The following is a 70,167-nucleotide window of genomic DNA, read 5'->3' as shown; positions in this document are numbered from 1 at the left end:
CACCTCCCCCTCCCTCCCTCCCCCCTACCTCCCCCGCCTCCCTCCCCTCCCCCTCCCTCCCTCCCGCCCCCTCCCCCTCCCTCCCTCCCCCTCCCCCTCCCTCCCTCCCCCTCCCCCTCCCCCCTCCCCTCCCACCCCCCCACCACCCCCCACCCCCCCTCCCTCCCCCCACCTCCCCCCTCCCCTCCCCCCCCACCTCCCCCTCCCTCCCTCCCACCCACCCCCCCCTCCCCCTCCCTCCCCCCCACCTCCCCACCCTCCCCCTCCCCCTCCCTCCCACCCCCCTCCCCCCACCCTCCCCTCCCACCCCTCCCCCCCCTCCCCCCACCCTCCCCCTCCCCCTCCCCCCTCCTCCCCCACTCCCCCCACCCCCTCCCTCCCACCCCCCCCCACCCTCCCTCCCCCCCACCTCCCCCCCCCCCCCCCACCCCCCACCCCCACCCTCCCACCCTCCCCCCCACCCCACCCTCCCCCCTCCCCCCACCTCCCCCACCTCCCCCCCTCCCCCACCCTCCCCCCCTCCCCCCCCACCTCCCCTCCTCCCCCCCACCTCCCCCCCCCTCCCTCCCCCCCCCTCCCCCCCTCCCCCCCCTCCCCCCCTTCCCCCCCTCCCTCCCCCCGTCCCCCCCCTCCCCCCCCATCCTCCCCCCCATCCTCCCCCCCCATCCTCCCCCCATCCCCCCCCCTCCCACCCCCCCTCCCTCCCCCCCCCTTCCCCCCTCCCTCCCCCCCTCCCTCCCTCCCCCCCCCCTCCCCCTCCCCCCACCACCCTCCCCCTCCCTCCCACCCCCCCCCCACCTCCCCCTCCCTCCCCCCCCCACCTCCCCCTCCCTCCCTCCCCCCCCACCTCCCCCTCCCACCCTCCCCCCCCACCTCCCCCTCCCTCCCTCCCCCCCCACCCCCCCCCCCCCCACCCCCCCACCCCCCTCCCCCCCCACCTCCCCCCCCCTCCCTCCCCCCACCTCCCCCTCCCCCCCCACCCACCCTCCCCCCCACCTCCCCCTCCCACCCTCCCTCCCCCCCCACCTCCCCCTCCCTCCCTCCCCTCCCCTTCCCCCCCTCCCTCCCTCCCCCCCTCCCCCCCTCCCTCCCCCCTCCCTCCCCTCCCCCACCCCCCCCCCTCCCCCCCTCCCTCCCCCCACCTCCCCCTCCCTCCCTCCCACCCCCCACCTCCCTCCCTCCCCCCACCTCCCCCCCCCACCCCCCCACCTCCCCCTCCCTCCCTCCCTCCCCCCCACCTCCCCCTCCCTCCCCCCACCTCCCCCACCCTCCCCCCTCCCCCCCACCCCCCCACCTCCCCCCCCCCCCCCACCTCCCCCTCCCTCCCTCCCCCACCCCACCCTCCCTCCCTCCCACCCCCCACCTCCCCCCCCCTCCCCCCCCCACCTCCCCCCCCCCTCCCTCCCCTCCCCCTCCCTCCCCCCCTCCCCCACCCCCTCCCTCCCCTCCCCCCCTCCCCTCCCTCCCTCCCCCCCCACCTCCCCCTCCCCTCTCCCTCCCCCCACCTCCCCCTCCCCCTCCCTCCCTCCCCCCCACCTCCCCCCCCTCCCTCCCCCCCACCTCCCCCTCCCTCCCTCCCTCCCCCCACCTCCCCCCACCTCCCCCCCCCCCCCACCTCCCCCTCCCTCCCTCCCCCCACCCCCCCCTCCCTCCCACCCCCCCCTCCCCTCCCTCCCACCCCCCCTCCCCCTCCCTCCCTCCCCCTCCCTCCCTCCCCCCCTCCCCCTCCCTCCCTCCCTCCCCCCACCTCCCCCCACCTCCCCCCACCTCCCCCTCCTCCCCCCACCTCCCCTCCCTCCCTCCCCCCACCTCCCCCTCCCTCCCTCCCACCACCTCCCCCTCCCTCCCTCCCTCCCCCCCACCTCCCCCCCTCCCCCCACCTCCCCCCACCCTCCCCCCCCCTCCCCCTCCCTCCCCCTCCCTCCCCTCCCCCCCCTCCCCCTCCCTCCCCTCTCCCCCCTCCCCCTCCCTCCCTCTCCCCCCTCCCCCTCCCTCCCCCCCCTCCCCCCCCTCCCTCCCTCCACCCCCCCCCTCCCTCCCTCCCTCCCCCCACCACCCCCCACCTCCCCCCCACCCCCCACCTCCCCCCCTCCCTCCCCCCCCACCCCCCCCACCCCCCTTCCTCCCCCCCACCCTCCCCCCCCCTCCCTCCCCCCCCCACCCCCCCTCCCCCCCTCCCCCCCTCCCCCCCTCCCTCCCCCCTTCCCCCCCTCCCCCCCCATTCCTCCCCCCCATTCCTCCCCCCCATTCCCCCCCCCATCCTCCCCCCCAACCTCCCCCCCATTCCTCCCCCCCTTCCCTCCCCCCTTCCCACCCCCCCCTCCCCCCTCCTCCCCCCCTCCCTCCCCCCCCCCCCCTCCCCCCCCCCCACCACCTCCCCCCCCCCCTCCCCCCCCACCTCCCCCTCCCTCCCCCCCCACCTCCCCCTCCCTCCCTCCCCCCCCACCTCCCCCTCCCTCCCTCCCCCCCACCTCCCCCTCCCTCCCTCCCCCCCACCTCCCCCTCCCCCCCCACCTCCCCCTCCCTCCCTCCCCCCCACCTCCCCCTCCCTCCCTCCCCCCCACCTCCCCCCCCCCCACCTCACCCTTCCCCCCCACCTCCCCCTCCCTCCCTCCCTCCCCCCCCACCTCCCCCTCCCTCCCTCCCTCCCCTTCCCCCCCTCCCTCCCTCCCCCCCCTTCCCCCCCTCCCTCCCCCCTCCCTCCCCCCCCCTTCCTCCCCCCCTTCCTCCCCCCCTTCCTCCCCCCCTTCCTCCCCCCCTTCCTCCCCCCCTTCCTCCCCCCCTTCCTCCCCCCCTTCCTCCCCCCCCCTCCCCCCCCTTCCTCCCCCCCTCCCTCCCCCCCCACCTCCCCCCCCACCTCCCCCCCTCCCCCTCCCTCCCCCCACCTCCCCCCTCCCTCCCTCCCTCCCTCCCCCCCACCTCCCCCTCCCCCCCCACCTCCCCCTCCCTCCCTCCCCCCCCACCTCCCCCTCCCTCCCTCCCCCCCCACCTCCCCCTCCCTCCCTCCCCCCCCTTCCCCCCCTCCCTCCCCCCCTCCCTCCCCCCCTCCCTCCCCCCCTCCCTCCCCCCCCCTTCCTCCCCCCCGCTTCCTCCCCCCCCTCCCTCCCCCCCCTTCCTCCCTCCCTCCCCCCACCTCCCCCTCCCTCCCTCCCTCCCCCCACCTCCCCCTCCCTCCCTCCCTCCCCCCACCTCCCCCTCCCTCCCTCCCTCCCCCCACCTCCCCCACCCTCCCTCCCTCCCCCCACCTCCCCCCCTCCCCCCACCTCCCCCTCCCTCCCTCCCCTCCCCTCCCCCCCCTACCTCCCTCCCCCCCTCCCTCCCCCCCCTTCCCCCCCTTCCCCCCCCTCCCTCCCCCCCTTCCCCCCCCTCCCTCCCCCCCTTCCCCCCCCTCCCTCCCCCCCTTCCCCCCCTCCCTCCCCCCCTCCCCCACCTTCCTCCCCCCCTTCCCTCCCCCCCCTTCCCTCCCCCCCCTTCCCCCCCCTCCCTCCCCCCCCCCGCCTTCCCTCCCTCCCCCCTCCCTCCCTCCCCCCCACCTCCCCCCCCTCCCTCCCCCCCACCTCCCCCTCCCCCCCCACCTCCCCCTCCCTCCCTCCCCCCCCACCTCACCCTCCCCCCCCACCTCCCCCTCCCTCCCCCCCCACCTCCCCCTCCCTCCCTCCCCCCCACCTCCCCCTCCCCCCCCACCTCCCCCTCCCTCCCTCCCCCCCACCTCCCCCTCCCTCCCCCCCCACCTCCCCCTCCCCCCACCTCCCCCTCCCTCCCCCTCCCTCCCTCCCCCCCCACCTCCCCCTCCCTCCCCCTCCCTCCCCCTCCCTCCCTCCCCCCCCTTCCCCCCCCTCCCTCCCCCCCCTCCCTCCCCCCCCTTCCTCCCCCCCCTTCCTCCCCCCCTCCCTCCCCCTCCTTCCTCCCCCCCTCCCTCCCCCTCTTCCTTCCCCCTCCCTCCCCCCCCTTCCTCCCCCCCTCCCTCCCCCCCCACCTCCCCCTCCCTCCCTCCCCCCCCACCTCCCCCTCCCTCCCCCTCCCTCCCTCCCCCCCACCTCCCCCTCCCCCCCCACCTCCCCCTCCCTCCCTCCCCCCCCACCTCCCCCTCCCTCCCTCCCCCCCCACCTCCCCCTCCCTCCCTCCCCCCCCACCTCCCCCTCCCCCCCCCCACCTCCCCCTCCCTCCCTCCCCCCCCACCTCCCTCCTCCCTCCCCCCCCTTCCTCCCCCCCTCCCTCCCCCCCTTCCTCCCCGCCTCCCCCCCTCCCCCCCCTCCCTCCCTCCCTCCCCCCCCACCTCCCCCTCCCTCCCTCCCCCCCCACCTCCCTCCCCCCCCACCTCCCCCCACACCTCCCTCCCCCCCCACCTCCCCCCCCACCTCCCCCCCCCCCCCCATGTGGCAATTGAGCCCTCTGTTGGAGGGGATCACTCTGCATCACAAACCAACCGTTCAGCCAACTGAATTTGAATAGAGTTTAGGATTGGAGAGCAATCCATGCAATTGTATTTTTTTTAATGCATGTTTCTCACTGGCAAACTTTTAAAAACCAGCTCAGCCATACAGGCGAGATCAGTTCCTGATCTCAGCTGAATTTTTTGATCTCAGGTGGGTCAGCATTAGGAGTTCAGTGATTGGAATGAATTCTCATGAATTTAGCGAGAGAGATGTTACACGTGAATAGATCAATGTTTTGAAAAGCGGATGAGATATGAGCAAAAGTTTTTAATTGATGTGGAAGACCAGCCACAATCATCATCAACGGTGGAGCAGGCTTGAGCGGCCATGCAACATTGTGCTGCCGCTATTTGACTTGTTCTGTGAAGAGGAAGGAAAATGGTCAAAGTTTCAAAAATGCTGAAGACCACATCATTCTACAACCTCAAAATTTGATTGTGTTCAGCATATTATCACTACTGGTACCCTTAAATCCTGGTCTATCATCTCAGCAACTCTACTCTGCCCAAAAGCTGGTTACTTGTGAAATTTTTGAAGAATCTTCCCAAGTCTGAAAATCATTTTTTCTTTTTGTAGAATCAGAGTTGGCGTGTGGAAGGAGGTCTCCTGGCATTTCATAGCTCTTTGAAATAACTCCCCAATTCGTCCCCCTCTGCTGTGCACTGACTTCAACCACTTTCTAATCTCTTTAATGGATGGGAACTTTTGAAGGCATCCGGAATGAGTATTAATGATCCCAGAATACCATTGAGCCTTATTAAGTTGTTAGTTCTGATGATCAAGAGCTTGATCAAAGAGGATTCTTTTAAAAAGTGCCTTAAAAGAGGAAAGGTACAGAGGCTAAGAGGTGGAGGAAGTCTCTTCTTGGGTTTGAAGCCTACACAATTAAATGTTTGGCAACCAGTAGTGGGCCATTTAAAATCAAGAGTGGGCAAGAGGGCTTAATTAGATGAGTGCAGATATCCTGAAGTATGGTTGGACTGGTGGAGATTACCAAAATAGCGATAGGCAGAGCCAAGGAACAATTTGGAAACAAAAATGAGAATTTAATAAAATTACTGTTAATACTATCAGTTAGGTAGCAAGTACAGAGAATAGGATTTGGTTCAAGATGAGACTCGGGCAGTGGAGTTTTAGACGACCTCAAGTGTTCAATGGGCAAATGTGGAACTCTAGCAGGGAATGCATTGGACTTGTCACGTCCGGAAGTGAAGTAGTTCTAGTTGAAGGTTTCACTGCTAATGAGGCAAGACAAGAGACAGCTTTAGGGATTGCATGAATGTGTGGTCGGACGTTCATCATGGGATAAACAAGATGCCAAGGTTGTGCTGAGACAAGCGTAACATTACATTGTTGCCAAGGGGGAGTAATGCAGTCAGTAGGTAGTGAATAGAGATTGGTGTGGGGACCACAAGCAGTGGTCTTCCCAGTTTTAAATTGTTGTCTCTACATAGTTCCGCAACTTTATGTTCTGTTCAAAGAGCATGACTGACGAGAACGCAGAAGTTAGCCATTTGTTTACTTGTCAATATATCTTGATTTTTCCATCATGTTCTCCAATTATTTCCAAAACCTGTGCAGTGTACTAAGTGAACCATTCAAACCTTAAAAGGAAATGTTAAAATTGTGGAATAGAAAGTTAAATTTATTTTATTGAAAATTTAAATAAATTACATGAAGGTTTGACCAAGACTGAAAGGAATTAGATGGAACACCAGATGAATAAAACAAGCAGTAGTAAGGTGGTATTAGCTGGATGTTCCTGAAGAAAGAGAACACAGCCAACCTTTCTTCCATCAGGGAGATTAATTGTGTGGTGTCAGACACATTCGATTAAATCATTCCTTCTGTCTTTACTGTCTGACTGTACTATGGTTGTAATATTTCCTTTTTTAAAGGCTCAAGGTTCGACATACTTCTCATTTTATAAATTTTAAGAAGCTGGCTAATTATCAAGTCATGGTAGGATTGAAAACACATTCTATAACTGTTTGAAGTCAGAAGTCACATGACACCAGCTTGTCATCCAACAGGTTCATTTGAAATCTCACAAGCTTTTGGAGTGCGCCCCTCCATCAGGTGCAGTTAGTGAGATGACCACACAGACACACAGCTTATAAGCAGAGAGATCAAAAGATCATAGAATTGGCCTGAGTGGAGTGTCAGATAATAACTCTATGCAGGCGTCCAAGAGTGTTATAGGCAAGGAGAGTGTTTATACAGTCAATATCAGTGCTGTGCTGTCATGATAATCTGGCAGCGCAACAGGCATGTACAAAAGGTGACATCTCAGGTCAGACTCTGACTTGTAGTTGAGAGGCTTGTGTTCAGAATCTGTCTCAGAGTTTTAACCTTTATTTCAAAAGCAGGAATTTACAAGATGCCACACTGACTGACTGTAACTACAAGTTGTGTGCTTTTTCAACAAAATATCTGCAAATAAACAAACATCCTGGATGAAGACTTATTATCTGACACTCCACTCTCACCAGTTGTATGATCTTTTGATCTGTCTGCTTATAAATTGTGTGTCTGTGTGTTTTCCTCTCTGACCGCACGTGATGAAGGGACTGCATTCCAAAAGCTTGTGTGATTTCAAATAAACCTGTCAGATTATAACCTGATGCCATGTGACTTCTGACTTTGTCCATCCTAGTCCAACACCAGCACCTCCACATTATAAGTGTTTGGAACCAAGTCAGTGCAACAGGCATAGGTCGAACATTTGACTTTGGAAGGATGCCTCGTGTCGACAAATTCATTAATAACAAAGGATTTCTCCATTATGCCATCTTTCGTAACATGCTGCGTCTCACAGTCATAATGAAAGGATGCCCACTTCAATTTAGCAGCGCCAAGAACAGTTATGGACATTTTTAGCATGGGAGGAGGCCATTCAGCCTATTTTATCTGTACCAGCTCTCTCCCAGAGCAGCAAAATTAATCCTTTTCTCAAACTCATGCCACATATTTCACAGGATTGAAATATATAGGTACATAGTTAAGAGATTTTAACATCAAGTGAGCAGTTCTCGCACTTCACCTTGTCACTAAAAATTGAAAACGTGACTTACAAAGAGTGAGTCTTTATTTTGTTCTGTTGTGATGATGAAGAAGATGCAAGACAAAGTGTTGGAACTGGCCTCTGGAACTTAGAAACTTTTAAATGTGTTTATAAAATGAATTCTGTGCGCATTTACTAAAAGCAGTTTTATGGAAGGAAAAGGTACTAAAGAAGATTTGGTGTATTGCACTTGATGCTATTATACTCCAACCTGTGAAAACAGAACTCTACGACTGTGAGTGTTGAGTTCTGAGAGGGTGCTATCTTGTTTGAATTTACATTGCTAAGACTAGACCTATTTTCCCAACAGCAAAATTGATAATCCAGCAAGAAATGGATATTGGTTTCTCGCATTTGTTGGCTGTAAGTGTCTGTATAAAGTTTGAGTCCAGTTTCCTTATATACAGGTGCTTAACCTGCTTATACAGTTTGAACATTTGTTGTGCCCATGAAAGTTTTTTGAATGGTTTCACCTCCAGTTTTTTTCTTTATACATATTTGGTATTTTTTTCAGGGTAAGGACTGCCTGCAAAATCTGAGATTGGGTTTTGAAAGACATCAGCTTTTATTTTGGAGATAATGGTAACTGTAGATGCTGGAGAATGCGAGATAACAACGTGTGGAGCTGGATGAACACAGCAGGCCAAGCAGCATCTCACGAGCACAAAAGCTGACGTTTCGGACCTCGACCCTTCATCAGAAAAGGGGGAGGGAGAGAGGGTTCTGAAATAAGTAGGGAGAGAGGGGGAGGCGGATCGAAGATGGATGGAGGAGAAGATAGGTGGAGAGGAGAGCATGGGTGGGGAGGTAGGGAGGGGATAGGTCAGTCTGGGGAGGCCGGACAGGTCAAGGGGGCGGGATGAGGTTAGTAGGTAGGAAATGGGGGTGCAGCATGAGGTGGGAGAGGGGAATAGGTGAGAGGAAGAATAGGTTAGGGAGGCGGGGACGAGCTGGGCTGATTTTGGGATGCAATGGGAGGACCGGAGATTTTGAAGCTTGTGAAATCCACATAGATACCATTGGGCTGCAAGTTTCCCAAGTGGACTATGAGTTGCTGTTCCTGCAACCTTCGGGTGGCATCATTATGGCACTGCAGGAGGCCCAGGATGGGCATGTCCTCTAAGGATTGGGAGGAGGAGTTGAAATGGTTCAATACTGGGAGGTGCAGTTGTTTATTGCAAACTGAGCATAGGTGTTCTGTAAAGCGGTCCCCAAGCCTCCGCATCGTTTCCCCAATGTAGAGGAAGCCACAACGGGTACAGCGGATGTTTTGGATATTTCTGAAGCATTGATTTTCATTCAAAGTTGGTTGGATTTTGCTGAAGCAATAGACATAACTCACTATGACGTAGACCATGTCAGAGATAACGTTTCGAGTCCTTTGACCCTTCCTCAGAACTCACTCTTCACTGATGCTGCCAGACCGGCTGAGCTTTCCCAGCAACTTCTGTTTTTGTTCCTGATTTACAGTGCCCACAGTTCTTTTGTTTTTATGACACAGACAAAACTTGATCTCTGCAGGTAGCATGATGCTGCATTCTCCAACTTCCATGCCTTTTTGTAATATAATATTGTCCTTTTAGTACAGAAGTGGCTTTTTTTTTGTTTGTTTTAACTTCTGCACATACTTTCTTTGCAGGTTAAAAGTCTGTGCCTTTTCAGTTCACTGCAGTGCTGCATAATGAAGACTTTCAACATTCTTATTTTAAAAAAGTAGAAAATCAGTGTTGTTTGTTTTCCAAAATGTGATGTGCAAGTGCAACACTTAACAGTGTGTTCATCAAACTATTGTTTCCTTTGATCTTTGTATTGCAGAAATTTCTAGAATCATTTCATATATATTTTCCTTGATATATTTTAGCAGCTTTCCTGGAGCAAGTCTGTTTTCCTTAGGATGAGACTAGTTTCAGACATACTCCCTTTATTATGAGATTTGATTGGGGTAAAGCGAGGAGGATTTTTATTCACTGAGACACACATGACTATATATTTAAAGCATTGGAAAATGCATCCTGTTCGGACTGTCATGTTATCTGGTGTTTGTACCAGGCTTTCTGATGAAGTGCAAATGATTAAGGATGCTAATGGATGCTATATGTTATTACAAGAGGAAATAAACATACAAGTAAGGATTTTGTGCCACAGTTATACATAGCATTGAAGCCATACCTCAATTATGGCATATAATATAAGTTGCCTCATTTAAGGAGGCAGTTCAGATTTAGGTTTACTAGAACAATACTTGCAATTAATGGGTTGTCTTATGAAGTAAGATCAGAAGGACTGGGAAGGATGAGAAGGACCTCCTCTCTACCTATCGTCTCTTCTCTCCATCTTCGGTCGGCCTCCCCCTCTCTCCCTATTTATTCCAGTTCCCTCTCCCCATCCCCCTCTCTGATGAAGAGTCTAGGCCCGAAACATCAGCTTTTGTGCTCCTGAGATGCTGCTTGGCCTGCTGTGTTCATCCAGCTCCACACTTGGTGATCTTAGAAGGACTGGGCTTGTTTTTGCTGAAGTTGAGAAGAGGAAGGAGGTGATTTCCTTGAAGTATATTTGATTCTGAATGGTCTTCACAAGGAATATGTAGAAGGATTTTTCCTATACTTTGGCGAGCGCAGAACTAGGGACACTTATGCAAAATTTGACGTTGCCACTTAAGGACAGATGAGCAGAGCATTTTTTTCTCTGATAGTTGTATGACATTGGAACTAGCTGCCTCCTAAGATGATAGAGTTGGGGTCATTGAATATTTTAAGGTGGATTTAGATTCTGGTAAGGCAGGGAAAAGGCCTCTATTAGTTGGAGTCATACCAAGCACAAAAGAAAAGGTTTGTGGTTGTTAGACATAGTCGTCTCACCTCCAGGACAACTCTGTAGGAGTTCCTCAGGGCAGTGTCCAGTGCCCAAACATCTATGCTGCTTCAGCATCCTTCTATAAAGTCAGAAGTGGGGATGTTTGCTGATGACTGCACAATGTTCAGTACCATTTCCAACTCCCTCGATAATAAAGCAGTCCATGTTCAAATGCAGCAAGACCAATATATTATCCAGGCTTAGGCTGTTACAGTGCGAGGTAACATTTGCACCACACGAGTGCCAAGCAATGGTCATCTCCAACAAGGGAGATTTTAGCCATCATCTCTTGACATTTAATGCTGCTACCATCGCCGACTCCCCTACCATCAACATCACGGGTGTTGGTGTTGACCAGAAACTGAACAAGATCAGCCACATAAATACTATGGATTCAAGAACAGGCCACCCTGTTGTGTGCAGGTGATTTTCATCACTCCATTTTTAACAAGATTTAACTGGAAATTTGGGATTTGTCATATTTCTGAAGAGTCGAACGGCAGCATGCTTTTCTTTTCGTTAATTCTTTGTAATTTATTGCATTTAAAACTCCTATTGCCAGAAAACGAAATTATGTGGCTGAGCGACTTCTTTCGAATGTCTTGTGAGAAGTGCCATTCAAAGGTTACACATTGTTACCTTGTGATCAGTTTGGATCAGTCGGGCAGGAAATAAGATGAGGCTGGGGGTGGGAAGATTTTGAAGCAGGTACTTCAGGGAAAGTAGCCTCTCCCTCCAGTCAAACCCTCCAACCCTGGCAATGTTCTTGTAAATCTTTTCTGAACCCTTTCAAGTTTCATGACAACTTTCCTATAGCAAGGAAGCCTGAATCGAATGCAGTATTCCAAAAATGGCCTAACCAATGTCCTTTGTAGCTGCAACGTGACTTCCTAACTTCTATATTGAGTGCTGTGACCAACAAAAGCAAGCATATTAAACACCTACTTCACTACCTGCAACTCCACTTTGAAGGAACTCTGAAACTGCACCCCAAGTTTGTTTGGCAACACTGCTGAGGACCTTACCTTTAAGTGTATAAGTTCTGCCCTGATTTGCCCACCAAAACCTAAAACCCTTTTCACATTAAACCTAATTGTCTGCTATTTGCTTGGTGGTATGTATAAAAAGGGAAGAGTTTATGCTTGTTCAGGCAACCCACACCCGACATTCAGAGGTTGTTTTCCTAATGGCTTGAATTGGAACTGCTTAACAGAATGAGTTTTGGGATGCCTCAGGATGTCTTTATATATGCTGTGCATCAGGCAGGTGTCAAATTGTAATTTCACATACAGTTCTGCATACAGATAGCATAACGTAAGAAAGAAGAACAGGACTAAGTAGAATTATCCTTCAAAGCCTTGTTGAGTTGATTTGTCCTGTTTTGTTACTTCTACATTTATTAAATCCACTTTTTTTAAAGCATTCTTTCACAGGATGAGGGCACTGCTGGCAAGGCTAACATTTGTTTCCCGTCCAGGAATGGCTTGGTGGGCCATTTTGGAAGTCAGTAGAGAGTCAGCCATATTCCTGTGAATTTGAAGTCATATACCAGAATTGCTAAGGAAAGCAGATTCTCTTCCCTAAAGAATACATTAGTGAATTCAGTTTTCTGTTACAAGAATCTATGATAGTTTCATCGTCACTGTTACTTTTAACTCGAGATCTTTATTAATTAAATGTCATTTCCAGCAGATGCTTTTGTATTTTATATTTAATATTAGGATTTTAGTTTTAACTTAATTTCTTATTAACATTTCATCATTAATTTCAGGATGTTTCTCAGATTTTGTATACTTCCTCTCCATGAGGCTTTTAAAGAAGAAATTGCCCCAGTCAAACAAGAAGTCAAAATATTAAATGATCTGGCCAGTCAGTTATCTCCACTTATGTCTCTTTATCTCCAAAGATTTCTCACCAACTTGATGACCTAAATATGAGGTGGAAATTCATACAGGTAACAATGAAAACATTTTCAAAGCCAGCCAATCTGTTGTAGAATGTACAAATGAAAGCGTGTACAAATAATTTGGCTTCAAACATATGAGCAAGATAAAGAACCCTTTCAATTGAAGCAAGCAATTAATATTTTATTATCATGGTTTATGAAGTTATTCAATTTTATAATATTTCTTTTTCAAAAATACAATGTTCTGGTCTGTAGTCTGCACTTTAGAATGGAGTCGCAAAACAAAATCCAAATAGTGAGAGATGTGAGCATCCAAACCACAGTCTGAAATGGTTCAGGACTGGAACAATTTGAATATATTCATGATGAAGCTGCAGGTAGCAGATATTTTTCCCAATCCATCTAAAAGAATTTGGAATTGGACCATTGTGATAACTGCGGTACACTTCAGTATTATGTATTGTTTCATATATTTTAAGTCCCTGAGGAAGACAAACTTGAATGAATTACAACAAAGATATACTTGATGCATTGAAGGGAAGAATGACACAAAATTGTATGAACTGCATGTATTTCTTCCAATTGAGCAGATTTTCATTGATGTCAGCAAAGTAGTACATGAAAATTTCCTTTATCCCAAAAGTCTCATGAAATGTTTTACTGAGCAAATTATTTCAGTCTCGTTCTGTGGCAGTAACTCGCTTGGCCATGTAGCACAGTAAAACTCCTTATCGGTTCTAGAAAGCAGACAAAAACATAAGAAATAGCACCAGGATCTGGATGTTCTTCCTCTCGACCCTGCCTCACCGTCCGATAAGAACATGGCTGACCTGCCCAGGACTCAACTCCTCTTCCATCCCAACTTCTCAGAGCGCTCAACTTCTCTATTTCAAAAATCTTATCGACCACCTTGTTTAAATACTTTCAGTGATCTACCTTTCACAATTCTCTTGTATTCTAAACAATCGCTACCTGCTGAGAGAAGAAATTCCTTTGCATCTCCGGTTTCAATAAATGTTCCCTTCTTCTGTAACTATGTTGCTGAGTTTGAGATTTCCACACTAATGGAAACATTGTCTTCACATCTAGCCTGTCAAGCCCCCTCAAAATTTTGTGTTTCAGTAAGATCACCCCTCATTCTTCTAAACTTGAATGAATAAAGACCTTCTGTGCAACCATTCTTGATAAATCATGATCCGATGAATCAGCCCAGTGAGTCTCTTTGGAACTGCTTCCCATGGCTGTGTATCCTTTCTTGTATTTCTCCAAGTGTGACCTCCTCAATAGCCTGATCAGTTGCAAAAAAGCTTCCCCATTTTTGAACTAAAACCTCCTTCCAATAAAGGCCAAAATTCCATTTGCCTTCTTAATTACTTGAATTACCATCGTCATGGCTCACCTCAAATCCAACCTACAAAAGTGCTTTGATCCTTTGCAATTCACCTCCCACTGCAACAGGTCTCCAGTTGGTACCGTCTCCCTGGCCTGACAGTCATCCCTGGAATGTCTGGATAACAAAGATACCTACATCAGGCTTATTGATCGGAGCTCCACCCTCCACACTAATTCCAAACAATCTCCTCTGAATCGGAGACCTAGGCCTCAGCATCCCTCTCTGTAACAGGATTCTTGACTTCCTCACCCAGAGACCGCAAACAGTAAGGATAGGTGACAACACTTCCTCCACCGTAAGCCTCAACACCGGTGCCCAGCAAAGCTGCGTACTCAGGCCCCTACTCTAGACTCTTTATGCAGTCATGACTTGTTGCCCCCAACTCCATTCACAATTGTGCTGATGACGCTTCCATTGTAGGTCGGACCTCAAACAACAATAAGTCAGATTACAGGAAAAGAAATTGAGTGCTTGCTGGCATGATGGAAAAATAACAATCTGTCCATCAACATAAGCAAAATGAAGGAGCTGGTCATTGATTTCAGGAAGCTTCTGTCTGCAGCAATGGATATCAGTTTGAATAAGCGTACAAATAGATTTAAGAACAGCCTCTTACCTGTTGTGACTTTTGAACGGACCTCTCAAATGTTAATTCTGATCTTTCTCTCTCTCTCTCAGCATCTTCTCTGTGGCTGTAACACTATTCTGCACGTTGTACGGTGTGATTTGCCTATACAGCATGCAAATCAACACTTTTCACAGTATTTCAGTACATGTGACAGCAAAAAAGCAATCAGTCACCTGCATGCTAGTATGTGTTTCATGGACTAGAGCATCCAAGTCCCCTACCGTGCATTTTTTTAAGAGTCCTCCTCTATTTAAGGAAGAGTCTATCTTTTGATTCTTCCTACCAAAGTGTACTTTCCTACATTAAACTCGATCTGCCAACTTTTTTCTGACTTGCTCGACCTGTCTATCCCCTTGCAGATTCTTTATGTCCTCATGACAACATTCCCTTACTCTATTTTTGTAGCATCAGCAAATTTGGATGGATTTATGCCTTGTCCCTTCCTCTAAGTTATGAATGTAGATAGTAAATAATTGTAGTTCTAGGACTGATCCCTGTGGCACTCCACCAGTTATGGCTTTCTGGCCTGATAAAGATGGTGGTTAGAAAATAATTGGCTGAACCACTGAAATGAAAAATGTGTAAAAATATGCACTTTCATTGTTTGTGAAATACTTAAATCAGATTGTAGATAATAAAATATAAATATTACAGTCGTTCTTGATGAATACAGTTTATCATTGAGCTTTATGAAAATTCTGAATATAGTTCATGATTTATGATAGCATCAGTTTTCATGCATCTTTATCTGAGAATTCAGATTTGTTTTGTCAAAAATTGTGCTGTACCACACATGATATTTGCTAAATCTGTCCTGTCCCAGCAGTTCAACTTGTTCAGTTTTGAGATAACTTTTGTAAGGACCCCACAGTTGAGCTACCTTGCGTTGATAGCTCACGACACACTTCTTGCATTGAAACAAATGCACCTCAGACCACCTGTCCGTCTGCATTCATCATCTGCTCTGTGTCTACTCTTCCTCTTAGTCACACTGACTTCGTTATCTAGTTCCTTACAGGCTGCAGTTATTATCTTGTTACTGCCCACTAACCTGTGCATTTGGTTCCCATCCCCCTGACACACTAGTTTAAATCCTCCCCAACAGCATTAGCAAAAGCAGCCCCGAGGACATTGGCTCCAGGTGTAGACGGTCCAATTTGTAATAGTCCCACCTCCCCCAGAACCGGTCCCAATGTCCCAAAAATCTGAACCCCTCCCTCCTGCACCATCTCTCAAGCCACTCATTTATCCTGCCTATTTCTTCATTTCTACTCTGACAAGCATGTGGCACTGGTAGCAATCCTGAGATTACTACCTCTGAGGTCCTACTTTTTAACTTGGCTCCGAACTCCCTAAATTCTGCATGTAGCACCTCATTGTGTGTTTTTTTAACCCATATCATTGATGCCTATATGCACCATGACAGCTGGTTGTTCACCCTCCCCCTTCGGAATGTCCTACAGTCAATCTGACACATCTCTGACCGGTGGACCTGGGAGGCAACATAGCATGTTTTTGACCATAGAACCGCCTATCTCCTCCCCTTACAATAGAATCCCTGTGGCTATAGCCCTTCCACTCTTTTTCTTGCCCTTCCTGTTTTGGAGGGATATGACCACAGGGGACACCACTGCCTTCCTGCTTCTTTTTCTGCCTTTTGGTCACCCATTCCCTTTCTCCCTCAGCTATCCTCATTAGCGATATGACCAATTTGCTGAATGTACTATTGCGGATGCTCCAAAGTGAGTCCATCCACAGCTCCAGAGCCATCATGCGGTCTAACGAGAGCTGCAGCTGGACACGCTTCCTGCCCGTGAAGGAGTCACGGACATCAGACACGTCCCTGAGCTCCCACATTGAGCAAGAGCAGCATAACACGGGTCTGGGATCTCCTACCATTTTTAGTCTTAAGATCTACTTGGTGCTGCTATAACATCAAATATTAGATGAATGAAATGTAATAAAATTGTACCATGTACACAGATCCTTGCAAGTTACCAACCAGGTTGAGAGGGCTGTTAAGAAGGCATACAGTGTTTTAGCTTTTATTAATAGAGGGATCGAATTCTGGAACCAAGAGGTTATGGTGTAGCTGTAAAAGCTCTGCTGCAGCCGCATTTGGAGTATTGCGTCCAGTTCTGGTCACCGCATTATAAGAAGGATGTGGAAGCTTTGGAAAGTGTGCAGAGGAGATTTACTAGGATGTTGCCTGGTATGGAGCGAAGGTCTTACGAGGAAAGGCTGAGGGACTTGAGGCTGTTTTCATTAGAGAGAAGAAGGTTGAGAGGTGACTTAATTGAAACATCTAAAATAATCAGAGGAGTAGATAGGGTGGATCGGGAAAGCCTTTTCCTGGGATAGTGACGGTGAGCACGAGGGGGCATAGCTTTAAATTGAGGGGTGAAAAATACAGGACAGATGTCAGAGGTAGTTTCTTTACTCAGAGAGCAGGAAGGGAATGGTACGCTTTGCCTGCAACGGTAGTAGATTCGACAGCTTTAGGTACATTGAAGTTGTCATTGGATAAGCATTTGGACGTACATGGAATAGTGTTGGTTAGATGGGCTTGAGATCGGTATGGCAGGTCGGCACAACATCGAGGGCCGAAGGGCCTGTACTGTGCTGTTATGTTCTGTGTTCTATTTATTGTTGAACAGCAGCAGGAGGTGAGGAGGCAGAGACTGCGACCTTGAGGTCACGGAGGGAAGGAAAAAGAGGCTCTTACTTGGAGATTGAGAATCAGGAGAGGGCACAACCCAGAGGTTTGGGAGTGTAGTGAGGCTGCGAGTTTGAGGTCAAGGTGAGGAGAGGCACCAGTTGATGTAGTAGATTAAATGTAATACAGAAAATTGTGAAGTGGTTCAGTTTGGTTGGAAAAACAGTACATCAAATGGAAGGAACCATTCTGAATGGGTGCAGAAGCAGACAGGTTTTGCTGTTATGTGCATAAACCATTCAGTTAAACCACGGCTAGTCTCAACTTCAACTCTATTTGCCTGCTGAAAAGTCATGTCGACTCAAAACATTAGTTTGCTTTCTCTCCATGGCTGATGCCTGACCTACTGTGGTCTCCGGCATTTTTTGTCGTCAGTCTGTTTACCTCCCTTTCTTCTATATCCTTTCGTACCCTTAGCTATCAAAAATAATTTCAGTCACACACATTCTTATTGATCCAGCACCCACATTCTTTTACGAGAGAGTATTTGAGATCTTGACTGTTGTTTGTATTAAGATAAAAGTGCTTCCTGATTTCAGTTCTGAATGGCTTGCCATTGAATCTCATATATTAATAGATAATCTCTGGATGCAAAATGTGTTGGGCAGAAAGGCTTATTTCCGTGCAGTGTGCCACCAAGATTCTAACTCCAGACAAACATATCCATCTTCTTTGCGCTCATTCTGACTCCTACGAGCAGGGAGCTTTCCCCCCATTCCCGTTAAAACCAGTTTTGCTCGGTTCCCTGGATGCCACATTTGGTCAAATGTGGCCTTGATGTCAAGAACAATCACTGTCGCCCTCACTCCCTCACCTCTTTTGTCCATGTTTGAACCAGGGCATCAATGAGGCCAGGAGCTGGGTGGCCCTGGTCGAAACCCAACTGAGTGTTAGTGAGTAGGTGATGCCTTTATTTTCACCTACTGTAGTCCCAATCATGCAACTATGTCAATTGCTGCCCCTGCCAAGCGCTGGAAGCCTCCCCAGCGTTATCCAGACAGCAGAAAATTTGTTTCAGGAAGACGAGGACCTGCCCTGTCAAATTTCATGTGGATGTGCTGTTGCACACGCACAGAGCGTGATTAAAGGGAGTCAGCATGGCTTTCTGAGGGACGAGTCATACCCTACAAATCTGACTGAGTTCTTTGAGGAGGTCATGAGACAGGTTGATGAGGGACGAGCAGTGGATGTGGTGTACATGGACATCAGCAAAGCATTTGATAAGGTTCCCCACGGCAGGCACTTTGATGAAGTCAGGAGGTATGGAAATCAGGGTGACTTGGCTGCCTGGATTCAGAATTTGTTGGCTGACAGGATGGAGAGAGTGGTTGTAGATGGTAAATATTCTGCTTGGAGGTCAGTGCTGAGTGGTGACCCGCAGGGTTCTGTTCTTGGGCCTCTGCTGTTTGTAGTTTTTAGAAATGACTTGGATGTGGAGGTTGAGGGGTGGGTTAGTATGTTTGCTGCTGACACAAAGGTTGGAGGTGCCATTGATAGTATCGGGTTATTTCAGGCTTCAGCGAGACATTGACAGTATGCAGAGGTGGGCTGAGAAATGGCAGATGGAGTTCAACCTGGATAAATGCGAGGTGATGCATTTTGGAAGGTCGAACTTAAATGCTGAATATAGGATGAAAGGCAGATTCTTTGCAGTGTTTAGGAATAGCGGGATCTTGGTGTTCAAGTGCAGAGCTCCCTCAAAGTTGCCACACAAGTGGATAAGGGTGTTAAGAAATCAGATGGTGTTTTGGCTTTCATTAACAGGGGGATCGAGTTTAAGAGCCGCGAGGTTATGCTGCAGCTGTACAAAACCCTGGTGAGACCACACTGGAATATTGTCTCCAGTTCCGGTTGCCCTATTATAGGAAAGATGTGGAGGCTTTGGAGAGGGTGCAAAGGAGGTTTACCAGGTTGAGGAGGTTGACTGAGCTCGGACTTTTCTCTCTGGAGAGAAGGAGGAAGAGAGGTGACCTGATCGAGGTGTACAAGGTAATGAGAGGCATGGATATAGTTGATAGGCAGAGACCTTTCCCCAGGGCAGGATTGACTGCCACGAGGCATAGTTTTAAGGTGTTAGGAGGAAGGTATAGAGGAGATGTCAGAGGGAGGTTCTTCACCCAGAGAGTTGTGAGTGCATGGAATACTTTGCCAGTGGTAGTGGTGGAAGCAGAGCCATTAGTGACATTTAAGCAACTGCTGGACATGCACATGGACGCAGTGAATTGAGGGGAATGTAAGTTAGGTTCGGTTATTTTTGGATTGGGATTATTCCACGGCACAACATCGTAGGCCGAAGGGCCTGCACTGTGCTATACTTTTCTATGTTCTATGTTGTGTGTAAGAGTCAGAAGCCCAGTTGTTAGTTGCTTGGCTCTTTAGCTCAGTAGCTACCCCTTAATTTTTTGATGGCCAAAAGTGGCTGGCAAAGCAGACTTGCAACTTGAAAGCATGATGACATTTGCCAGGATATGAAGCATTGACCTACATGGTTTTTTGCAGATGTCTATTGCTGCATCCATGTCTGTGAATGATTTGTGCAGCAGCCTTGAAGTTTTCACAGAGTCCTTCAGAACTTAGATGTGGACCTTGGCAACTTTAAAGAAGTCTAAAAAATATCAACACACATACATTTTGGCAATGACTGGTATGAATATCGATAGAGAGTGGATAGCCAGAGACTTTTTCCGAGGGTGAAGGTAGTTCTTATGAGGAGGCATAGTTTAAAAGTAAGTGGAGGTAGATATAGGGAAGATGTGAGAAGTGGGTTCTTTACTCAGAGAGTGGCAGGAGCGTGGAATGCATTGCCAGAGAGGGGAGTGGAGTCAGCTTCATTAGGAGCATTTAAGCAGCTATTAGACAGGCATATGGATGATAGTATAAGGTAAGGGTGGAGGTTAACTCGACGTTAGGTTGAGGGTAAAAGCTCAGCACAACACTGTGTGCTGAAGGGCCTGTCCTGTGCTGTACTGTTCTATGTTTGTATGCTCTATGAATCCGTAAGTAATTAATCTGCAAGTAGCTGACAGTGTCTTTAAATAACTCTGGCAGAGGGGTTATTCATGTTCCTGGTGATCATACTTTCAGCAATGTGTCATTGAAGGACTTTAAGCGTTGAGCTCTGATATCCCAGTATTGGCAATATCTTGCCTCCTCTACATCATTTCATCAGGTATTTGCTGCATGCAACGTAGAATTGTCAGAATAGCATCCATGGCAACTTGCGTTTGATGTGTGCTCATGAGTCAAATATACAATTTCAGATCTCAAAACCCTTTGTGGCCCTGAAAAACCAGGCGGCAAGAATGCAGGCTTTACACCAAGCGTGATTATCTGAATCGTTTCCCTCCTACTATAAAGCTGACAGTGAGACTTCCGTGAGTTCCACCAGATGCTGTTTGCCAGTTATGACAAGAATTTCATGTCGCTTTTGACCACCTACATGAGGAATGGGTAACAAATGCTGGTCCTGTCAGTGATGTTCCCATCCCTGAAAATATGTGGAAATAAATTGAACCTAGTAGTTATCATTTCCTTTTACTGCGCCTTGTATTCTTCGGCAGATATTTATCCCCCTGTATTCATTGCAGAGTAGTTGAGCATGTGTTCCAATTGAAATCGTTTGTACTAACAGTTGGGAAAAATGTATCTAAAGATTTTATTGAATGCAGGTGATTTAAACACCGTGCGTTTTTCTGCATATCGGCCAGCAATGAAGATCCGCCGACTCCAGAAAGCGCTCTGTTGTAAGTACATCCACACATTCCAGAATTTGTAATCTCGTGCTGTGTTTTGTTGTGAGCTTCCTTGCTTGCCTGTTGTCAGAAGTCATTGATTACAATTAGCTTGGTTTTGCAGTTGTTGAGACATCAGTTCGGCATGACCTTACAACCTTCCACTCAAAGGACGTTTGTCTATAAAGTTGCTGAAAATGCAATCTGATAAGGGCAGACAGGCATCTTAGACTAGAGTGAGTGAGGAAAGCAACAGGATGTCTTCTTAATGATTGGGAAATAACTACATGAAGGACTGAGGAGGACAGTGAATTAAAAGAGGAATGGTTTGTTTCAAATCAGGTACAGCAAAAGAAATTAAGAGAACGTAAGGAAGGTTGAAATTGAAAAGGCAAGTAATGGTTTATGTTCATTGGAAACCATCAACAACAAAAGTACAATGAAGAAAGTATTTGAGAAAATACAGAAGATTTCTTCAAATGAAAGGGAGACACTGTCTTCATGATATAGCACGGAGTGCAACTTTGGCGTTTAACCACATCATCCCTTGGCCTGAAGTCACTGTACTATTTACCCATTTTATAACAGAAAAATACTTTAATGATGAGTGTCATGGAGAATTTCAGCCCAGAATATAACCATATTCTGAGCAATTGCCACAACAGCTTCTGTGACATGACTTTATAAAACATCCCAAGGCATGTCATAGGAGCTTTATAGAGTAAAAATTGATACTGAGTACTGAAAGAGATCCGAAGGTAGATGATTGAAACCTCACCAAAGAGGTAGATTTTAAGGACTGTTTTGAAGGAGGAAACAATGATGCAGAAGTTCAGCAAGGTAATTCTAAAGTTTAGGCCCGAGGAAGTTGAATGTCAGGCTGTCGATGATGGAACAGCACAAATTGTGTTGAAAGGCTGGAATTAAAGGAGCTCATGTTCCTAGAGGGGCTACGAGTAGGACATTATCAGGGGATGTGCATGGGTGTTGCCAGGTCAGGGAGGGATTTGAAAGCCAGGACAGCAATGTGAAAACCAAGGCACTGCTTAACTGTGAGCCATTGTAGATCAGAGTGCGCAGAGAAAGATGGGTGAATGGAACTTGGTGCGTGTTAAGACAGAGTCAACGGACTTTTAAATGATGCCATGTTAAAGAAAAGGAGAACTTGGGAGGCCAACTTGATATTCATAAGAATGGTCATGTTCAGAGTTAATCAATGCGGTCGGGTTTCAAAACTAACGGACTTACCTGGGGCCAAATGTTGTGGATGTGAAAATAAGTAGACTTTGTGACATCAGGCCTATGTGGCCAGAATTTAAACTCTGGGTCAAAATAACAACTGGTACAATGAAAACTGGTAGCTAGCAAGCAGACCTCCTTTCAAGGACCAAAGATAATGGCTTCGTTCTGCACGAGATTTAATAGATGGAAACTGTCCGGTTATGTAGAGACAGTGGAAGAAATGAATGAGGGGGTGGTGAGATAGACCTAGGCATTGCCACCATGTATGTGGAAAGTGCAGTGCTTTCACATGATATTGCTCTGGGGCAGTGTTCAGATGAGAAAAGGAGTGGGATTTTACTGATTTGGCCAGACCTAGGTGATTCACACCCACAGCCATGCTGTCAAAGATTTGTGGATGCCAGAAAAACTGAACTTGACTGTTTGCAGTAAATGTACAGCATTTCAGATGTCACTTGATCCTGCAGATTGACTCCCTAGAATCTGCTTGTCAAATGATTTATATGGCTAAAAGGTTCAAGTATGAGTTTGCGCTGTGGAACTCATCTCGCACCAAAACTGGCCAGTTGTTATATCAAGATTTGGAGAAAGTATTAGTTTTTTGAAGAATGTTCTGATACAGAGAGAGCGACTAATAGTTTCCTGAAAAATCGTGGGGCATTGGCCAGGAAGTTTAACAAACAGTGGGGAAAAAAACAAACTTGACCTGAATCCTATGTTAAGTATATAATGGATTTGTTCGACAGTGAGGATATCAGAAGATATTCTCATTTTTAAGATTAGACACGCGGGATAATTTGGGTCGGATGCACTTCTTGAAGCGACCAGAAAGGTACAGAATTATCCATTGGATGTGAAAAATTTGAAATGAAGACAAAACTTTTTGAGGCTGGGGTGGGGAAGAAATGAAGGTCCGATTTTGCTCATTCAACCTCTCCCATGACAAAATGCACTTGTCGTGTCTATAAGATTGGTGACGGCACTTAAATGAAGAAAAATCAACATGGACATTTCTTCTGCTGTACATAAACCATGAACATTGAATCTCTTGGCAAGGATCATGTGACAGGGCATTTGAAAAGCCAAGTTATTGTAATTTGAATTAAGAGATCAGGCTGTAGAACCTGAGATCAATCTCAGAATAAAATGTAACAACAGCGATAGATGAGGAACCTCTTCACTCACAGAGAGGTGAACTTTGTAATTCTGTACTCCAGAAAATGTGGCGCCTCAGCCAAGAAGTATGCTCAGAACGGGGATTGACATGCTGGGGTAGTCAGTGAAGCACTATTAATGTCACAGGATTAGTAATCTGGAGGCCTGGGACAATGCTGTAGAGTATAGGCGTAAATTCCACTGTAACAGCTGATGGAATTTGAATTCAGTTCAATATAATTTTGGGGGTAGGTAGGAATGTGGAGCCGACATTGCAGTCAAGTCAGCCACGACCTTATTGAATGGTGAAGCAGGCTTGAGGGGGCCAGTTATCCAACACATGCTCAAATTGATATAATCATAAACAAAGCTGGTCTCAGTGATGGTTACACCGTCACTGTTACACTATTCACCGTTATAAAAACTTGACTCATTCACTTATGTTCTTTAAGAAAGGAGCTCTGCCATTCTTATTTGATCTCACCTCCATATGACTCCAGGTCCACAATAACGTGGTTGACACTTAACTGCACTCTGAAATAGTCAAACAATTTGGAGGAACTATGGATGGGCAGCAAATCCTGTCCTTGCTATTCCTGCTCCTTGTTGCTATGATTGTACATGCTTTAACATATTAACCAATTTCCTCTTTGAATCCATTTGAGGAGCAGTGTATATTTTGTATCGCTTGGTGATTCTCCAAGTATCTGATGGATTTTGCATAGTTCCTTCTACCTTCTAAATGTGAGCTCCTTCCAGTGTTTAACCTTTAAGGTAGGCAATCGTTCTCGAACCATTTTGATTGAATGCCTACATATTAATAGCAATCACTAACCTATCTATTATTAATTGCACATTCATAATACAAAGGGCTACATGTAAAGAAGTGTTCTGATCATCTTTTTAAAAAGCTACTTCCTGACGGTTATCATGGAGATGAGATTAGATTCCCTGCAGTGTGGAAACAGGCACTTCAGCCCATCCCCCTATAACCCACACACACCCCTGAACACTATGGGCAATTTAGCATGGCCAATCCACTGAGTCAGCACATCTTTGGACTGTGGGAGGAAACCGGAGCACCCGGAGGAAACCCACGCAGACACGGGGAGAATGTGCAAACTCCACACAGTTACCTGAGGCTGGAATCGAACCCGGGTACTTGGTGCTGTGAGGCTGCAGTGCTAACCCGCTGAGCCACTGTGCTGCCCCGATGTGTGTATTTGCTTCTAACTGTGATATCTGTCAGTCCCTGGACTGGTGTTTGATACGGGCACTCACAATGTATATCCACTTGATCCAAATGCTCTTCTATTGTTAGCCTGATAAATCAAGAAAAGGTCTGGATCCTTTTGTATATTTTTCACATCACTATATAGTTGCGAGTTTCAAATTGCAATAAGTAAAAATTCATGACAAATAAAAGCATTCCAGAATTGTTTCGACTTGATGATAAATAGTGAATATCTTTTCTTGACTGCAGCTTTCCCGCCTATCAGTGCAGGGAGGCATTGCTTAGCAAGGTTGGAAGAGGAATATTACTGTTCCAATTAGTTACATTTAATTTATCACCATTGAAGCTCGCGTTAGTTAGTCTGCTTTTTTCCAATATATTTAATCTGAAGTTATGACAGATGATTTGGTTTGTAGATCTCCAATTACCTCTCTACTGTAGAACCCAGTTTTGAAACAATTGATATAAGGCACTTATTGTACTGTCACTGATGCTGTCATTATACTACCAGAGTATGGCTGTAATGCTGAATTACTTTAGCCTGCCTTCATGAAGCAGTGCAATCTTTCCTAGATAAGGATGAGGGGAAGGTGCACATAAAAGACTGATTTATAAAATTGAGATTCATGGAATATATAGGTCACTATCAAATTTGGTTAAAAAAGATGGCTGAAGGACAGAAGCAGCAAGTTATGATAAATAGATGAGAAGATCGCTATTAGCAGTTTCCCAAGTATTAGGACACTGATTTTTGGAGATAGATACATGATTTGAATTTGGGAATATGGCATACAGAAGGCCCTTCAGCCAATCAAGTCTATGCAAACCTAACTGCACTAATCCCACTTTGCAGCACTTGGAGAATAACCTTTAATTTCATGTGCTCATCCCAGCACTTTGTTAAAAGTTGTGAGCTCTCTTGTCTCAATGACCCTTCTGGGTAGTGCATTCCAGATTACCACCACCCTCTGGGTAAAAATATTTTTCCTCAAATCCCCTCTACATCTCCTGCCCTTCACCTCATAATTGTGTCTCCTTGTTATTGACCCTTCAACTAAGGATACAGCTGCTTGCTAACCTTGCCCCTCCTAATCTTCTGCACCTCAGTCACGTCCCTCCTCAGCCTTCTCTGCTCTAAAGACGACAACCTGAGCTTATCCAGCCAGTCTTCATAGCTGAAGTGCTCTGCCCCAGGCAATATCCTAGTGAATAATCTCTGCACCCCCTCCAATTCAATCACATCCTTCCAACAGCATGGTGATGAGAACTGCATACAGTTTTCCAACTTTGGCGAAACCACAGTTCTATACAATTCCAACGTAACCTTCCAGCTGAAACCATCTGTGCCATGACTGATAAAGGCAAGTTCTCAGCACGCATTCTTAATAATCCTGTTAACCTGTCCTGCCACCTTCAAGGTTCTGTGGACAAGCACCCCATGATCCGTCTGTGTCCCCTAAGCATCCTAGTGTCTTGCCATTCATTGAGTACCTCCTTGTCTTGTGACTTCTTCCGATGTGCATCACCTGATATGTTTCAGGATTAAATTCTGTCTGCCACTGATCTGCTCATCTGACCAACCCATCTATATCTCATTATGCTATATATATCACGAACAGTGAGGGACCCAATATGGAACATTGCAGTACGCCATTTGACACAAGCTTTCAGTCGCACAAACAGCCTTCTACCTCTGTGCTCTGTCTCGTACCACTATGCCATTTTAGAACTACCTTATCGCAACAGCCAGTGGTGCCAGATGTGTTTACCTTTATTATCAGTCTCACATGTGGGACCTTGTCAAAGGCGTTTTTGAAATCCATACAAACTACATCAGCTGCAATGTAAGCATAGAGCACAGAAGCAGAAATAGGCCATTCAGCCCTTTGAATCTGCCCTGCAATTCAAAGAGACCATGGCAGAACAGTTAATTGTATCAGAGATAATGGGAACTGCAGATGCTGGAGATTCCAAGATAATAAAATGTGAGGCTGGACGAACACAGCAGGCCAAGCAGCATCTCAGGAGCACAAAAGCTGACGTTTCGGGCCTCGACCCTTCATCAGAGAGGGGGATGGGGACAGGGAACTGGAATAAATAGGGAGAGAGGGGGAGGAGGACCGAAGATGGAGAGTAAAGAAGATAGGTGGAGAGAGTGTAGGTGGGGAGGTAGGGAGGGGATAGGTCAGTCCAGGGAAGACGGACAGGTCAAGGAGGTGGGATGAGGTTAGTAGGTAGCGGGGGGTGCGGCTTGGGGTGGGAGGAAGGGATGGGTGAGAGGAAGAACCGGTTAGGGAGGCAGAGACAGGTTGGACTGGTTTTGGGATGCAGTGGGTGGGGGGGGAAGAGCTGGGCTGCTTGTGTGGTGCAGTGGGGGGAGGGGACGAACTGGGCTGGTTGAGGGATGCAGTAGGGGAAGGGGAGATTTTGAAACTGGTGAAGTCCACATTGATACCATATGGCTGCAGGGTTCCCAGGCGGAATATGAGTTGCTGTTCCTGCAACCTTCGGGTGGCATCATTGTGGCAGTGCAGGAGGCCCATGATGGACATGTCATCAAGAGAATGGGAGGGGGAGTGGAAATGGTTTGCGACTGGGAGGTGCAGTTGTTTTTTGCGAACTGAGCGGAGGTGTTCTGCAAAGCGGTCCCCAAGCCTCCGCTTGGTTTCCCCAATGTAGAGGAAGCCGCACCGGGTACAGTGGATGCAGTATACCACATTGGCAGATGTGCAGGTGAACCTCTGCTTGATGTGGAATGTCATCTTGGGGCCTGGGATGGGGGTGAGGGAGGAGGTGTGGGGACAAGTGTAGCATTTCCTGCGGTTCTCACACACCACCCTACCAACCTCCGGATGCAACGCATTATCCTCCGACACTTTCGCCATTTACAATCCGACCCCACCACCCAAGACATTTTTCCATCCCCTCCCCTGTCTGCTTTCCGGAGAGACCACTCTCTCCGTGACTCCCTTGTTCGCTCCACACTGCCCTCCAACCCCCCACCACACCCGGCACCTTCCCCTGCAACCGCAGGAAATGCTACACTTGTCCCCACACCTCCTCCCTCACCCCCATCCCAGGCCCCAAGATGACATTCCACATCAAGCAGAGGTTCACCTGCACATCTGCCAATGTGGTATACTGCATCCACTGTACCCAGTGCGGCTTCCTCTACATTGGGGAAACCAAGTGGAGGCTTGGGGACCGCTTTGCAGAACACCTCCGCTCAGTTCGCAAAAAACAACTGCACCTCCCAGTCGCAAACCATTTCCACTCCCCCTCCCATTCTCTTGATGACATGTCCATCATGGGCCTCCTGCACTGCCACAATGATGCCACCCGAAGGTTGCAGGAACAGCAACTCATATTCCGCCTGGGAACCCTGCAGCCATATGGTATCAATGTGGACTTCACCAGTTTCAAAATCTCCCCTTCCCCTACTGCATCCCTCAACCAGCCCAGTTCGTCCCCTCCCCCCACTGCACCACACAACCAGCCCAGCTCTTCCCCCCCACCCACTGCATCCCAAAACCAGTCCAACCTGTCTCTGCCTCCCTAACCTGTTCTTCCTCTCACCCATCCCTTCCTCCCACCCCAAGCCGCACCCCCCGCTACCGACTAACCTCATCCCACCTCCTTGACCTGTCCGTCTTCCCTGGACTGACCTATCCCCTCCCTACCTCCCCACCTACACTCTCTCCACCTATCTTCTTTACTCTCCATCTTCGGTCCTCCTCCCCCTCTCTCCCTATTTATTCCAGTTCCCTGTCCCCATCCCCCTCTCTGATGAAGGGTCTAGGCCCGAAACGTCAGCTTTTGTGCTCCTGAGATGCTGCTTGGCCTGCTGTGTTCGTCCAGCCTCACATTTTATTATCTCAGAACAGTTAATTCTCAAGTCTACTTTCCTGCCTTTTCCCAATATCCGCTGTCTATCTCAACCTTAAATTTACTTCATGACCAGCCTCAATAGTCTTTTGTGGCAAAGAATTCCACAGATTTTCAACCCTCAGAGGGAAGAAATTCCTCCCAATCTCTGTCTTAAATGTGTGACCCCTTATTCTGAGATTATGCCCTCTGGTCCTAGATTCTCCCACAAGGGAAAACAAACTCTCTGCATCTAACCTGTCAAGAATCTTGTAAGTTTCAATCAGGTGGCGTCTCATTCTTCTGTATTACAACGAGAACAGACTCAATCTTCTTAACCTCCTGGAACTTATTTGAACTTCCTCCACATCCTTAGATATGTGTCCCAAAACTGTTCCGGTGTTACAGCTGAGATCTGACAATTGCCTCGTACAATTTTAACAAAACCTCTGTACTTTTATATTCCATTCCATTTGCCTTCCTCATTACCCAATGAACTTGGATACTTGCTTTTTGTGATTCGTAGACGAGAATATTTAAATCCCTCTGTTCTGTAGCTTTCTGCAGTCATTCTCCATTAAATAATAGCCAGCTTTTCTATTCTTCCTGCCAAAATACATTAGCTCAGATTTCCCTACATTATATTCCATCTGCTAAGTTTTTGCCCATTTGCTTAGCCTGTCAATATCTCTCTGCAGACTTTTTGATTAATCCTTACTAATTGCCTTCCCACATGGTTTTGTGTCATCAGCTACAGTATATTCTCTTTCGTCATTCAAGGCATTAATGTATTTCATAAATAATTGTGTCCCCAGCACTAATCTGTGCGGCGCTCTGCTAGCTGCAGGTTGCCAGTCTGCAAATGCCTCCCTTGTCCCAATTCTGTCTTCTATGAGTGAGCCAGTCCTCTGTTCATGATAATATACGACAGCAACATCATGGACTATTATCTTATTAAGTAGCCTAATGTGTTATAGCTTATCAAAACCCTTGTGAAAATCTGGGCACCTACATACCTTGCAAAATTGTATCAGAATTGTGAAGTGTGACCTCACTTTGATGAAGCCATGCTGATCAAACCTTGCATTTCCAAGTGGAGATGAATTCTCTCCTCCAGAATTTCCCCAGTTGTTTCCCTCCCACTGACGTGAGATTCATTGGTCTGTAATTCCTGATATATCTCTCTCTCGCTCCTTGAAAAATGGTACCACATTAGTTGTCCTCTACCAATTCCCCTGTAGCCAGAGAAGAATTGAAAGTTTGGGTCAGAGCCCCTGTAATTTCCTCTCATCTCTCATTGCAGCATACGATACAACCCCTTCAGACCGAGAGAATTATTTACTTTTAGGCCTGGCAAAGCCTCACTCCCTCCGTCAGTCTGCTCAAGTACCTCAGTCCCTGTCCCCAAGTTCTCTACCTCCATCTTCCTCCTCTTGAATGTAGACTAAAGTGAAACATTCTACCAGTGTCCTTCTGTACGGTATAAAGTTTGCCCCCGGACCCTAATGGGCCCCATTCTTTCTCTGGTTATCTTCTTCCCCTAAATGTACTTGTGAAATATCTTGGGATCTGTCAAATTTTATCTTCATGTTTTTTCATGCGCCTGTTTCCTCCGAACTGCTTTAAGTTCCCTCTGAGCTTTCTATACTCCACTGGGGCCTCCATCATTTGCTCCCTTTGCACCTACTGAAAGCCTTTTTTTTGTTCTTAACCAATTCTGAATATTCCTACACATCCAGGGTTCTTTGTCTTGTTATTTCCAAATTTCATCCCAAAGGAAACATGTTGGGCCTGTGCTTTCCCCATTTTCTTCTCAATCACACCTTCACTTTCTACTGTAGAATTTGCCAGACGTAGCTGAACCTGGTCTACTTTGGTCAGATCCTGCTTTATTTTAATAGCATCTGCCTTCCTCCAATCCAAAATTATTTTTTTTGCAAACTACCATTTTCTTTTTCATAACAGTGGTTGTTATCACTAAATTCTGCCCACTACCACCTTAAACAACTTGGCAACTTTGTTCCCAAGAATTAGATCTGGGACTGGACTGTCCCTTGATGGACCTTCTATATGTTGACACAATAAACTCTGCTGAACGCGTATTTAGAAATCCAACTCCTCTTTACACTCGATAACAAGGTGGACATTATTTTAAAATGAAAGGCAGTAGGTTTAAAGGGGATGAGGGGAAAACCTTTTTCACCCAGAGGGGTCTAAAATGCACTCTCTGGGATTATAGTTGAGACGGGAAATCTCAGAATCTTTAAAAAGCACTTGACGTGTCATTACGTTCAAGGCTATGACCTAGTGTGTTGACAGTGGGTCTAGTGTATTTCGTAGTATGTCCTTGATAGTGCAGACTCAGTGGGTTGAAGGGCCTCATATATTGTATGATTCACTGATTATGACTATCTCAAACAATGTTGAGGAAGTTGAAATCCCCTGGTATAGTTACCATCTTATTATTGCACACCTCAACATGAGTAATAGAGCGTGAAGTTCCAAAATTTACCACGATTGCCAAGCTTGCAGGAGCCCAAACAATGAGGATGATTCTGATCAGCTGCAATAGGCCACCAGAATGGGAAATGACACGGCAGATAGAGTTCAATACAGCAAAACGTGAGGGGATCTGGGATACAGTGTGGTTTAGTCAGCAGTGGCCCTCCTCCTGAGTCAGAAATGTTGGTGTGATTCTCACTCCGAGACAGAAGGACCCAGTATTCAGTGCAGGAAAGCAAACTTGTGTGGTAATGAATCCTCAGCCTGGATCGACGGGTTAGGTTAGTGGCAGATATATCTACGAAATCAAAAGATGATAATTGCAAAGAGTGGTGATCTTTGCTCACTGTTCTGAGTTCGGTCACTAGACCCGAAACGTTAACTCTATTTTTCCCTTCACGGATGCTGCCAGACCTACTGGGATTTTTCCAGCAACTTTGCTCTTGTTCTTTTTGTTGTTGATCAACTTGCATTGTGTTACCCCATATAAAATGTGAAATGTCAAAAGCAAAACAAAACGATGCATGAGGTGAAGCAGTTTAACTAAAGGGATAGTGGCAAACAATAAATACTCGAAAGACATTGTTCCAAAGAGTGTGTGAGGACTGAAAAACCCAGGAATGTAGGGGTCATAAAGCCATAAAATGAAGGAATGGAAGTAGGCTTTTTAGCCCATTGAATTTGCTTCACCATTCGATCAGATCATGGCTATCTCTGTTTTGAATATTCTTAGTAACCCAGCTTCAACAGGCCTCTGGAGTAAACAATGCCACAAAATCAAGCCATCAGAGGAAATAAATTCATTTTCATCCCTGTCTTAAATATGTCACACCTTATTCTGAGATGATGCCCTTTTGGTCGTAGATTCTCCTCCAAGAGGAACCAAACTTTCTGCATCGACACTAACAAGCCCCCTAAGAATCCTGTACGTTTTAATAAGGTAACCTTTTACTCTTCTAAATTCGAAAGAGTACAAGTCCAACCTATTTGACCTCCTTAGAAAGAAGATCCTTCTGTACCTAGAATCAACTTAGTTAACCTTCTCTGGACTGCCTCCAATATTGAGATTTCTTTCCTTTGATGAAGGGCCAAAACTATTTGCTGTGTTTGATATGTGGTCTGTCTCGTACTTTGTATTGTTTCAGCAATACTTCCCTCTTCTTTTATTCCATTCCTTTTAAAGGCCAACAGGACACCTCCTTCTTAGTTGCTGAGCATGGTTGCTAACTTCTTATGATTCATGCACAAGGAGCTTCAAATTCCTCCTGCACTGCAGCTTTCTGCAATCTTTTTTCCATTTTAATAACATATAGCTCTTTTATTCTTCTTGCCAAAGTGCACAACCTGACATTTTCCACATTATATTCTATCCGCCAAGTTTGTGGCCATTCACTTTCCACGGAAACATAAGAAGTAGAATGAGAAATGGGCCATTTGGCCCTTCAGGCTTGCTTTATCATTCATTATGAATATATCCAATCATCCAACACAGTAGCCTGTTCCTCCTTTAACCTTATATCCTGTGATCCACTTAGTTCCAAGTGCTAAACCCAAACTCCTTTTTGAAACTGTGCAATGTTTTAGCATTGATTGATTTCTGTGGTAGTGAATTCTGTAGGCTCATCAGTCTCTGGGTGAAGAAATATCTCCTCATCTTAGTTTAAGGGTATGAAGAATGACTGTGACTCCTTTGTTCTGTACATCCCTGCCATCAAGAACATCTGCCCTCCATTTGACTTGTTTAGTCCTGTAAGAATTTTAAGCTTCGATGAGAAGCCCCTTCATTCTTCTGAATGCCAGTGGTATAATCTTATCTGACGCAACCTCTCCTAATATGCCAGTCTGCCTTCCAGGAATCAGTCTGCTAAACCTTTGCTGCACTGTCCCTAGAACAAGAGTGTGCTTCCTCAGATAAAGAGGCCGAAACTGCACGTAATATTCTTGGTATGTAATTGCAGCAAGACATCCCCACTCCTGAATGCAAATTCTCTCACTATGAAGGCCCTTCTGCTATTTGCCATCTTTACTGCTTGCTGCACCTGCATGCTTACCTTCAATGACTTAAGTACAGGTTTGCCCAGATCTTATTCTACATACCCATGTCTTAATTTATATCCATTCAGGTAATGATCTACCTTTCCGTTTTTGCTCCCAAAGTGAATAATCTCACATATATCCGTGTAATACTGTATCTGTCTCACATTTGCCCAGTCATTCAGCTTGTCCCAATGACACTGAAGCATCTCTGCATCCTCCTTACAGCTCACCCTCTCATCCAGCTTTGTGTCATCTGCAGATGTGGAGATAGTGCATTTGATTCCTTCGTTTGAATAGGTGGGTAGCCGGAGTCTGAGCACAGATCCTTGCGACACACCACCTGTCTCTGCCTTTGGAAAAAGACCATTTATTCCTATCCTTTGATACTTGCTGACCAGTTTTATTTCCATCTCAGTATATTGCGACAATCCCATGGGCTTTAATTTAAAGCACTAATCTCTTGTGTGGGATTTTGTTAAAAGCCTTCTGAAAGCCCAAAGAAGCCACATCTAGTGGTTCCCCCCTCATCAACTGAATGAGTTACATCCACAAAGAATCCCAAAAGATTGTCAAGTATGATTTCCCTCTATCCCTTTCATAAATCCATGCTGTCCCTGTTTGATCTTGCCACAGTTCAGCTGTTAAATATTTTATAGTAAAGAGACCTGAAATTCCTCCACCCAGAGAATCCATTGTTCCTGGTATTATGGCAGGGTGTGGGAATGTCCTTCGTTGCCTGAGGAGCCTGGTACCGCTAGAGAAACCGGGTTTCAAAACTTATGAAGAAATGGTAGGAATAGTGGCAGCTGAGAGATGAGCACCAACACAGACTCACAACTGCCATTGGTGCGAAAGAGCACTTCAATCAACAGCAAATTGCTGGTATAAATTAGTCGTATGCAGAAACTGCGGCAATAAAGGGCCCATTGAATGGGTGTGTTTGAGAAAGAAATATGAACAGTGTACAGCAAAAGTACTGAAAGTGAAGAGTTGGAAAAAAATCTACATGTAACAATGACAGCATGGATAATCTGCTAGTTTCACTGGGAGGACCATGGCTGGAAAAAAAATCAAACTCAGTTGGGTTGAACTAAGTTGCTTGTCAGATTCTGAAACTGATTCATTGCAAAATTCTAAAGAAGCGTGCAATTATTTTCATCGGGATCTGGGAGACATGGAGAAGACATCTGTCGAATTGAAAATCAAGTGTGAGAGTCCAGCAAAATGTTGCAAGGCAAGATCAGTGCCTCGTGCAATCAGACTAAAGCTTGAGGCAGAATTAAACCTACTTGACAGGGCTCAGAAAGGATTTCCAATGATGTTGCCAGGGTGGAGGATTTGAGCTATGGGGAGGCTGAATAGACTACTTTCCCTGCAGTTTTGGAGGCTGAGGGGTGAACTTGGAGGTTTATGAAATCATGAGGGGCATGGAGAGGATGAATAGCCAAGGTCTTTTCCTTCGAGTAGGGGAGTCAAAAACTAGAGGGCATAGCTTTAAGGTGAGGGGGAAAGATTTAAAATGAACGTAAGGGGCAACGTTTTCCAAGCCGAGGATGGTGTGTGTAAGGAATGAGCTGCTGGAGGAACTGGCGGAAGCAGGTACAATTAGAATATTTAAAAAGCACTTGGATGGGTACATGAATAGGAAGGGTTTAGAGGATATGGGCCAAATACTGGTAAATGGGATTAGAAAAATAAGGATATTCTGTTCACGTAGATGAGTTGGACCAAAGTGTTCTGTTTCCATGCTGTACGTCTCTATGACACTATGACCATAATTGAGTGACACTGGTCAAGATGGGAATCCTTGAATCCAAAAATGATTGGCCCACACCTATCATTCCACTGATAGATGGAGTATACATCTGCGCTGCTTACAAGTTCGCTACTAATCCAGCACTATGTGCTGAGCAGTATGCTTTGCTTGTAATCGATGACCTACTTGTTGGACCAGCTAGAGGTCTGCTTTTCAGTAAGATTGAACTTAGTCAAATCTATCTCCAGATTAATAGAGTTCCTGAGTCACGGAAATACTTGATTATTGTAACACGTAAAGTAGTATTCAATAACAAGAGATTTCCATTTGAAATCCATCCTTGCTTGGATTATTCTAACATGCCATGGATCAGATTTGAAGTGGATTGAAAGGAGTCTAGTGTTGCCAAGACAATATTTTACTCACAGGGAGAACCTAAAAAAGAGCACCCTCACAAGTTAGATTTGAAGAAGTGAGGAAAAATGACTATGATTTTAAAAAATAATTTCCATACAATACTAAGGCCATATCATTGATGCCGTGGGATTATACAAGCCCCCTTCAAAAGTAAAAACTGAAGTTCACTGTGGGATGCTGTAAATCAGAAACTGAGAGATTGCTGAAGGATTTTAGATTACCTTTGCCAAATGAGTTGACAACGAACAGTCCCTATGTAGACATTTTCTACTTCGAGCAAGTAGGGAACACTCTGGCAACGGTAGGACAAATTAAGAGAGACAGTCAAAATGACCCACGACTACGTGAGTGGTGGGTGTGGTACTGCAAAGGGAGCAACCGGAACTGAAACCATTTGTCACGTGGAAGCTAGAACTATCTATACAAGGAGGAGGTCTCCTGTGGGGAATGAGGGTCATCACTCCATCACAGCTAAGGAAACGCATGTTTAAAGGTCAGGATCGGGATTCCCGGAAGGTATGTTGCCTCCCTGGTGCCAGGGTCCGGGACGTCTCCGATCAGGTGTATAAGGTTCTAAAAGGGGAGGGCGAACAGCCAGAAATCGTGTTACGTATTGGCACTAATGATAAAGCCAGAAAAAGGATTGAGGATATAAAAAGTGATTTCAGGGAGTTAAGATGGAAGCTGCAAAGCAGGACGAACAGAGTAGTGTTCTCTCGTTTACTACCGGTGCCACGAGATAGCGAGGCGAGGAACAGGGAGCGGGCGCAGCTTAACACGTGGCAGCGCAGCTGGTGTAGGAGGGAGGGCTTCAGTTATGTAGACAATTGGGATGCCTTCTGGGGAAGGTGGGACGTGTACAAGACGGACGGGTTGCATCTGAACTGGAAGGGGACCAATGTCCTGGGTGGAAGGTTTGCTCGAGTAGTTCGAGACGGTTTAAACTAGTATGGCAGGGGGTTGGGAACCTGAGCTGTATACCAGAGGGGAGAGTTGATGCAGGTGAGGCAGTAGCAAGAGGTAGACCAGCTAGTGGGAAGGATTTTCCTGGGAAGGAACCAAGGGATCAGTTCAAGTGTGTTTGCTTTAATGCAAGGAGTATCAGGAATAAAAGTGATGAACTTAGAGCATGAATCAGTACCTGGTGCTATGTTGTTGTGGCCATAACAGAGACATGGGTTTCTCAGGGGCAGGAATGGTTGCTGGATGTTCCAGGGTTTAGAACATTTAAAAAGAATAGGGAGGGGGGAGAAAGAGGAGGGAGTGTAGCACTACTAATCAGAGATGGTATCACAGCTACAGAAGCTTCCATTGTCGAAGAAGATCTGCCTACTGAGTCAGTATGGGTGGAAATTGGGAACAGCAAGGGAGTAGTCACCTCGTTAGGGGTTTACTACAGGCCCCCCAATAGCAGCAGGGAGATTGAAGAAAGCAGAGGTCGGCAGATTTTGGACAAGTGCGGACGTAGTCATGTTGTTGTCATGGGTGACTTTAACTTTCCCAATATTGATTGGAACTTCCTTCGAGCAGAAGATTTGAATGGAGCTGTTTTTGTAAGGTGTGTTCAGGAGGGTTTCCTAACTCAGTACGTTGACAGGCCGATGAGGGGAGAGGCCATTCTAGACTTGGTGCTCGGAAACGAGCCGGGGCAGGTATCAGATCTTGTGGTGGAGAGCATTTTGGTGATAGTGACCATAACTGCCTCACATTCTACAGAGCTATGGAGACGGAGAGGATTAGGCAAAATGGGAGGATATTTAATTGGGGAAGAGGAAACTATGATGCGATTGGACATGAGTTAGGAAGCATGGACTGGGAGCAGTTGTTGCATGGTAAAGGCCCTATAGACATGTGGAGATGGTTTAAGGAACAGTTGTTGCGAGTGAAGAATAAATATTTCCCTCTGAGACAGGCAAGAAGGGGTAAGATAAAGGAACCTTGGATGACGAGAGCGGTGGAGCTTCTAGTGAAAAGGAAGGAGGTAGCTTACATTAGGTGGAGGAAGCTAGGGGCAAGCTCAGCTCTAGAGGATTACAGGCAGGCGAGGAAAGAGCTCAAAAATGGTCTGAGGAGAGCCAGGAGGGGGCACGAGAAAGGCTTGGCAGAACGGATTAGGGAGAACACAAAGGCATTTTACACTTAGGTGAGGAATAAGAGAATGGTCAAAGAAAGAGTCGGGCCGATCAGGGATAGCATAGGGAACTTGTGTGTGTGGAGTCTGAGGAGGTAGGGGAAGCCCTAAATGAGTTTTTTGCTTCTGTCTTTACGAAAGAAACGAACTTTGTAGTGAATGAAACCTTTGAAGAGCAGGTGTGCTTGCTGGAATGGAGAGAGATAGAGGAAGCTGATGTGCTGAAAATTTTGTCAAACATTAAGATTGACAAGCCGCCAGGCCTGGACCAGATTTGTCCCCGGCTGCTTTGGGAAACGAGAAATGCAATTGCTTCGCCACTTGCGAAGATCTTTGCATCCTCGCTCTCCACTGGAGTCGTACCTGAGGACTAGAGAGAGGCAAATGTAATTCCTCTCTTCAAGAAAGGAAATAGGGAAATCCCCGGCAATTACAGACCAGTAAGTCTCATGTCTGTCATCTGCAAGGTGTTAGAAAGGATTCTGAGGGATAGGATTTAAGACCATCTGGAAGAGCATGTCTTGATTAAATGCAGTCAACACAGCTTTGTGAGGGGCAGGTCATGCCTCACAAACCTTATCGAGTTCTTTGAGGATGTGACTAGAAAAGTTGATGAGGGTCGAGCTGTGGATGTGGTGTATATGGACTTCAGCAAGGCATTTGATAAGGTTCCCCATGGTAGGCTCATTCAGAAGGTCAGAAGGAATGGGATACAGGGGAACGTACCTGTCTGGATACAGGACTTGGATGAGGGGATTGAAGGATGGGTCAGCAAGTTTGCAGACGACACGAAGGTCGGAGGTGTTGTTGACAGTATAGAGGGCTGTTGTAGGCTGCAGCGGGACATTGACAGGATGCAGAGATGGGCTGAGAGGTGGCAGATGGAGTTCAACCTGGATAAATGCGAGGTGATGCATTTTGGAAGGTCAAATTTGAAAGCTGAGTACAGGATTAAGGATAGGATTCTTGGCAGTGTGGAGGAACAGAGGGATCTTGGTGTGCAGATACATAGATCCCTGAAAATGGCCACCCAAGTGGACAGGGTTGTTAAGAAAGCATATGGTGTTTTGGCTTTGATTAGCAGGGGGATTGAGTTTAACAGTTGTGAGATCTTGTTGCAGCTCTATAAAACTTTGGTTGGACCGCACTTGGAATACTGCATCCAGTTCTGGTCACCCTATTGTAGGAAAGATATGGATGCTTTGGAGTGGGTTCAGGGGAGGTTTACCAGGATGCTGCTTGGACTGGAGGGCTTATCTGACGAAGAGAGTTTGACTGAGTTCGGACTTTGTTCATTGGAGAAAAGGAGGAGGAGGAAAGGGGACCTAATTGAGGTATACAAGATAATGAGAGGCATAGATAGAGTTGATAGCCAGAGACTATTTCCCAGGGCAGAAATGGCTAACACGAGGGGTCATAGTTTTAAGTTGGTTGGAGGAAAGTAAAGAGGGGATGTCAGAGGAGGGTTCTTTACACAGAGAGTTGTGAGAGCATGGAATGCGTTGCCAGCAGCAGTTGTGGAAGCAAGGTCATTGGGGACATGTAAGAGACTGCTGGACATGCATATGGTCACAGAAATTTGAGGGTGCATACATGAGGATCAATGGCCGGCACAACATCGTGGGCTGAAGGGCCTGTTCTGTGCTGTACTGTTGTCTGTTCTATGTTCTAACTTTGGATTGTTGGACTCAAAGCATTGGCTTTGTTTTCTCTTCACTGATGCTGCCAGGCCTGTTGAGTTTTTTTGTTTCATAATCAAGCTTCTGCTTTTGAACATTTCAGCCTCCTGGTCGTTCTTGGAACTGAATAGCCTTCCCACTTATTTTTATGTCATCTGCAAACCTGGCAATAGTATGTTTGCTTCAAGTATATAAGTCAGTAATATTTTGACAATAAGTATGGATCCAGCACTGATCCCTGTGGTACTCCATTAGTTACACCTCCCTTCAGCCCAACTAACACTTCCGCCATCTACGATCCGACCCCAGCACCCAAGACATTTTTCCATCCCCACCCTTGTCTGCCTTCCCGAGTGACTCCCTTGTCCACTGCACACTCCCCTCCAATCCCACCACACCCAGCACGTTCCCGTGCAAACGCAGGAAGTGCTACACTTGCTCCCACACCTCCTCCCTCACCCCCATCCAAGGCCCCAAGATGACTTTCCATATTAAGCAGATGCTCACCTGCACATCTGCCAATGTAGTATACTGTATCCACTGTACCCGGTGTAGCTTCCTCTACATTGGGGAAACCAAGCGGAGGCTTGGGAAGCGCTTTGCAGAACACCTCCACTCGGTTCGCAATTTCGTGAGAGAGAAAAAGTTTGAGAGGTGACTTCATTGAAACATATAAAATAATCAGAGAGTTGGAGCCTTTATCCTTTATCCGGCAAGCACGAGGGGGCATAGCTTTAAATTGAGGGGTGAAAGATACCGGACAGATGTCAGTGGTGGTTTCTTTACTCAGAGAGTAGTAAGGGAATGGTACGCTTTGCCTGCAACAGTAGTAGATTCACCAACTTTAGGTACATTTAAGTCGTCATTGGATAAGCATATGGACATACATGGAATAGTGTAGGTTAGATGGGCTTCAGATCAGTATGACAGGTCGGCACAACATCAAGGGCCGAACGGCCTGTTCTGTGCTGTAATGTTCTCTGTTCTATAAACACGTACACCCCCCAGTTGCGAACCATTTTAACTCCCCCTCCCATTCCTTAGACGACATGTCCATCATGGGCGTCCTGCAGTGCCATAATGATGCCACCCGAAGGTTGCAGGAACAGCCACTCATATTCCGCTTGGGAACCCTACAGCCCAATGGTATGAATGTGGGCTGCATAAGTTTTAAAATCTCCCCCTCCCCCACTGCACCCCAAAACCAGCCCAGCTCATCCCCTCCCCCCACTGCATCCCAAAACCAGCCCAGCTCATCCCCGCCTACCTAACCTGTTCTTCCTCTCACCTAACCCCTCCTCCCACCTCAAGCCACACCTCCATTTACCACTTACTAACCTCATCCCGCCTCCTTGATCTGTCTGTCCTCCCTGGACTGACCTATCCCCTCTCCACCTCCCCACCTACACTCTCCTCTCCACCTATCTTCTCCTCTATCCATCTTCGGTCCGCCTCCCCCTCTCTCCCTATTTATTTCAGAACCCTCTCCCCATCCCCATCTCTGATGAACAGTGTCGGCCCAAAACTTCAGCTTTTGTGCTCCTAAGATGCTACTTGGCCTAGACAATAAAATATGAGGCTGGATGAACACAGCAGGCCCAGCAGCGTCTCAGGAGCACAAAAGCTGACGTTTCGGGCCTAGACCCTTCATCAGAGTTTATTATCTTGGATTCTCCAGCATCTGCAGTTCCCATTGTCACTGCTACTTGGCCTGTTGTGTTCATCCAGCTTCACACTTTGTTATCTTGGATTCTCCAGCATCTGCAGTTCCCATTTTCTCTCCCTTCAGCCCAACTGCCTATTTTCTATTCTTTGACCAATTCTGAAAACATGCTAATATACTATCCCAAAATTATGTGTTTTTTTTCTCATATTAGGTAAACTTAGGGCGATATTTTTTCAAGTGCCATTTTAAAATCCAAACACAATACTTCTACTGGTTCTGTTTTATCCATCCTGTCTGTTACTTACTCAAAGAATTTTTAAAAAATTGTCAGGCACAATTTCCCCACCATGAAGCCATGCTGACTTTGCTTGATTATATTATCTACTTCCACAGTTATGGACTAGACCAAGTCCCCAACACATATGTATCAAGGAGATAACCTAGACTCCAACTTTTATTTAAAGACAAGTCTCGGGTGCTGTGTTCTAGATGTAAATCGATTAGGCACACCACTCAGATTTAAGCAAAACCACTTTCCCCCTAGTTAAAATGCAAACAAAAGAAAGAAGAATTGAGATTAGTTTAACTCTACTGGAAAACTTAATTGAATAATATATTACTTAACTACCAAACAACAACTGTTCCAATATAATAATATCCCATAAACACACCTTGGCAAAGACAAAGTCAGTAAAACAGATTGTCTCACATGATTCTGGTCACAGAAAGAGAACCCCTGCTTTTAGCTGTAACGCAGAGAGAGATGGGGAGATACGGAGAGAGATAACAGCTTCCACGGCCAACTTCAAACCTCAACAACTGTCGAAATCTAAACTAAAACCTTGGTTCTGTGGGAGCCTGACATGACCCATTCATACTGAGATAGTAAGAACTGCCGATGCTGGAGAATCTTGGATAACAAGGTGTAGAGCTGCATGAACACAACAGGCCAAGCAGCATCAGAGGAGCAGGAAAGCTGATGTTTTGGGTCGAGACCCTTCTTCGGAAGTTACCCATCCCCAAGGCCTCTCGAGCTGTTTATTGGTTTAGAGAAGAACACAAGCCAGGACAAAATACACCTCTTAAAGCCATAGTATTGCCAGACCACATGACCTGCTGTTGCATCTTTTATAACAGACTGCAATATTTTCCTAATGAGAGGTTGCCTATTTTTTGTCATCCTTCCTTTTCATATGAAGTTGTTACATTGGCAGTATTCCAATCTACTGCTTGAAATGTTCCAGATTCCCGGGATATTTGGAAGATTACTGCTAGTGCATCCAGTATCTCTGGAGCTACATCTTTTAATATCCTAGTGCAGGGTACATCAGGTCCAGGATACCTATTGACCTTTAGCCCCATTAGTTTCCCGAGCACCTTTTCTCTGGTGATATTTCCTGTCTGCTTTTTGTACCTTGTTAAGTAAGTAATTTTGAGATTGTATTTGTTTCTTTTGCTATGGAGACTCATATGAAGTAATTATTTGTCTCATTTGCCATTTCCTGATTCCCCATTATTATTTTTGCAGCCTCCATTCTTTAAGGGATCTGCGTTCTCTTTGACCTCTTCCTTCCTTTTCATTTGTTTAAATAAGCTCTTATTGTCGGTTTCTTTTCTATTTCTCGGCTTTGAAATCTTTCCTTATTTCTGGTTTCCCACTAACCTTGGGCACTGACTGTTGAATTGGCAGAACATTGGAGAGAATGCTGAGGATATGGAAGTTTTGGTCTGGTGAATAGTACTCGACATGGTGCTGTTGCCCCCACTCCTGCTCAGGTGTCCCCCAGTTGAAATGCCAAATGGGACCCTGCCCATGCTCTTCACAGCTGCCCTGCAGCATTAAATGGCTGGAGGCAGGACATGGGGCGCCCTCTTGGATGGAAGTTCTACCTTGTAGAACTCCTGGCCACTTAGAGCCCAGAAGAGTCTGAAGTTGCTGATGGCTGGATGGCAGGTCCCGGACTAGAGGTGCGGAGTGGTCGAGGGTTGTTCGGGGTTGTTGAAACGTTGGATGAGAGTTTAAGGGCGTGAAGTGCCTTGGATCAGGCCAAGGGGCCTGTGGATGAGGATCCCCTACCAACTCAGTTTTTCGAGGCTGGATTGTGCATGTAAAGCTGACTGCCTTCCTGATTGACATCTATCTCCTTACGCAATAGAGGGGATCCCTTAAATTGCCATCAATTAGTCTCAGGAGGTCAAAGGATAGGCAGGCTGCTTGACAGTTCCCCAGAACTTCCACACATGTACACACAGTGCCCTCCAGATTTTATGTGTTTCTTCCCACTTTCGTATCTGTGGGATGGGGCTTTATAATGTAGCTCATGCAGTGCTAAAACAAAGAAGTTATCCTGAACCTTGAAATAGGACTGGAATGATACACCCAAATCTGGTGACTAAACTTAAAGAGTAATAATTTTGGTAATATTGAGTAATAATGATGAAATTTACCCAACTTGTTTTAAGAATGTGACATTTTATCAACAAATTTAACTAATGCTATTTTCATTGGAGTACAGGGGATTAATAAGTAGTGAATGGAGACATAAAGGATTATGATTGGTTGGGATAAGATAAACGTGGAAAGTCTGTGTTCCCATGGCTGATGGATGATGTTACAAGGAGAATGGAATACATTGATGTTTTGGGGAAAAGATGTAGGGGGATGTTAGGAGGAATTTTTTTCAAGCAGTGAAGGTTCATGGGCCAGGATCTTGCTGCCTGTGGAAGGGTTAGAAGCCGAGAAAATAAATGATTTCAGTCACATGAATGCATATCTCTGGGAGCTTCGTTCCTCATATTGCCATTAGATTTTATTTATGGAGGTTCTGTTATATTTAGAGTGGTTTGACTGGCATTCGATGTTTTGACAAAGTTTGCCAGATTTTGTTGGCATCATGTGAACTAACATTGAATTGATACTTGCTTAACTACTAATTATTTTTGGTAGACGCTGTAGAACATACCATATGTATGACAAAATAGCAAAATTACAAGAGAAATCTAGTTCAAAACCGAGGTAACAGAGCACCTTTTTAAAATTAACAAGAACATATAATTAACACACTTAATAGCTGTGGCATAGTGTGATTTAAAAGAATGCTGATGACCAGAAGTGAAATAAGGGTTGTAAGATCCACTATTTGAAACGGAGAAAGAGCCAATTAGATTGTACTTTGGATTTGGATGTAGTGAGAATGAACATCGCTTGAAAAAGATGGATGTTTCAGGTTAAATTGTTCTGAGTCCTGCTTCATAAATACAAAGGAGGGCTTCATGACATACAAAGCTACTGTTCCTCCACCATTGTTCTGCAGGAATTACTGAACCAAACAACAGTATATGACCAGCATCACTGACGGTTCCCTCGTTGGATTTGACATGTTGCATTTGAGAAGGAAATGGCCTGTTTCCATCATTCCAGAGTACTTTTGTGAATCCTTGTATTTATTTCTGGGCCAAATACAGGAATTAATTTTATTTAATAGCTCCAATAAGTTAAAACTGTAATCGAAGTTAGTTTTTTTCCTCCTTTGTCGTGTATCTGTTGGAGTTGCACACAGCACAACGCGTCTTGGCTCAACACAAATTGACACAAAATGAGCAACTTCTAAATGTGACTGAAGTAATCAACCGTTTAATGACCATTTATGATGGTTTGGAACAAAATCACAAGGACTTGGTCAACGTGCCACTCTGTGTCGAAATGTGTCTGAACTAGCTGCTGAACGTCTTTGATACCTATGTATGATTTACACTTTAATGTAGTAAGTTTAGATTGTCCTAAGGTGCACTAAACTGCATGCGACATATTGGATTTTGATATGTACAGGATCAGTTAAGTAAATGTGAAGATTGTCGACTGATTAAAATCAATCCGAGTATTGTTGACATAAGGTTTCAGTATGTTCTAGTTTCATTTCAGTTCAACAGATAAAGTAGTTGACAGTTTTAGCGACTTTTGTTTTAAATCAATAAAATTGAAACTGATATACTTTTGATTCCATTTGGTCAGATCTGCCCAGGATCATGTAGACATCTTGACATTCTGATTGTAATGCTCTTCACGGTGACAAATGTTAGTGCTAGAGAATGACGTGTATAAAATACACAATATGAACATCATCCAGTTAATGTCAAGGAATAAACGGCCAGATGTAGAATAAATTTTCATATGACCCTCAATCTCAGAGTCATACAGCATAGAAACACCATATCTATGCCTACCAACAAACACCAAGCTGCACTAATCTCATTTGTCAACACTTGGTCCAGAGCCTACTTTGACCTAGCATTTTAAATGCTCATCCCAGATGCTTTTTAAATGTTGAGAATACCTGCATCAAAAACCCTCTCAGGCAGTGTGCTCCATATGTCTGCCACTTTTTAGATGAAAAAGCTTTTCCTCAGACTTCCTCCAAAGCATTTAATCCTCACCTTAAACTTGTGCCATCTGGTCTTAGACACATGTGCCATGGGGAATGGATTCTCACCATGTATTCTGCCCGTGCCTGTCATAATTTTCTATGCGTCAATCAGATCCCCACCCACACCTCCGCCTCCTCTGCTCCAAGGAAAACAAACCCAGCATACCAGTCTATCTCATAACTGAGACTTTTTAACCTAGCCAGTATCTTGAAGAGCATTAACTGTGCCATTGTGGTATTTTCCAGGCTAATTGTCCTTCAGCTTATCTCAGTCAGATTGTTTAGTAAACTCCATTCCGGAATAATGTTATGCACTTCACTTGGAAATGTATTAAGACTGTGACAGTATATTGGGGAATCCTTGCAAGCGGAGAGAATTTTATTTTCCTTCAGTCCAAGCTGGATATAATTCTAGGACTTGGAGATGAAAGTCCGGGGTTAATCTTTCGGTGTCCTTCTCTGCACCCGACATGACCTCCAATTTTTCATTTGTATAAAGTTGAGCTTTGTCTGCATGAGATGTGTTCCAATATTAAATCATTTTTGCGACTGTCAATTTTGACATTCTTCATTTGGTGAGTACCCGTCATATTGATTGCAGCTCAAGTTCCTTCTGGATGTCAAAACCAAAATGTTTCATTTTGCAGTAAAATTGCAGACATTGAGCAGAAATTCGCGCTAGGGAGCACAAAAAGGCATAGATTATTTCTCAGTACCACCCTCATTAATAATTATTCCCTTTTTCTACCTGCCAGACAGGAACTAGATGCTGAGAATTACCGAAATGAAATTCAGAGTGGGTGTGTGGTGCTTCCACATTGCTCAATGCTCCTCTGGATCCCCAACTTGGACACTAGTCACCAGCATCTCCAGCCACACCCATCAGTAGCACCCCATGTCCACAGTTTTGACATGTGGCATGTTCCAGCCTCAGCACATCATGGCACATCTCAGATCTGCTTTCAGTACTCTTCTGTACTTCATTGCTGAATTTTGGATTGCAGCAGCCCCCCTCATTGCAGTGCTGCTGCCAGGGCACTTTTATATGCAGGAACAGGCACCCATTCGTGTATTGGGCCACGTTACACATCAGGACACCTTGCTTGAGCTCTCCACTCTCATTTTGTCCCCGCATGAATGCTAACAGCTCCTCTGCCTTGTCTTCATTTGCCTTGTCTTTTTATGGGTTGCCCCCTCTGCCACATCTCACAGACTCATAATGCTAGTATATTGATTAACTTTTTGGCATCGAGACCAAGCCAGACAGCTTGTCATGTTTGTCAGCAGTCATCAATCAAAGGAGTGGATGTGTTGCCGTTCAGCACCGTGATATGTTGATCTCACACCTGCAGCATGTGCCAGCTGCAGAAGCACAGAATGCGTTGCATTGTCTCCAACCTCATGGTCATGCTTCATGTTCTGAGGGGAATGGTCTCCAGTCAAGGGAGGCAGTTTCAGGCAGCAGATCTAGCTAACTCCAGGGCATTGTCTGATATCACTCGAGGGGCTTGGATGCAATCAGTTGGCTGCTCAGAATGATCATGGTCAGGACACTATCCTCATAGGTTGTGAGAAGTCAAACGTTAGACACCTCACTACCTGTGTTGGCTCTTTCTGCCCTACTGTGGGCTGTTTTTCCTGGAATGAAACAAAGGGAGGGATTGAGTGAGATGAAATGAGCTGGTGCATTTGTTAGTGCTCATGTATGTTTGGGAAGGGAGGTGAGGTCTCCTGGGTGAGAGCAAGAGGCACAGAGAACATACAGGAATAATAGCCTTGGGGCCTCAAGTAGACGAGAGCAAGCGAAGACAGACATTGAATGCTTTGGTGAGAATGGTATTACATGAGCTGTGCTGAAGGGTGGTGCAGAATTAGAGAGTGTGTGAATGTGAGGTAGCACAGAACAATGAGGCTCTTCTTCTGTTGGAGCAGGGGTCACTGATCTTGCAGCAATGCTGGATGGTTCTTTTGGTGGTTGAGACTGCATTGACACTGGACAGCCTCAGATGAGTCTGGCCGAGTCTTGTGTCATGGCCTCCTGTGCTTGTCCTTGGGAAAGAGGACAGTTCTGCACTGCACCAATCCATCCACCAGGACTTCCAGGTCCCTAACTGTAAAATAAGGTGCTAATTTCCCCTTTCCTACCCTGTCTGGGACAAATGCTATGAACTGTACAAGGCAGTTCTGGATTCTGAGCATTTTACTGGTTCACAATAGCCTTTAAACATGGCACTAGTGCCAGTAATACCAGGATGGTCCAGTTACGATGAGTAGGAGAACTAACTAGCATCGGCTGAGAGAGGCACAATAGGAGCATTGTTGCCAGTTATTGAATAGGTTTGCCACAACAGCGTGAGAAAATCTGTTCGGTCTTTTGGAGAGCTACTGTCCTTGCAGTGCAATAAAAATGACACTGAACTGATTCATTCCAGTGTTTTAGACCTGAAGATTTAAGAACAGAATTAGACCATTCAGCCCATTGAGTGGGATCAATCATTCTCAATCCCATTCTCCTGTGTCCATACTAAGCAAGAACATATCTATCTACGCCTGAAATCAACTCTGACTTGGCCTTCACAGGTTTCTGCATCAACGAGTTCCACAGATTCACAACTTTCTGACTGAAGAAATTCCTCCTCATCTCCATCCTGAAGGGTAGTCCCTTTGACTCTGAGGCTGTGCCCCCAGGTCCTGGTCTCTCCTACTCGTGGAAACATCATCTCCATGACCACTCTATCCAGGCCTGAATTACCTTCAGTGTGACCCCCTTCATCCTTCTAAACTCCATCGAGTACAGACCCAGAGTTCTCAGCCATTCCTCACATGACAGTCCCTTCATCGCCAGGATTATGTTTGAGAACCTCCTCTAGACCCTGACAAAGGCCCGCACATCCTTCCTTAGACAGATGGCCAAAAACTGCTCTTAATATTCCAAATGCAATATGACCAGAGCCTTACACAGCCTCAGCAATACATCTCTGCTCTTGTATTTTTGCCGTATGGAAATGAATGCTGACATTGCATTTGCCTTCCCAACTGCCAACTGAACCTGCATGTTAAAAGAATCCTGAACTGGGGCATCTTTGTGCTTCAGATTTCTGAAGCCTTTCCCCATTTCGAAAATAGCCTATGCCTGTACTGCCACTTCTCTACAGACTCTCTGTGACCTCCCCACTTCCTCAACACTACTTGCCTCAAGTTGATGAGGGTCGAGCTGTGGATGTGGTGTATATGGACTTCAGTAAGGCATTTGATAAGGTTCCCCATGGTAGGCTCATTCAGAAGGTCAGGAGGAATGGGATACAGGGGAACTTAGCTGCTTGGATACAGAATTGGCTGGCCAACAGAAGACAGCGAGTGGTAGTAGAAGGAAAATATTCTGCCTGGAAGTCAGTGGTGAGTGGAGTTCCACAGGGCTCTGTCCTTGGGCCTCTACTGTTTGTAATTTTTATTAATGACTTGGACGAGGGGATTGAAGGATGGGTCAGCAAGTTTGCAGACGACACAAAGGTCGGCGGTGTCGTTGACAGTGTAGAGGGCTGTTGTAGGCTGCAGCGGGACATTGACAGGATGCAGAGATGGGCTGAGAGGTGGCAGATGGAGTTCAACCTGGTTAAATGCGAGGTGATGCATTTTGGAAGGTCGAATTTGAAAGCTGAGTACAGGATTAAGGATAGGATTCTTGGCAGCGTGGAGGAACAGAGGGATCTTGGTGTGCAGATACATAGATCCCTTAAAATGGCCACCCAAGTGGACAGGGTTGTTAAGAAAGCATATGGTGTTTTGGCTTTCATTAACAGGGGGATTGAGTTTAAGAGTCGTGAGATCTTGTTGCAGCTCTATAAAACTTTGGTTAGACCGCACTTGGAATACTGCATCCAGTTCTGGGCGCCCTATTATAGGAAAGATGTGGATGCTTTGGAGAGGGTTCAGAGGAGGTTTACCAGGATGCTGCCTGGACTGGAGGGCTTATCTTATGAAGAGAGGTTGACTGAGCTCGGTCTCTTTTCATTGGAGAAAAGGAGGAGGAGAGGGGACCTAATTGAGGTATACAAGATAATGAGAGGCATAGATAGAGTTGATAGCCAGAGACTATTTCCCAGGGCAGAAATGGCTAGCACGAGGGGTCATAGTTTTAAGCTGTTTGGAGGAAAGTATAGAGGGGATGTCAGAGGCAGGTTCTTTACGCAGAGAGTTGTGGGAGCATGGAATGCGTTGCCAGCAGCAGTTGTGGAAGCAAGGTCATTGGGGTCATTTGAGAGACTGCTGGACATGTATATGGTCACAGAAATTTGAGGGTGCATACATGAGGATCAATGGTCGGCACAACATTGTGGGCTGAAGGGCCTGTTCTGTGCTGTACTGTTCTATGTTCTATGTTCTACTTGCCTCTCCACCTATCGAAATGTCATCTGCAAACTTAGCAACAACCCCCTGTGGACAACAATACCATTAGTTCCTTTGTCCAGATTGCTAATGTATAACGTGAATGGCTGTAGTCTGAACTCTGATGACTGTGGAACTCCTGTAGTTGCTGGCTGCCATCCTGCAAAAGACCCTTTTATTGCCACTCTCTGCATTCTGCCAGTTAGCCGATCCTCTATCCATGCCAGTACCTACTCCCTAACACCATAAGCTCATTTTTTTTATTTTGAAGCGTCCTGTGTGGCACCTTGTCAAAGGCTTTCTGAAAATCCAAACAGATAAAGTTCAATGGCTCTCTTTTGTTTTTACTCACTGGTTACATTCTCAAAGAATCTAACAGAGACCTTCCCTTGACAAAGTTGTGTTTTCTCAGCCCAATTTAACATGTAGTTCCAAGTATTACCATGTCCTTCCAAGTACTCTCCGATCTCATCCTTAATAATGGATTCTAAAATCTGACCTAATGACAGGCTAACAGGTTTTTCTCGTCTTTTAATTTCTTGTCTTTTGCCTCCCTCCATTTTAAACAGGGGTGTTATATTTGCCATTTTGTACTCCTTTGGGACCCACCCTGACTCCAGTAATTCCTGAAAGATCATCAATACCTGCATGGTCTTCTTACTTATCTCCTTCAGAACTCTGGGGGGCAGTCCATCTGGTCCATGTAATTTACCATCTTCTCGGAATTATAGAATTCCTACAGAGCGGAAAGAGGCCATTGGGTCTGCACCATCTCCGTCAAGAACATCCCACCAAGACCCAGCCCTGTACTGTGTCCCGGCAAGCTCACATTTGCCATGGCTGATCCACCTTGCCTGCACATCTTTGGACTGTGGATGGAAATCAGAGCACCTGGCGGAGACCCGTGCGGACATGGGGAGAATGTACAAATTCCACACAGACCCTTCAGCTTCCCCTGTACCTTCTCCTTAGTGATGGCCACCGCACTCACTTCTGCTTCAGACTCCCTTAAAGTTCTACTACTGGTGCCTTCCAACCTGAAGACTGATGCAAAATACTTGTTCAGTTCCTCTGCCATTTCTTTGTTCCCCAACACTACTTATTTGGCCCCTCTTGAAATTTTCTTTGGATTTACAGGGGTGTTTTACGATAACAATATCTACTTTATTGTGTTGACAAATGGATTGTTGAGATGATCACAGAAACAATAAGCAAAATTCATCAGTACTCTCAATTAACAATCATATATATATTAATATCACAATCAATGCATTTCCATCAGGTAAGCACGTAACTGGATCTTTCTAACCCGGCAGTTTTCACTTTTCATTTCTCAGATTTCACTCTCAGACAGAACAGTTGATGTAGTCACACTGTTCGTTAAAAATAGCATCCACTGTATTTTTCCCCATGTTGTAGCTCGTGGATTTGTGTAACCTTCATGTATAGAATCTGTGTTCGTTTTCAAGGAATTTATTACTTTCGTGATTTCAGGTGTTACATTCAGAAGGGTACCATGCTGCAATTCGAGCCTGCTGTTTCCAGAGTAATCCCAATGTGGAAGATTTTAAAAAGTATGTAAATTTCCCTAATTTACCTGTCTTTTAGATCCAAACTGATGAAGACCACGGTCCAGGTTTCTGTTCTTAACCAGAATGCCTATTTATTGCAAATGCATGGATTCTCACTACAGACAGATATTTACAAAGATTGGACACATATATGTACAAATTAAAACTGTAAGGCCCCTGTAAACTCATCTTCCTGCAGACAAACTTCGAGGGGAGAAGGATAAAACATGGATATTATAGGTGGAAAAAAATTCTAAGTCAGCTGTTCAGTGGTCCCTGTTCACAGGATTTGCGAAGATGATCTTGAGGATATAAAACAAATGAATAAATATCCCAGATTGACTTATTATCTATTAAAACCTGTGTTGATGATATGGCATTGCTATGATCATAAAGTAGAACATTGTCCAAGTTCCTGTGAGCATTACCGTAGTTTTCATTTGTATTCTCCATGTCGGGAACATAGTTAATTTGTACTTTACTGACTAAGTGACCTTTGCTCATCTACAGTTCAGTTGCAAACAGGCAATATTTTATTATTCTAATTTCGTAACTTTGGTTTGGAATTTTGTCATGGGAAATGTATTTCACTTATGCTCCTCTGCGTAATTGTAGCCAATCCTCCATTGGCAAAGAAGCACACAACTACAGCAGTTAATAAAAGAAAGAACTGCATTTATGTAGCATATTTTATGGTCTCCGGTATAAAAAGTACTTTATAGGCAGCTAAACTACTTTTGAAATGTCGTCACTGATGTAGCATAAGAAAACATGTCGTATTTAAAATAGTCAGAAGTAAAGAAAATGAAATAATAAAGAAATAGTAAATAGTAAAATGAATATGAAATTATGAATGTAAAGAAATATAAAATCTTCAGCCCCTTGCGAGTGGAGACATAGAATCAGGAGATGCAGAGTCAGTATGGAGCCTACCAGGGAGGAGGCAATTCTGGATCTGGTGTTGGGCAACGAACTGGATTTGATCAGGGACCTCGAAGTAAGGAAGCCATTAGAGGTAGTGATGATAATATGATAAGTTTTAATCAGCAATTTGAGACGGAGAAGGGAGAATCGGAAGTGTCAGTATTGTAGTTGAACAAAGGGAACTATGGAGCGATGAGGGAGGAGCTGTCTAAAGTTCAATGGTTCAATACCGTAGCAGGGATGGCAGTGGAACAACAATGGCAGGTATTTCTGGATATAATGCACAAGGTGTAGGATCAGTTCATTCCAAAGAGCAAGAAAGATCCTAAGGGGAGGCAGGGACGGCCATGGCTGACGAGGGAAGTTAAGGACTCTATAAAGATAAAAGAGAAGTATAACATAGCAAAGATGAGTGGGAAGCCGGAGGACTGGGAAGGTTTTCAAGAGCAAAAGAAGTTGACTAAAAAGGCAATACGCAGAGAAAAAAATGAGGTACAAAGGAAAACTGACCAAAAATATTAAGGAGGATAGTAAGGATAACAAAGTGTGGAGCTGGATGAACACAGCAGGCCAAGCAGCATCTCAGGAGCACAAAAGCTGATGTTTCGGGCCTCGATGAAGGGTCTAGGCCCGAAACATCAGCTTTTGTGCTCCTGAGATGCTGCTTGGCCTGCTGTGTTCATCCAGCTCCACACTTTGTTATCTTGGATTCTTCAGCATCTGCAGTTCCCATTATCAAGGAGGATAGAAAAAGGTATGTGAAAAAAAAATGGTTAAGACTAGAATTGGGCCCTTGAAGACAGAAAAGAGTGAATTTATTATGGGGATCAAGGAAATAGCAGAAGAGTTGAATAGGTACTTTGGATCTGTCTTCACTAGGGAAGACACAAGCAATCTCCCAGATGTAATGGTGGCTGAAGGACGTAGGGTAATGGATGAACTGAAGGGTATTTATATTCATCAGGAAATGGTGTTGGGTCTGAAGGCTGCTAAGTCCCTGGTACCTGATGGTCTGCATCCCAGGGGACTTAAGGAGGTGGCTCTAGAAATCGTGAACGGATTGGTAATCATTTTCCCATGTTCTACAGATTCAGGATCAGTTCCTGCAGGTTGGAGGGTGGCTAATGTTGTCCCACTTTTCAAGAAAGGAGGGAGAGACAAAACAGGAAATTATAGACCGGTTAGCCTGACGTCAGTGGTGGGAACGATGCTGGAGTGAATTATAAAAGATGAAATTACAACTCATTTGGATAGCCGTAACAGGATAGGTCAGAGCCAGCATGGATTTATGAAGGGGAAATTGCGCTTGACTAATCTTCTGGAATTTTTTGAGGATGTAACTGTGAAGATGGACAAGCGAGAACCAGTGGATGGAGTGGACCAGGACTTTCAGAAAGCCTTTGATAAATTTCCACAGAGGAGATTAGTGAGCAAAATTAGGGCACATGTTATTGGGGGCAAAATACTGAGTTGGATTGAAAATTGGCTGTCTGACAGGAAGCAGAGAGTAGTGATAAACGGGTCCCTTTGGGAATGGCAGGCGGTGACCAGTGGGGTACCACAAGGTTCGGTGCTGGGACTGCAGCTGTTTACAATATACATTAATGATATAGATGAAGGCACTAAAAGTAATATTAGCAGATTTGTCAATGACACAAAGCTGGGCGGCAGTGTGAAATGTGAGGAGGATGTTATGAGAATACAGGGTGACTTGGACAGGCGAGGTGAGTGGACGGATGCATGGCAGATGCAGTTTAATGTGGACAAATGTGTGGTTATCCACCTTGGTGGAAAGAACAGGAAGGCAGATAACTATCAAAATGGAGTCAAGTTAGGTAAAGGGGAAGTACAACGAGATCTAGGTGTTCTTGTACAGAAGTCAATGAAAACAAGCACGCAGGTACAGCAGGCAGTGAAGAAAGCTCATGGCATGCTGGCATTCATAACAAGAGGAATTGAGTATCGGAGCAAAGAGGTCCTTCTGCAGCTGTACAGGGCCCTGGCTTACAAGGATGAGAGGGGGTCTGATTGAGATGTATAAGATTATTAAAGGATTGGACACTCTGGAGGCAGGAACCATGTTTCCGCTGACGGGTGAGTCCAGAACCAGAGGACACAGTTTAAAAATAAGGAGTAGGGCATTTAGAACAGAGTTGAGAAAAAAACTTCTTCACCCAGAGAGCGGTGGATGTATGGAATGCTCAGCCCCAGAAGGCAATAGAGGCACAAGTCTCTGGATCGTTTCAAGAAAGAGATGGATAGAGCTCTTAAAGATAATGGAATCAAGGGTTATGGGGATAAGGCAAGAACAGGATACTGATTGTGGATGATCAGCCATGATTATAATGAATGGTGGTGCTGGCTCGAAGGGCTGAATGGCCTACTTCTGCACCTGTTGTCTACTGTAAAAGTTAATTGTATAAGATTGATTCAGACGGTCCCATATTTCTGGTGTTGGCAGCTTGTTCAGATAGGGAAAAGAACATGGTTGATCTTGATGAAGGGCCTAGGCCCGAAACGTCAGCTTTTGTGCTCCTGAGATGCTGCTTGGCCTGCTGTGTTCATCCAGCCTCACATTTTATTATCTTGGAATCTCCAGCATCTGCAGTTCCCATTATCTCTGGTTGATCCTGATTCTGCTCCTGTTTGTGACACAGTAGCCTCTTCGAGCAACAATTCTTGAATGTTGATGGGACATTGAAACGCAGGTAGATTATCGTGATCACTTGTTGAAAATGGATAGCAGCCAGTAGTTCTCTTTGCTCTCAACCAGTGACCAGTAGGCAATGGTCAAACAGTACGTAACCCAGAGGCCACAAGCCCCCCTGAGACATGATGTCAGTTGAGTCTCGTGAATAACTACCCGCTCATGGACTATCTGCCGATAAAGCATGGTATTAAATCTCACATACACTGCTCTCTACCATTTTAATCGAAGTATTTATCACTCGTTGTATAGAAACAGATCACACAAACTGAAATGGCATATGCGCAAATACCAACATAGAAGTTCTATATAGTAGCATTTTGTTTAAAGTTGTATTTATAAAATGAAAGGGTGAAATATTAATTTTCACAAATCATATTAAGGTGCTATAGAAATCTATGGAAGTGAGAAATTTGTTTTTTGATTCAATACATGTCTGACAAATGACAATTCAAAGAGATCTTTGTTTTAGCTCGAGTGGGTCGCGGAATCGTCCTCATTAGGGGCATTTAAGTGACTATTAGACAGGCATATGGATGGTAATATAAGATAGGGGTGGAGGTTTGATAGACCTGAGGTTTCGGGTAAAAGTTCGGCACAACATCGTGGGCTGAAGGGCCTGTACTGTTCGATGTTCTATGTATCTTATGCTGTATTCAAATCAGTAAAGTGAGTCAGTGACATTCTGCAATTTCCTTTTCCAGGGGTTGGAGTCGAAGAATCAGAGTGCTTTCTTTGAAAATTGTCTTGATCTGTCCATCCAAGCGTCAACTGGAGGAAAAATACAAGTGTCAGTACTAAATCTATCATTGCTGATACACTTGTAAACTGTAGGTTTAACTGGAGGTAAACTTTGTTTAATAAACTAGCACACTCAATAAACTGACAAAAATTACATACCAGATGTTTACTGTCTTCTCATAATCTCTGTGATGTCTGGTGAGGGTGCAAGTGAGAAGGCTCTCTGCCAGTAAGTTTTAGTTCACGCAAAGTTGCATCATTACTGAAGTTATTTATGCTGTAAATGAAGGAGAACAGTGATGTGTATATCCTGTGCATTATGTTCCTATTATCGAGTGTGTGTTTTTTGTGTGTGTGGACCTATTGATCAACTGGAATTTTTGATTATTCAGCACATTCCTGGGACCACAGGTGCTGTTTAACAAAAGGTTTGCTGTATTAGTATATTTCTGTATTTAGTCACTGCCACGATGAGTGTTAAATCATAACTTGGTCTGTGCAGAATGTGCACAGTGCATTCCTGCAAGATAAATGATGCGCTACATATGTATGATGCTATTGTTTCTCAAAGACACTAGCCTCAGCAGCTGTTTTTGTTCCCAATCATGTTTTCATCATTAGAATACTGGGAAAAATATTCAGAAGTGTGGTATGACTCTACTGCTCACTTGCAGCAGTGATAACACTTAATGTGAGGTCATGTTTTTGCCCATTTGTTGTTCTGTTGGTCAGCAATGTAACTCACAAACTAATGGGCATATTTCATTGAAAACTGATACATATGAGTATGGTCCAAGGAAGAACTGATTAGTTCTTGACAGATCTAGATTTATTTCTCTATTTTCTAAAGCATCTGTTAAAATTGGTAGGAACGGCAAATGATCATCTTTCTGGAATATTGTTGATTGATTTAGAATGTTGTGGATTGTGTCAGCCCTGATAGTAGAATTTGTCATAACTATCAAAATATGAGCAGATTTTTGAGAGCAGATTATCAAATTGGCCTGAAGCTTTCTCAGTGAGATGGAAGCTTTTAATAAAAGGATTTATTTTGTCGGCCTTGCATTTACAAAGAATCAGTCAAGTGGAGAAATGCCTCAAAGAAAAGCTGTGTAATTATAGACTCATGGATGTTTGGTGCACAGGAGGAGGCCGTGCGGTCCGTAGTTCCTGCACTGCTCAACAAAGCTCTGTCTACATTGAACTCACATGGCATTGATTTCCGTTTTGATTGTTTGGCCCATAGCCCTGGAGCCTACGGCAACACAAGTGAACATCTAAATACTGCTTAAATATTCAGACACTTTCTGAATCAGTCACACTTTCAGTCAGTGAGCTCAGGACTCCCACCACACTGGGAAAATAGGTTCTCCTCAGCTCCCCTCTTAGCTTTCTACCTGTGAACTTCAATCTGTGCCCCCTGTTTATTGACATGTCTACGAATGGAAAAAGCAACTTCCAGTTAACCTTTCCATGTCCTTCAAAATCTTAAACACCTTCACCATGTCCCCTAGTCTGCTCCAATCTTGGCATCGGTCAGATGGGCAGGTCAGTGGCGGATTGATGTAGCCTGAAGAAGGAATAAGATGAGAGTACTTAACGTGGCAAAGCCTGTCGTGCCCGATGGAGGTCAGCAATGGCAGTCAGCAGAGAAGTCCACCGGCAAGGATGGGCGGGCCCTAGCCCAACGCAGGGGAATACAAACCGTCACGGGGGAAGCCTCGTTCAGAGTGTCTGCAAATTCGTGGCTTAAGAAAGGACTGTAATGTTTGACTTTTTAAACTTTTGTTTTTATTTTTCTACTGTTATACTAAGAAGACTGTCGTGCTGAACTTTTTAACTTATTCATTTATTTTTCTAACATAGAACGTGGAACGGTACAGCGCAGTACAGGCCCTTCGGCCCACGATGTTGTATCAAACTTTTACCCTCATCCTAAGGTCTATCTAACCTCCACCCCTACCTTATATTGTCATCCATTTGCTTGTCTAATAGCCAATTAAATGCCCCTAATGAGGCTGACTTCACTACCCTCTCCGGCATTGCATTCCACTCCCCTATGACTCTGAGCAAAGAAGGATGGATACCTTTTCTACTTCTGCAACTAAAATTTCGTACCAAGGTACTTTGTCCCTGAGATGACACCGTCTGAGGTGACATTGTACTCTTGTACCGTGTATTGAATACATGTGATAATAAAACCTAAATCTAAATCTAATGCATAGCAGGACACTGGGAAGCTTAGAGGAGAAAAGGGATGCTGGGGTGCTTGTTCATAAATTCCTGAAGGGGTCAGGACAGGCTAGTAAGGGTTGTTACAAAGACATATGGGACATCTCCCTTTATCAGTCGTGGCGTAGATTCTAAGAATGGGGAGGTCACTTTGGAGCTGTTTAAAAGTTTGTTTCGGCCACAGCTGGAGTCGTGTGTGGCGTTTTGGTCACCACCCATTAGGCCTTGTTAGCCCTCCAGAGTTCGTTAGCCCACATTTTTCCTGGTTGAGTTCCAATTGCTGTGCCCAGCTGACCAGTCAGTTGATCTCCTCCTGAAGTTTATTCATCCTGCCTGTCAACCAATTTTAGATCCAGTGTGCCACTTTGCCTTTGATCCCATGGCTGTTATTTACATGACCATTCCACCGATATCCTCCTCACTGAATTAGTGATTTGCTAGCGACACGGTCATACACTCTGTGTTTAAGCTGAAATGATGAATCTCATTGACAAATTTCAAGGGCCCTTGTGGCAAGCCCTGCACAACCCCACTCAAAGCAAACATCCTGTCAGATAGATATCTCTCTACCGTCAATCACCCTGTGCTCTCTGCCTCAGCCAGTTTTGGCTCCAGTGTGCCTCTTTGCCTTTGATCCCGTTGACTGCTGTTTTCTTGATCACTCTGCCAAGGGGGGCTTTACTAAGTCCACATCAAATGCATAAGCTCATCAACACTCCAACATCTCCTCAAAAAAGGATCAAATTTCTGAAATGTGACCTCATCTTAACAAATCCATACTGACTATCCCTGATTAATTCATGCAAGTACATTCTACCCCTAAGAATGCCTCTTTATAGCTTCTCCAGTGCTGAGATTATTCTGACTGGCCATAAATTTCTTGGTCTGTTCCTCTCTCCGTTTGTTCATAGTAGGACAACGTTAATAGTCCCTAGAGTCAGTAATTAAGAAAGCGCATGTAATGTCGTTTATCTCAAGAGGGTTGGAATATAAAAGCAGCAATGTGCCTCTGAGGCTTTATAAGGCTCTCGTTAGGCCCCATTTAGAATACTGTGTCCAATTTTGGGCCCCATGCTTCAGGAAGGACATTCTAGCCCTGGAGCGTGTCCAGCGTAGATTCACATGGATGATCCCTGGAATGGTAGGTTTAGCGTATGATGAACGGCTGAGGATCCTGGGATTGTACTCATTAAAGTTTAGAAGGTCGAGGGGAGATCTAATAGAAACTTACAAGATAATGAATGGTTTAGAAGGGGTGGACGCTCGGAAGTTGTTTCCGTTAGGAGGGGAGACGAGGACCCGTGGGCACAGACTTAAAATTAGAGGGGGTAAATTTAAAACTGAAATGAGACAACATTTCTTCAGCCAGAGAGTGGTGGGCTTGTGGAATTCATTGCCGCAGAGTGCATGGAGGCCGGGTTGTTGGATGCCTTCAAGGCAGAGATCGACAAATTCTTGATCTCAAAAGGAATCAAGGGCTGCGGGGAGAGTGCAGGGAAGTGGTGTTGAAATGCCCATCATCCATGATTTAAATGGCGGAGTGGACTTCATGGGCCGAATGGCCCAACTTCGACTTGTATCTTGTGGTCTTAAGGGGCTGGACATGAAGCCATTAGAGGTGAGTGTAGGTGGGGAGGGAGGGAGGGGATAGGTCACTCTGGGGAGGACGAACAGGTCAAGGGGGTGGGAGGAGCTTCATAGGTAGGGAATGGGGCTTGGCTTGAGCTGGGAGGAGCAGATGGGTAAGAGGAAGAACAGATTAGGGAGGTGGGGACGAGATGGGCTAGTTTTGGGATGCAGTGGTGGGAGTGGAGATTTTGAAGCTTGTGAAATCCACATTGATAGCATTGGGCTGCAGAGTTCCCAAGGCTCAGTTAAGGAAGGACAACAAACATTGATCAGTCAGTCATACATCCAGCAAGAAAACTTTATTTTTTTAAAAAAATAGGATGCATCTGTTAATCAAGTGGCAAAGCATTATCGAGTTTTGAGAAGATTTGTAGCTCAGGGTTCAGGTTCTGGATGTAAGATTGCTCAATGAGCTGGAAGGTTAGTTTTCAGATGATTCGTCACCATTCCAGGTAAAATCATCAGTGAGCCTCCGGTGAAGCGCTGGAGTTCGGTCCCGCTTTCTCTTCAAGTGTTTAGGTTTCCTTGGGTTGGTGATGTCATTTCCTGTTCTTTCTCTCAGAGGATGGGAGATGGATTTGGAGCCAATGTGTCCTCCCTGGTGTAGTTTGTGTATGGAATGAACTGCCAGAGGCTATTATACTCACAGTATTTAAAAGTCACCTGCATGGACACATGAATAGGAAGGGTCTGGAGGGATATGGGCAACATGCTGGCAAATGGAACTAGTCAGTTACGATATCTGGTCGGCCTGAAGGGTTTGTTTCCCTGCTGTACAACTCTGCGACTCTGTCTCTTTGTCTTTGTCTCCCCCTCCCCCTCTCTCATTTGCTCCAGACCCACCCCCCACCACACACACAATCTCTGTCTCTCCATCTCTGTGTGTGTGCGCCTCACTCTCTGTCTGTCTGTGTCTCTCTCTCTCTCGCTGTGCACTTCTCTGTCTCTCTCCTTCTCTTTCACTGTCTCTTTGGTCTTTGTGTGTGTGTGCCCCTCTCTGTCTCTGCCTCCCTCTGTATGTGCTTCTGCCTTTCTCTCTCTCCGTCGACCCCCCACCCACTCTGCGCCGCCCCTCCCCCCGCCTTTTCCTCCATCTCTCTTACTCTCTAGCCGAGCCTCTCCACCCGCTCAGCAGGGAGCGTTGTGAGTTTCTTTCGAACAAAGTTTAAAGATCTCTGTTTGAACCCAACCCATCCGCAATCAGACTGCATTTCTAATCCCCCCCCCCTCTCTCTCTCTCTCTCTCTCTCTCTCTCTCACACACACACACACACACTGTCTCTTTCTCCCTTTCAGTCAATCCCCTTCCTCTCCTGGTCCTACTCACGCCTTTTCCCACCCCCCGACTCTGCCTCGGCGATGAGTCCGCTGTCTGGATCCCTTTACCCAGGAGTGGGCTGAGGACCCAGCGGTTCGGCAGCGGGGATCATCGCACCACGCTCCTGGACCCCTACAACCTCCTGTTCTCCAGCGGCCTCCAGCATGACCACCGGGCTAGGAGCAGGCATCCGGGCTGCCGGAGCGCTCGCTGCTCAGTGGCTCAGCCCTGCGCCGCCTTTGCCGGGAGCGGGGATCCGAGGTGGGAGAAGGCCTCTTCGCCCGGCTCCTGGGCACAGCTACCTGCCTGAACAGCTGCCTGGCACCGAGCCTGCGCTCCCCGAGCACCCGGCCGCGGGTCCGCGACGCCTTCCGGGGCTGAGTAGCCGAAAACTATCTCCTACTGCAAGGTGAGAGCGGGGTTTGGGGTGAAGGGAGGACTGGGGACATGAGCACGGTCCCTGTTTCACATCCTGCGCCGCTCCTATCACAAGGCGAGGGGTTGGGAATGTATGTTTTGGGGGTGAGAATAGCCCTCCTCGGGTGAGGGAAGGCTGGGGACATTGGGAGGGTGTCTATTATACAGCCCTGCGCGGGTTTCCGTAGCCGAACAGCCTACTGCTCTCGTACTACAAGGTAAAGGGAAGGAGGGGGTTGGAATGGGGTGGGGTTTCGAGGATAGCCGTCCTGGAAGTGAGAGGACATGGTGAGAGTCACTATTGTACAGCCCAGTGACTGAATGGCTTACAGCTACTGCAAAAGGGTCGGTTTAGGAGAGGGGTGTTGTAGGGAGGTTTGGGGTCACGGGCAGAGCTGCTTTCTGCAGCTGAACAGCTACTGCCACAAGATGAGATGGGAGAAGGTGTTTTCGGAGTGAGGGGATGCTCCCTCACCCCGCCGCTGTGGGAAGTAGGATCTTTATCGCACAGCACTCCGACGACAAGGTGGGAAGGCAGGAGGGGCTCCTGGGGATGAGGGAAGGACAGAACCAGGGTCAGTATAAGGTTAGGGGCTGAACAGACCCCTTCCAGGGGCTATGGGGAGCTCTTGATGCCCTGCACCAAGCGACCAGCCGAGATCGACCCGCAGCTCTCCGACTACAAGGGGACCCTGTCTCAGAGGCTGGAGCATTTCTAGCCGGAGCTCTGAGGGAAAGGGTCATCGCATCCAAAACGTTATCTCGGTACTTTTTCTTCACAGATGCTGAGCATTTTCAGCAACTTGTGTTTGCATTTCTACCCGGAGGTGGGTTTGTGGAGAGACACCATGGGAAGGGAATGGGTGTGGGGTTTGATGGGGCAGTCACAGAGACTGTCGAGAGAGAGAGAGAGGCAACCCCTGTGTCAGGGTTTGGAAAATCTCCGGCAGTGCTTCATTTCTCTCTCAGCCGAAGGCGCTGCGTGCTTTGGTTTCCTTTGCTCTTGTACTCTCTCCCCCTGTGAATAAAGCCAGAGTGAGAGAGAGAGAGTTTGTGGTGGGAGAGAGAAAAGGGACAGAAAGATGGAAATAAAGGAGCATGACAAGGGCCAGCAGAGGTGAGAGAGGGGGAGAGAATCAGAGTGAGGGAGGAAGAGTGATAAAACACAAACAAAAGAGAATGGGAGGTAACGAGGTGTTCATGAGCATGAAACAGCAGGACATGCAGCATCAGAGGCCAGGGAAGCTGATGTCAGCCTGTCTGCTGTGTTCATCTCCCTTCCTCCGTTCCCCCCCTCCTCCTGCCCCTTTGCCCCCCCTCCTCCTCCTGCCCCTTTGCCCCCCCTCCTCCTCCTGCCCCTTTGCCCCCCCTCCTCCTCCTGCCCCTTTGCCCCCCTCCTCCTCCTGCCCCTTTGCCCCCCCTTCCTCTTGCTCCCTCCATTCATCCATTCCTTCTTCCAGTCAGTCCTCGCTCCCTCCCTCCCTCGCTCCCTCCCACCAGCCATCCATTCCTCCCTCCCTCGCTCCCTCTAGTCAGTCAAAACAACTAAGAAAATTACAGCACAGGAACAGGTCCTTCAGCCCTCCAAGCCTGCGCCGATCAAGATCCTCTGTCTCACCTGTCACCTATTTTCTCACGGTCTGTGTCCATTTGCTCCCTGCCCATCCACGTGCCTGTCCAAATATATCTTAAAAGACGCTAACGTGTCTGCGTCTCCCACCTCCGCTGGCAACACGTTCCAGGTGCCCACCAACCTCTGTGTAAAGAACTTTCCATGCATATGTCCCTTAAACTTTGCTCCTCTCACTTTGAACTCATGACCCCTCGTAATTGAGTCCTCCACTCTGTGGGTAAAAAGCTTTTTGCTGTTCACCCTGTCTATACCCTCATGATTTTGTGGACCTCAATCAGGTCCCCCCCAATCTCCATCTTTCTCATGAAAATAATCCTAGTCTACTCAACCTCTCTTCATGGCGAGCACCCTCCATACAAGGCAGCATCCTGGTGAACCTCCTCTGCACCCTCTCCAAAGCATCCACATCCTTTTGGTAATGTGGCGACTGGAACTGTGCACAGTAGTCCAAATGTGGCCAAACCAAAGTCCGATACAACTGCAACATGACCTTGGCAAGTCTTGTACTCAATACCCCATCCAATGAAGGAAAGTATGCCATATGCCTTCGAGACCACCCTATTGACCTGCGTTGTCACCTTCAGGGAACAATGGACCTGAACACCCAGATCTCTCTGTTCATCAATTTTCCCCAAGACTTTTCCATTTACTGTATAGTTCGTCCTTGAATTTGATCTTCCAAAATGCATCACCCTGCATTTGCCCGGATTGAACTCCATCTGCCATTTATCTGCCCAACTCTCCAGTCTACCTATGTTCTGCTGTAACCTCTGATAGTCCCCTTCACTATCGGCTTCTCCATTCCTCCCTTGTAGTGCGATTAGGCAAGACTAAGGAGGCATAGAATGGGTTAGCAAAATGCAGGGCAATGGGGACAATTGAATTGTGGAGCTGGTTTAAGGAGCAGATATTGCGTGTCCTTGATAGGTACGTCCCTGTCAGGCAGGGAGGAAGCGATCAGCTAAGGGAACCGTGGTTTACTAAAAAAATTGTATCTCTTGTTAAGCAGAAGAGGGAGGCTGATGTGACGATGAGACCAGATGGTTCACATGAGGTGATGGAGAGCTACAGATTAGTTAGGAAGGATTTAAAGAGAGAGTTAAGAAGAGCAAGGAGGGTACACGAGCAGACACTGGCAGGTAAATAAAGGAGACCCCGAAAGCTTTCGATAGGTATGTGAGGAATAAGAGGATGACTTGGGTAGGCATAGGGCCAGTCAAAGACAGAAGTGGGAAGTTGTGTGTGGACGCTGTGGAGATTGGAGAGGTGCTAAATTAATGTTTCTCATCTGTTTTCACTGAGGGACAGGAGAATATTGTAGAGGAGGTGACTGAGTTAGAGGCTACTAGAATTGAAAGGGTTAAGGTTAGTAAGGAGGAAGTGTCATCAATTCCACAACGTGTGACGGTAGGTAAAGCCCCTGGGCCTGATAGGATTTTTCCGAGGATTGTCTGGGATGCTAGGGAGGAGGTGGTGGAGCCTTTGGCCTTGATCTTGGAGTCCTCATTATCTACAGGTTTCGTACCAGAGGAGTGGAGGATTGCAAATGTTGTGCCCTTGTTCAAGAGGGGCAGTAGGAATGACCCAGGCAATTATAGACCTGTGAGCCTTAGGTGTGTTGCAGGAAAAATTTTGGAAAGGATTATAAGAGACAGGATTTATAATCATCCAACAAGCAACAACTTGATTGGAGATAGTCAGCATGGATTCGTCAAGGGCAGGTCGTGTCTCACAAACCTCACTGAGTTTTTTGAGAAGGTGACCAAACATGTGGATGAGGGTCGGGCAGTTGGCGTGGTGTACATGGACTTCAGTAAAGTCTTTGATAAGTTTCCCCATGGTAGGCTCTCGGAGAAAATACAGAGGCTCGGGATTGAGGGAGATTTAGCCATTTGGATTAGAAACTGGCTTTCGGTAAGAAGGCAACAAGTGGTGGTTGATGGAAAATATTCAGCCTGGAGTCCGGTTACGCGTGGTGTGCCTCAAGGATCTGTTTTGTGACCACTGCTGTTTGTCATTTGTATAAATGACTTGGACGCAGGAATTGGTGGATGGGTTTGTGAGTTTGCAGATGACACTAAAGTCGGTGGAGTGGTGGACAGTGTGGAAGAATGTTGCAGGTTGCAGGGAGACTTGGATAAACTGCAGAATTGTCCCGAAATTTGGCAAATGGAGATTAATATGGATAAATGTGAGGTGATTCACTTTGGGAGGAATAATAGGAAGGCAGAACACCGGGTCAACGGAAAGATTATTGGCAGTGTAGATGAGCAGAGGGATCTTGGTGTCCATCTACATAGATTCCTGAAAATTGCCACCCAGGTTGATAGTGCTGTTCAGAAGTCTGATGGTGTTTTAGGTTTCATTGGTAGAGGGATTGAGTTGCGGAGACGTGATGTCATGCTGCAACTCTACAAAACGCTAGTGCGGCCTCGGTTCGAATATTGCGTGGTCGCTCCATTACAGGAAGGATGTGGAATCGTTGGAACAGGTGCAGAGGAGATTTACCAGAATGTTGCCTGGTCTGGAGCGAAGGTCTCATGAAGAAAGGCTGAGGAACTTGGGTCCCTTCTCATTGGAGAGAAGGAGGCTCAGGGGGATTTAATAGAGATATACAAGATGGTCAGTGGATTAGATAGGGTGCACAGTGAGAGTCTTTTTCCGAGGATGATGACTTCAGCTTGTACAAGGGGGTGCAGCTACACATTGAGGGGTGATGGATTTAAGACAGATGTCAGAGGCAGGTTCTTTACTCAGAGTGGTAAGGGCGTGGAATGCCCTGCCTGCCAATGAAGTTAACTCAGCCACATGAGGGGCATTTAAACAGCCCTTGGATCAGCATATGTTTGACAATAGGATAGTGCAGGGGAATGGGCTTCGATTAGTTCACAGGTCGGCGTAACATGGAGAGCCGAAGGGCCTGTTCTGCGTTGTGTTCTTCTATGTTCAGTTACAGTTCACAGATTACTCTACCACTCATTTTAGTGTTGTGTGAAAAGGATAATGAACATCTGCAGAAGGACGCAGAAAGTGTCAGTGAATGGACAATGGCAGATGGAGTGCAACGATGGTAAATGAGAGACTCCATTTTGGTAGCAATTAGGGCAAAATGGAGTATTAGTTAAATGGTGAAAAATTGTAGCATGCTGCTATTCCCCGGTTGAATGTTTTAAAGGCCAAGACAGACAGATCTTTGAACAGCAAAGGAATTGAGTTTAAAAATCGGGAGGGGATGCTTAAGTTGTATAGGGTGCTGGTGAGGCTTGATGTCGAATAGTTTGTACAGTTTTAGTCTCCTCACTTGAGAAAGGATGTGCTGGCAGTGGAGGGGGTGCAAAGGAGCTTCACAAGATTGATTCCACAATTGAAAATGTTGCTGTATGGGGAGAGATTGAGGAGACTTGGATTGCACTCTCTGAGACTTCGAAGAATGAGGGGTGTTCTAATAGCACCTTTTAAAATGATGAAAGAAATAGATAGGAAAGAAACACGGAAGTTGTTTCCGCTGATGGGTGAAATTACAACCAGGCAGCACAGCCTCAAAATAAGGGTGAACAGTTTGAAGACTGAGTTGAGGATGAGCTTCTTCATCCAAAGGGTTGTGAATCTGTGGAATTCTCTGCTCAGTGAAACAGTCAAGGTTCCCTGGTTGAATGTTTTAAAGGCCAAGACAGATAGATCTTTGAACAGGAAAGGAATTGAGTGTTATGGTGAATGGGAGGGTAAGTGGAACTGAGTCCGCAAAAAGATCAGCGATGACCTTATTGAATGGCGGAGCGAGCTGGAAGAGACAGATGACCTACTCCTTTATTTCTTCTGTCCATATGTCCTTAGATTGCCATCCTTGTCATTCCTCCTTCCCTGGAATAGGCCAGTTCTGAACGCTGATCAGTAGGTCTTTAAATATCTCCCGCGTATCAAATGCCGACTTGTTCAATCAAAGCTCCTCCCAATTAATACTGCTCAGCTCCTACCTAATACTGATGTAATTTTCCTTCCCACAATTTCGTAGCTTCCCCCAAGGTCCTGATTATTCATAGCTATCTTAAAATGTAAGGAGAGGCGATCACCCCGTTTAAGAAGCTCCTGGTTCAGTGTTTTTCCCCATGTGGGAGTCAACTACAGGTTTTCTTGTTCCAAGGTTGGGGAGGAAATAGCCGATTGGTATTATTGCTGGACTGTTAATTCAGAGACTTAGATAACATTCTGGGGACCTGTGTTCAAATCCCAGCACAGCAGGTGGTGGAATTTGAATTGAATACAAAAGAAAATCATGAATGAAGAATCTAATGATGACCATGAATCCATTGTCAAATGTCAGAAAAACCCACCTGCTTCACTGATGTCCTTTCGGAAAGGAAACTGCCATCCTTACATGGTCTGGCCTACATGTGACTGCAGACCCACAGCCAGATGATTGACTCTGAACTGTCCCCTGGGCAATTCGGGATGGACAATAAACACTGCCGAGCTAGTGATGTCGTCCTCCCATTAGCAAATAAATAAAATTGGATTCTATGTCTTCCGATTGAAGATCGTTTCTTGTTCTCACAGTAATTTCATCGCTTAGTCAGTTTCCCTCTTGCCTGTCTTTTTGGAATGTCACGTAGCCCTGCACATTTACCTCCAGTGTTGATCGCCTTATAACCATGTCTTTGTAATAGCTCTCAAATCATGCCCGTCAACTTGTATGTGTGCTACGAATTTGTTGATTTTGTTCTGAATACAATGAGCACGCAAGCAAAGAGTCATTAATTTTGATTTATAACTTTATTTCACCTCTTGACACTATTTACAGCTGTTTTCTGTTTCTACATGCAGTCTTTTCCAGTCCCATGCTGAGTATTGTTATCCCAATAGTTCTTTAATGTCAGTGTGTGTGTATTCCTGGGCGACTATGCTCGTGTGGTCTACGGAGTTGTGGAGGTCACAGTTCTCGGACAGCCATTTCATAGGCCTCTGCTGCAGGTAAGAAGAAAAGAAAATCTCTTGCTCTGAGCTCTGCAAACCAGGGCAATGTCAAAAAGGAACCAAGGTCAAAAGTTTCAACAAGAATCTCAAAATTAACTGCTGAATTCACATAAGCATTCCGGGGATCGCCCAATGTAGTGGCCACAACATCCCACTTTCTATTCCTCACAAACAATCCAAAGGCTGAACTATCCGTATCCCTCTTAACGGTTATGTTTTTTGAGCTAATTTCTTGTTTCTAACTTGTGTGTATTTGTGGTGCCTTATGACTTCTTGCGTTTAGCAATTGATAAACTCACTTTCTCACTAATTCAGTAAAACCTAGTTTTATAGAATCCCCAGTGTGGAAACAGGCCATTCAGTTCAAGAAGTCCACAGCAACCCTACAAAGAGCATCCCACCCAGACCCATCCCCATTCCCTACTCTATCCCTGTCAGCCTGCATTTCCCATGGCTAATATACCTAACCTACACGAATGTGGGTAATTCAGCATTCCCAATCCACCTAACCTGCACATCTCTGGACTGGTCAAAACAATGATTCGATTTGAATTAGTTAGAATGCAGCTGTTAACAGTAATCCTCCGTCCCTGTGTTGGAGCGAGATTTAACATTCAAGATCAAAAATGAAACACTTGAACAAGGTAGCTCAAATTGAGGTTGTTGACTTGCTCGCCGAGCTGGCTTGTTTTCATTGAGACGTTTCGTCACCATGATTGGTGACATCACCAGTAGAGCCTCCAACGAAACAATGTTACTTTACTCTGTCTGGAATTTATACTGTCCGGTCTGTTACCATGAGTACTGTCATTTCGGGTTTTGATCTGTATGGGTTTGTATGTGGGGGTCCAATTGTATCTGTTTGTTGGTTGCATTATGGGTGGAGAATCACGCCACTCATATGAAACTGGGACAAGGTAACCATAGTAGCCCAAGCCAAGTGTAGACACGCAGAGGAATTCCTAGAGGCATGGTTCTCCACCCATTCTGCAGGCTCACATTCTTGGTCTCTTCAGTTTGAATATGATCACTTAACCATATCCTTTATGACAAACAACAGAGTCTTACTTCCTAAAATCTTCAAACAGGACTGTCCAGACAGATCCACTTGTTCTCATGATATCGTCTTCTGTTGGAGGGCTTCCGAAATGTCTGCATTCTTCCTCAACTGAGCATTCCTTGCGTTCGTGGTTGACAGAGCTCTCGGCCATGTCCAACCCATGTCCTACACTTTGGCCTCACCCCTGATGAGGTACCCTGGTCCTCAATGACCAACCCATCAATATCCACATCGAGAAGAACATCAGCCACGATTTCTAACAAGATCCCACCACCAGGCATATATTCCCCTCCCCTCCCTTGTCAGCCTTCCGCAGGGACCATTCCATCAGGACACCTCGGTCCACTCCTGATCCGTTCACAACACCTCCCCATAACCCGACAGCACTTTGCATGCCACCACAGAAGGCATAACATCTGCCCATTTACTTCCTCCCGCTTCACTATCCAAGGCTTCCAGGGGAAGCAGCGATTTACCCACACTTCACTCAATCTAGTCTACTGTATTCACTGCTCTCAATATTGTCTCGCTCTGCATCGGGGAGACGAAACACAGACTGACCAACCACTTGGCTGAACACCTATATTCTGTCCATAAAAATGGCCCCAGGTTTCCAATTGCCTGTCACTTGAGCACCCCATCATGATCCCTGGCCAAAATCTCTGTCTCAGGCTTGCTGCAGTGCTCCAGTGAGTGCAAGGTTGAAGACAAAAATCTCATGTTTGCTTTGCAGAACACCTCCGCTCGGTTCGCAATCAACAACAGCACCTTCCAGTCGCCAACCATTTTAACTCCTTTAACTCCCCCTCCCATTCCTTAGACGGCATGTCCATCATGGGCCTCCTGCAGTGCCACAATGATGCCACCTGAAGGGGGCAGGAGCAGCAACTCATATTCCGCTTGGGAACCCTGCAGCCCAATGGTATCAATGTGAACTTCACAAGCTTCAAAGTCTCCCCTTCCCCCACTGCATCCCAAAACGAGCCCAACTGCATCCCAAAACCAGCCCAGCTTGTCCCACCTCCCTAACCTGTTCTTCCTCTCACCTATCCCCTCCTCCCACCTCAAGCCGCACCTCCATTTCGTACCGACTAACCTCGTCCCGTCTCCTTGACTTGTTCGTCCTCCCCGGACTGACCTATCCGCTCTCTACCTCCTCACCTACACTCATCTCTACTGGCTCCATCCACACCTCTTTAACTTGTCTGTCTCCTTTCCACCTATCTTCTCCTCTATCCATCTTCAATCCGCCTCCCCCTCTCTCCCTATTTATTTCAGAACCCTCTCCCCCTTCCCCTTTTCTGATGAAAGGTCTCAGCCCAACATCTAAGCTTTTGTGCTCCTGAGATGCTGCTTGGCCTGCTGTGTTCGTCCAGCTGCACACTTTGTGATCTCGATGTGTCTTAACAACCTCATTAAGTGAGTTCTGGAGAGAACTATGCAGGGGAGACTTAGGGTTTGTCATTCTAACTTGCCTGTCCTGAAAGATGAAAGTTGGTTTATTTTGGATGTTTGTTTCATAGCTATGAAAGATATCCTGAAAGGATTTTTCATATCTTTTGTTGAGAATTTTACCCGTTTAGTCACTCTAATCCTTTTCCTTTTTTAAAGTTTGCTCGGTAGTCATAAATTTCAAATATCGGCCGAATTTTATTCGGCTTTGTATTGGTTCTCCGTGATTCCCCGTTAATGGCTCCGTGACCTGCTAGCTAATTACAGAATTTATCATTGATGTGCCTGTCAT

General features: G+C 46.3%; 1 long non-coding RNA gene across 1 annotated transcript; it reads left to right on the top strand.

The window, feature by feature from the left end:
* The first annotated feature begins 20,663 nt into the window (after positions 1-20,663).
* LOC132208460 (uncharacterized) lies at positions 20,664-55,573 on the top strand. The gene is made up of 3 exons (XR_009444545.1): positions 20,664-20,739; positions 50,715-50,794; positions 55,127-55,573. It is a non-coding gene; the product is annotated as an uncharacterized LOC132208460 (long non-coding RNA).
* Positions 55,574-70,167: the final 14,594 nt, after the last annotated feature.

Source organism: Stegostoma tigrinum, unplaced genomic scaffold, assembly GCF_030684315.1.
Source record: "Stegostoma tigrinum isolate sSteTig4 unplaced genomic scaffold, sSteTig4.hap1 scaffold_402, whole genome shotgun sequence".
Classification (NCBI taxonomy): Eukaryota; Metazoa; Chordata; class Chondrichthyes; order Orectolobiformes; family Stegostomatidae; genus Stegostoma; species Stegostoma tigrinum.
Note: the sequence above shows the minus strand (reverse complement) of the source record. Positions and strands in the feature narration are given on the sequence as shown.